The sequence below is a fragment of the Lepidothrix coronata genome, unplaced genomic scaffold (assembly GCF_001604755.1).
Source record: "Lepidothrix coronata isolate B3197 unplaced genomic scaffold, Lepidothrix_coronata-1.0 Scaffold0, whole genome shotgun sequence".
In the NCBI taxonomy this organism is placed as follows: Eukaryota; Metazoa; Chordata; class Aves; order Passeriformes; family Pipridae; genus Lepidothrix; species Lepidothrix coronata.
The window spans coordinates 6,608,304-6,680,392 of NW_016690180.1; the positions used below are offsets into that span (position 1 = coordinate 6,608,304).

At 39.3% G+C, this 72,089-nt stretch overlaps 1 protein-coding gene across 1 annotated transcript; it reads left to right on the forward strand.

The window, feature by feature from the left end:
- Positions 1–4,089: 4,089 nt before the first annotated feature.
- CHIC2 (cysteine rich hydrophobic domain 2) lies at positions 4,090–33,924 on the forward strand. The gene is made up of 6 exons (XM_017804855.1): positions 4,090–4,265; positions 9,977–10,031; positions 10,174–10,329; positions 23,580–23,636; positions 23,803–23,862; positions 26,761–33,924. The coding sequence occupies exons 1-6, from the start codon at positions 4,147–4,149 to the stop codon at positions 26,809–26,811; spliced, it is 498 nt and encodes a 165-aa protein (XP_017660344.1). The 5' UTR covers positions 4,090–4,146; the 3' UTR covers positions 26,812–33,924.
- Positions 33,925–72,089: the final 38,165 nt, after the last annotated feature.

A 72,089-nucleotide genomic window follows, 5' to 3' on the forward strand; every position in this document is an offset into this window, starting at 1 on the left:
GACCATGGAACTGCATTTGTTAGGCGAGTAATGTACACCTAATGCAATGAACTATTCAAGGGTCCTGGGACTTTCTTTTTGTCTTATCTCAAATCCATCAAGTCAGATAACCAAGCTTGTCATGCCAAGCAGCGCTGCTCCAAGGGCTCAAGTGTGATGTAGGTAAGCCCATCCCTCCAATGTAATTTCCATGATTTCCAGCATAGTGCTTCACAGTATTAACTCTCATTACCTGCATGCTACTGTGAAATAGGCATCTAAAAAAAAACAGGTTACCAAATTAATCTGTAAAGTGAGCTAGCACGAGGAGGCATAGCTTCACTGAAATCAGTGGGTTTCTCTTGTTTTTGTCAGTATTAAGTTTCAGGAATGTTAGACAGAATGAGTGAGTCATCAGTCCTGTTAAATCCAAATTCTACGTGTGAGACATGTTTTAAGAACAGTAACCAGGTAAGAAAAACCACACGTAAGCATACTAGTATGAAAGCACACTATTACTACGGGGAATTCTGTGTAATTCTGTAGAATTCTGCTATTTGGCAAACGAAACCTGTTACAAGTAGCTCATGACAAAAATATTGTCACACTTTTCCAGTGTAGCAGCAAAAGATGCTGCCTTTTCCTTTACAGCACAGTGTCAGGGATACTCTCACAACCAAACTGCTTCTATCCTGCTTTTACACAGAGCAATAAGCACCATCATATCTTTGTACAGACTGTATTCCTGAGAAGTACACCATGAGGATCTTTATGAATAATGGAGAGTAAGTGGCAATGTAGTCTTCCAGAAAATAAGCTGATCAGTATTACGAATCCAGAGGAGGGCCACAAAGATGACTGGAGGGATAAGCACCTTTCCATTGAAGACAGGTTGAGAAAGTTGGGGTTTTTCAGCCTGGAGAAGGCTCTGGGGAGACCTTACAGCAGTCTTGCAGTAGCTAAAGGCAGCCTACAAGAAGTCTGAAGAGGGACTTTTTCCTGGGCCCTGTAGTGATAGAAGGGGGCCTTAAATCAAAACAGGGTAGATTTAGATCAGATGTTAGGAGGAAATTCTTTACTGTGAAGATGGTGAGGCACTGGAACAGGTTACCCAGAGAAGTTGTGGATACCCGATCCTTGAAAGTGTTCAAGGCCAGGTTGGATGGGTCTTTGAGCAATCGGGTCTCATGGAAGGTTCCCTGCTCCGTAGCAGGGGGACTGGAACTAGATGATCGCTAAGGTCCCTTCCAACCCAACCATTCTATGATTCTCTGATATACCGTAACAAGACAGGAAAAAAGAACTGCAGGTTTCAGAAGAAAAATGATCTAATGTGAGAAAGAGGCTATTGTAATTAAGATATATGAAGTAAAGTACTAGGAAAGAAAAGGGGAATGTAGAATTCCCTTCACACTGATGAAAGTGGACAAGGGGAGGGCTACAGATGTCATTTATATGGACTTTTAAAGCCTTTGACGGGTTCCCCATGATATCTTTCTTTTTAAATTTGAGACAGATGAATTTAAGGGGTGGACTGTTAGATGTATAAGAAAGTGGGTGGATGGTCGCATTCAGAGGGTAGTGGTCAATGGCTCAGAGTCCCGACGGACATCAGTGACAAGTGATGTCCCTCAGACGTCCTTACGGGAACCACTGTTATTTAATATCTTCATTAATGACATAGATGAAGGGTTTGAGTGCACCCTTGGCAAACATGCAGATGACACGAAGGTGAGTAGTGTGGTTGCCGCACCTGAAGGATAGGATGCCATCCAGAGGGACCTGGACAAGTTCGAGAAGTGGGCCCATGGGAATCTCACGAGGTTTAACAAGACCAAGTACAAAGTGCTGCACCTGGGCCAGGGCAACCCCTAGTACCAACACAGGCTGGGACATGAATGGATTGAGAGCAGCCCTACTGAGAAGGGCTTGAGGGTGCTGGTGGATGAGAGGCTGGACGTGACCCAGGATTGTGCACTTGCAGCCCAGAAAGCCAATTGTATCCTGGGCTGCATCCAAAGCAGTGGAGGCAGCAGGTCCAGGGAGGTGATTCTGCCCCATTATTCCAGTCTTATGAGAATTCACCTGCAGTGCTGCATCCATGTCTGGGGTCCCCAGCACAGGAAGGACACTGAGGTGTTGGAACAAGTTCAGAGGAGGGCCATTAAGTTGATTAGAGAGATGGAGCACCTCTGCTGTGAGGAAAGACCAAGAGAATTGGGATTGTTCAGGCTGGAGAAAAGAAGGCTTCGGGGTGTCCTAATTGCAGCCTTCTGATACCTGAAGGGAGCCTACAAGAAAGATGGAGAGGGACTTTCTACAAGGACACGTAGTGACAGGACAAGGAGGAATGGCTTTAATCTGAAAGATTAGATATTGAGAGAAAATTCTTTACTGTGAGGGTGGTGAGACATTGTAACAGGTTGCCTAAAGAAGTTGTGGATGCCTCATCCCTGGAAATGTTCAAGGCCAGGACAGATAAGGCCTTGAGCAACCTGGTCTGGTGGAAGGTGTCCCTGCCCATGGCAGCGGGAGTAGAACTAGATGATCTTTAAGGTCCTTTTCAACCCAGGCTATTCTATGATTCTATGAAAAGCAGATTTGCCTGGTTTTTTGACAGTTTGGGGCTGAATCCTCTGACATTATACATTAAATACTGCTGCAAGTATATGATCCACTAGTCAACTCTGTAAAATAAAAAAATCTGCTCTCCCTTTTTAAAATGTTTTCCTGCTACTACTGAATCCCCTGTCAGCACTGCCTTCTGCTGTTGTTACAACAGCTGACGGCCTACTTGTTGCTAAGGCTATTATGCTCACTCTGGTTTTCCAGGCTTTAAGTTTTGGTTTTGACAAATAACAAAACCAGAGAGAGAGAACAAAAGTCTCCACCATTTTTAGGGTTTTCTGGTTAGCTTTCATCTATGTAGTCTTAAAGGGGCTGTTCCTCTGCAATTTCATTGTTCATTGCACTCCATGCAAACAGTGGCCTTGGCATGGTGCCTACCATGGAGGGCTGCAAGGCTGCTGCAGGAATGGCAGACGGAGGCACTGACAGCACCAAGGGACATGGAGACACCTGGTCCCAAACCTTGTGTGAGCAGACTGGCTGTGGCAAGGGCCACTTCCCCCACATTCCCCTCCACTAGGTCAGAGGGCCCAATGGGCAATCCCTTAGCTCACAGCAGGTATCCAAAGCCCTTGGTTGACTTCATGAAGACCCAAAAAGGGGCTAAACCCTTGTGCTCTTGTGGCCAAGAAGGCCAATGGTATCCTGGGATGCATTAAGAAGAGCACTGCCAGCAGGCTGAGGGAGGTGATCCTGCCCCTCTGCTCAACCCTGAAGGCCCCATCTGTGGAGAGCTGTGTCCAGTTCTGGGCTCCTCAGGACAAGACAGACATGGAGCTCCTGGAGTGGGCCCAGTGGAGGGTGACAAAGATGATTAAGGTATTGGAGCATCTCTCTTACGAGAAAAGGCTGAGAGAGGTGGGCCTGTTCAGCCTTGAGAAGAGATAGGAGAGGGGACCTCATCAATGTCTGTAAGTGGCTGAAGGGAGGGTGTCAAGAGTCTGCTCGGTGGTGCCAAGCAACAGGACAAGAGGCAACGGGAAGAACCCGATGCACAGGAAGTTCCACCTGAATACAAGGAGGAACTTCTTTACTGTGCGGGTAACAATCACTGGAACAGATTGCCCGGAAAGGTTGTGGAGTCTCCCTCACATTCAAGAACCATCTCGATGCAATCCTGCTCTAGGATGACCCTGCTTGAGCAGGAGGCTGGGCCAGATGACCCGCTGGGCTCCCTTCCAACCTGACCCAGTCTGAGTCTGTGGAACTCGAGCAGCGCAAATCCCTGGGGCCGAGGACTCGCCCACCCTTCCCGGACCCCCCGCCCCTCGCGGACACGCCCCGCGCGGCGGGGGGCGGGGCGGGGCGCGCGGCCGGATGTTGTTGTTGTTGTTCCTGCCCCGCCCCGCCCCTCCCCCCGCGGAGGGTGTCGGGCGCTTCCCCGCCCGGAGCCGCCGCCGCTCCAGCCCCGCCGCGGCCTCGCCGCCCGGCCCGGCCCGGCCCCGGGGCGCCCCGCCCGCCCCCTCCCACCCGCCTCCGCGGCCGGCTCCCGTCGCGTCGCCCCGGTTCCTCTGTCTCAGCGGACGCCCCGGCCCGGCCATGGCGGACTTTGATGAGATCTACGAGGAGGAGGAGGACGAGGAGCGGGCACTGGAGGAGCAGCTCCTCAAGTACTCCCCCGACCCGGTGGTGGTGCGCGGCTCCGGCCATGTCACCGTGTAAGGGCCGCGCCGGGGCCTGCGTGGCCGGGGCGGGCGGTGGAGGAGGCCCGGGCGGCGGGACGGGGGCGGCCGGGGGCTCCGAGCCCGCGGGGACAACTCGGGGCGAGTCGGGGGCAGGCGGGGGGAGCGCCAGGCCGGGACTGCTGCCCTTCCCCGGCGGCCGTGGTGCTGCGAGGGGGCTCTTCTCGGCCCTGCCGGGCAGCTGGAGCCGCCTGGGACTCGCAAGCGGGTGCAAACCTCCACCCAGGCGCTGAGGAAACAAGGCTGGCATGGGCTGTGACTGGCGGAGGAATGTGAAGTATTTGTCCAAAATGATGAGCTGTCAGGAAGTCAGGTGCCTGTGTTCCTGTGTATAACAGGTATGTGCCAGCACATGACTGGCTGGACTATTGCTTAGGGTTATTTATCTACCTGTTTCCCACTCCCGTTTAACATGTGGCCGCTAATATAGCTCTGAGGGCTTTAACAAAGAAGACGCATCAGTTAGATAGGTACATGTAAAATTATGTGAAGCTGTGATTGATATATGTTGTTTCACTGTGTTTACCATGGGAGCAACTTTAGTTTTGATTTGTGAATGTTTGGTATCTCTGACAGTCAAGCAGCGAGTGACCAGCTCGTGTAGTACTTTTCCATAATGTAACAGATGAGGATATCTTTCCTTCAATCAGTTGAAGTGTAGTTGTTGTCAGTTATGAGGTATACTATCAGAAGCTGAAATATCAAGCTGGAGACAAGACTCAGTAGCGCAAACTTTTTCTTTTTTAGCGTTCAGTGTTCAGCAGGACTAGTCTGGGAATAGAGACATAAAAGTTGAAGGGATTGTAGTCTGTTGCTCTGAGTCCCATAAATACTGATTTTCAGATACTGACCTGCCCAGAAATCCAGGGTTAAATTTAGAGTAGTTTTGTGGCACTTGGGTACATTGCTGCTTTAATATCTGGTTGGCATGAATACTAATAGCCAGACAGGACAGTTAGCTCTCTGATTAAAAAGAGGATGTAAGTCATGGATAGACTGAGAGAGATTTGGAGAGCTGAAAGAACATAGATGGGGCAGGAGGCCGAGGAGGCCCTGTGAAGGAACAGAAGCGTGAAGTCAGTGTGTTCAGCTTATGACTGTTTATTGTGAACAGAAGTTGTACCAGTGATTCACTGAAAATAAGCCAGTAGCCTTAGCCTGTTTCTGGAAAACAGAACAAAACCACAATTAGATAGTTTTCATACTCGCAAATGAAGACTATAAAGAAGTGAAACAGAGGCAAACATTGGTTTCATCTCTAATACTCAAAGGTTAAGTTGTGCAAGACAAGATGAAGGCCCGCTAGTGGAATGCTGGGGAAGCTTGTGAAGTGTTAGCTGTGAGTAGTTAAGGACATTGTGGTTGAAGGATGGCTACTTCATTAATTGTTCATTAGTGGTTACTAGCTTATTACTTTAAGATCTTCCTTAAAATACTTGTTCTCTAGGTTTTGGATGAGCAATGAAATATGTACATGTGCCTCCAAAATTAGGCAAATGATCTTCATCTGTTTTCTTTACTGTGCCAGGTGTCAACAGTTCACTAAATAGCATCAACCACTTTTAGCTCTGTAGAGCCTATAACTTTTTTTGTCATTGATCCAGAAACTTATTATTAACAGTTAGATCCCTGTTAGAACATTCACTTGGTGGATATAAGGGATAGGTCAAGTCCTTATGAACATGATGAATTAGTCTTGCCAGTATAAAAGCATGTATACGTTTTGAAGGTCTGACAAAAATTATCTGCAGTTAAGCAGATACTGGATTGATCTGTCCCTAGCTCTGCAGATTGAAGAGTTGCTGACTGCTTCTGCGATGTGTATATTTAAACAGAAGCCCTCTTTTCATAGTCTGTTGTTATATCCTCTCTGATCTCACATAAGAGTCATAATGTTGAGTTTGAAATATGTCAATTCCATGACTACAGATTAGCATCAGAAAGACATTTACCATTACTTGATTTCATCCAACAGAGAATGGAAGTGTGTCAGAGTATTTTCTAAGCAGAGTAGTTAAAAGCAATTAAAGGAAAGCAGGTAAATATTATCCAAATAAAACATACAAAGGCTTTGCCTTTGCAGGATGTGGGGCTTTTGGTTAGCACTAAGAGTTTTCTCCTTAAACTCACTGTTTGGAGCATGCTGCAGACAGTACTAATTTTTTTTCTAACATTATTTTATAAATATTCAGTTAAACTGTTTTCACACCAGCAGAGTTTAGGTAGCTTGGTAGACAGTAGTAACATTTAATCTAATTTCTGGTAATGTGAGGTAATCTCTTCTAATGGCAAGAAACTTGAAAACTGAGAAAATATAGATCCTTACTTACAATTGAACTGAAAGTCCAAGGTATTTCACACTTGTTTCTAAAATCATGATGTGGTAGGAAGGGAAGTACATGATGAGTTTGAAATCATGAAGACAATATTTATGTTTTTCAGTGATTGTTTTCCTGTTCCTTGACCAGTGAGCCTTATATATAGCAGACTGCATTAACTGCTAATACTGAATTTCTTAGTCTCTTGCAGTGTTGGAATGATGGAAAGCTGTTGTGTTGTGCTGATGAATGCCTTTCTATGCTGTTAGTTGTTACAGCACCTTGTGTTTTGATGCAAGATACCTTTTTGTAGGGGGAAAAAAACCTCGCAAAAGATATTTTCACCCAAGTCAGTTTCTTTAATGTTAAACTGCAGTTTCAACCTTACGCTCTATCAAGGACATATGGGTGAAAGCAGGGCTATGTGAGAGTAATGGAGTGTGTTAAGATTTGTGGAATATGTATTTATTTTGTAAGGGTTGGGAACATGTGAACTTAAAGTTGAGAGCAATGAAAAAAATGGTTTAGTGTCCCCATAAGAGAGGACAAAGAGGAAGAGGATAGCATGTATCAGTTCTTTTGTGTGAGAAAGATCTGAACTGCAAGCTGAAAAAGGTTACAAATTGGCTGTGTCCTGCACTGTAAACTTCTGTACTTTGAAGTTTCCACCTCTTACCATTTCTTTCTCCACTGTACATAAGGGCAGGAACTCATCTGAACCTTTCAAGTAGAGTCATGTTCAAGAAACACTTTTTCAGGTCCAGGAAGGTTAAAAGAAGTACTCATGCATGAGGTGAGCATGGATCTGTTGAAGACACAATGTAGAGTGGGAAAGGCATAGAGCAAGCAGAGAAGAGTGCGTGTCACTGGAGATGCAGTATTGCACATAAGAAATCTGGTGCTATAGTAGGACAGTTGTCTGAGGAAATGCATCTCCAAAATATTGATTTCCAGTGTTTGATTTTGAGACATACTTTTTCTGCTTTTTTTATCAGAACTGTTAAGTCTTTGTGGTGAACGTGTAGTAGTGTTCTGTGAGGTTTCTAATATCTTTGTTTCCAAATTGCAGCTTGCAGTCAAGAGTGACAATTCTGAGATCACATAACTACTTACAATGTATGGTATGGTTTGCTTTTAATGTATAGAGTCACCCTTTTTTGCTACCTGTGTATGGTGACAAACTGTAATGGGGAAAGCTCAGAATTACGCTGGTAGAGTTAGCTTCAGTTTCACTGTCCCACCATGTATTCAACATTGCCACAAGCCTCAAGGAGCAACTCTTAGTCTATTTGCTTATAACTTCCACCAAGTGTAACAGCACTAGTTGGAAGTTTCTGTGCTTTACTCTGCCTCAGTGTTTGCAATTTCAGGGTTTTCCAGTAGAGGTGCCTTTGCTAGGCATGGCTTTTACGATCTTCATGAATATTTGTTTGTGTTTAATGGAGCTGTCAGTATTTGAGTACTTTTGGATCATATGTTCACAAAACAAACCGCTTTGTTTCTGTCCTTCGGCATGAAGCTGAGGAGTGTTTTCCTTGCAATTACATCTTTTCATGACTTAACTGAGAACAAGGAGGCTTTCTTGTGCCTGTAACTTACTTGCTCATACCTCAGAGTCAAGGGCTTCCTTAGTATTCTGGGTAGAGGGACAGCTGAAATTCTGTCTCATCTCTTGGTCAGGGGCTCAGCTTCATTTTGGTTCTTGCAGCACGAGCTGCTTTGGCTGCTTCTGAATGTGTGTGGGTCCAAGGGATTTTTTTCAGACTTTGGTTTCCATTTCAATTTACTGGCAGTTTTAAAAAGCTTAACTGATAGGGCATGACACTTTCTGACATTTACATAACTTTTGCCTCAGCACTTAGTTTCACTCAGCAGTTTGGGGAAAGGGTCGATGTTCCTCCTGTGTTGGAGTAGTCAACAGGATTTTCAATGGTAGAGCTATGTTTCCAGTAAGTATAAGTTTTCTTTGTTCTGTGTCGAAGTGGTAATGCTTGGTCGCCATATGTTTCTCTGGTCAACAATTTTCCTTTGTTATTCCACCAGTTTTGAGAGATTTATAGAAGTTGCAGAGCTGAGAGATAACTTATGTGTAAATAAGGTCTCTGGAAAGATCGTGTTGTGGCCTTTCAATATACAAAGGAGGCTTATAAGAAAGATGGAGAGAGACTTTACCATGTCCTGTAATGACAGGACAATGGGCAATGATCTTAAACAGAAAAAGCATAGATTTAGCTTGTATATAAAAAAGACACTTTCTGTGATGAGTGGTGAAACACTGGAATGGGTTGCTCAGAGAAGCTGTAGATGCACCATCATTACAGGTATTTAAAGTCCAGTTGGATGCAGCTTTGAGGAACCTGATGTAATGACAGAAAGGTTGGAATAGATGACCTTTGATCCCTTTCAACACAATCATGCTACGTTTCTACGGCTGGACTGCCAATATGCAAGTCTTGAGCAGTTTAGTTTCTGATTTGTGTTGTTTGTAGTATCTGATAGTAAGACTGCTCTGGTTTATAGTCAGAGGCTTGTTAATTACAACTTATATTTTCCACTGACTGCTGTTTACCAAATGACTAGCCAGTCATACAGTTTTATTCATGACTTTTTAGTCTGTATAGTTCCTATTAGAAGTTATAGCCCAGTCCAGATGCCAGAAAACATTCAGATTTTCTTTGAGGTTCATCCATTCATGAATCAACCAGGCAACTATAAGGTAGAAAACATTTTTTAGATAGAAAAGCTGAAACTCTTCTATCTTTAGATCTTGTGAAACCCAGAAGATTCAATAACTCTAGCTCATTTCAAACTGCTTCATAGCTTTACATTCATAGTTAGTATGTTTCTTTAAAATTAGTTATCATTTAACCCAGGTTTTGTTACACAGTATTTTGTGGTTTGAAACTTACTATGTATTTCTTTTCTGAAAAACAAGCTGGTGTTGATTTGATTTTTTAAGCTTAGAACAGTTATTTAGCACTGGATGAGCTTTTCTTCAAGATGCATCTATGTTGGTGCAGGAGGGAGGTGATTCAAATTGTGCCCTTAACTTACTTCCCCTTTCCCCATAAGTACTTTATTTTCCTCACTTTCCACTATTGCTTATATGTTTCGCTGAGTTTGGGGAAGAGTCAACAGTATCAAGAGAACTATGAGAAGAGACTCTAGGCAAGATGGATTTCAGTCTGTGTACAGTGGTGTGCTTTTGTCTGTTAGGATAATTTTAGGAATTTTACTAATGAGTATTACTTCCCTGAAATGAATGCTGTTGCTGATACAGACACTGAAAGTATAATGAGGTGCTTGTAATTTGTGGCATGGATTAGGGTTATTTATAATTTTGGTACAATCTTAACTTTGTTTTTGCAGGTTTGGACTAAGCAACAAATTTGAAGCAGAATTTCCTTCATCTTTAACTGGAAAGGTGAGTATCTTTGAATGGGAGCTTGAAATTGGAGTTAAGATTTTATTACAAAAACAGATGTTCCAAGTATAGACCACTATAAAAGTAATAAATCTCACTGCTGGTGTACTAGTTTGTTTTTTGTTCTTTTTTTTCATTGTAGGTTGCACCTGAAGAATTTAAAGCCAGCATCAGTAGAGTTAACAGTTGTCTTAAGAAGAATCTTCCAGTTAATGTACGATGGCTACTATGTGGATGCCTTTGCTGCTGCTGCACTTTAGGTTGTAGTATGTGGCCAGTTATCTGCCTCAGTAAAAGAGTAAGTTGAATTATTCATATAATTTTTGATAGTTACAATTGTACTGGCTTTATTCTCATTTTGATTTACTTTTTTTTTTCTTCCTCCACCATTAAAAGCTTTGTGCTAGAATTTACTTAAATCAATTTTATTTCATACATTTTGATATCAGTTGTCTACCATACTGGTTAAAGTTACAAAAGATACCAGTTAGGACTTTGAGCTTATAACTCAATGAGAAGTAGTATAGCTGAATATCTCTCCTAGAACCATCTACTGTACAGTTCTTATTGTTATTGAACTAACATTCAACATGTTTTTAATAACTGCATCTTCTCTGTGGTGCACTGAGTTTATCAGAATTTGGCAGTGATTGAGTGACAAGTTGCTTTTGAGGAGCTTCTTATTACACTGTGGCCCAAGTAACCATATATTTTTGTTAAAAAAGGCTTTTTTAAAAAAGGATAATTGATATTTCTTTTTGGATTTTCCTTCCAAGTTGTAGATGAGTAAGATTCTTTTTTTTTACATTAAGAACTTGAAACTAGCCTTTCGTCTGTGTACACTTGGCACTTAGTGTATTGCTCATAACAGAAGCTCGTTACTCGTGCCTGGTTTTCACTTCCTTTCCCTCAGTGCAGTTAAGTAGGCTACCCTCCCACCTCTTCTGTTTTTGTGTGTGTAAAAATTGTCTTTGACTAGTTCTATTTCACTACTTTACAAGAAGTCTCTGTGCCTCCTCATCGTTTCCTCACTATTTAGTTCATCTTTCCATTTCATTTCATATTCTCTCATGTCTAATACCTCTTAATGGTACAACTTTTGTACAGTTCAGTACACTGAACATCATCATGTTTTTCTCTATAGAAGTCCTCATTTTATAGGGTCAATAAATGAAGGCATTCTAAAAAGTGTAGGGTGAACAGTAATTATAATAAAACCTTTGTATTTTTATATCATCTAACTTTCTGTGTTAAGATCTTAATGCTTAGTCTGTTTAAGAGATTACTTAAGTCTAGTTCTAACTGTATGCAAAATAAAGTAGAAAAGCCTCCTGGTAATGTTGGTGTCTGTGGGGAAAAAATCACAAAAATAACCAAAATAAAAATATTGGTGTCAGTGGGAATTATACCAAACATGAGGTTTTCTGTCTTCAAGCTGTAACAAACTAGTAAGTCTCCTGTAGTATGGTTGTATATATATAGCCCAAAAGTCTGCTAGAATAAATTAGAATCTTGTGATTGCTTCAACAGGTTAGTTGGTGACTTAACTAGCTCGCATAGAAGACTACCTTTACCATTCTAGGTCTAGTTCTGTTCATTACAAACACAAGGGAAGCTTGCATTGCTACTGTCCATGCTTAACTTCTAAATGAAGATGCTTCTGATGCTCTGTAGTTTGACCCATTTTTCTCATATAATGGGTTGTAGCAGGAAATGATAACAGGATGTAACCTGGTAGAGGCCGATGTTGCAAACTCTCATCTTCTAAACTGGGTCCTCTTAATCTATTATTAGAATAGATTCACAAGTAAACAAAAAGTTGACTTTTTATACACTGTTAAACAGAGTCAGAAAAAATACAAGGGCTTCTAGCATCTGGGGTCAGAAAAGAGCATTTGAAGCTGAGAGGTTCTGTGTGGGAACTTTGTGAAGCAGCAGTTAGAGAAGTTCTGTTGAAGTTTTCATGGAGGGTAAACTCCTTCCAAAAGGATAGATCTGAAAGAACCCCCCCAACCATGTATGCTTTGTTCAGAGGAGTTTGGAAAGAGGGTAGTGGTGTCATTGTTGCTGTAATATACAGAGACTGGATAAAAACAGAAGTGTCTTGAAAAAAGAATGAACAGCAGGAGCATGGACACAGACTTGGGGCTGAAGTTCTGTGAGTCATCCTAGAGGTCTGGCCCAGGTTGTCCGTAAATGTTGCATTGTTCCTGTTAAAGCAGGTACCAGAAGACATTTAAGGACCTTTGCACCTTCTTCTGTACTTGGATGTCCAGCATTAGTGAAACGGATCTGTGGACTCAGCTGTCCAGACACTGTAGATGGCACAATGACACTAGACACCGATGGCACTCAATGCCTGTGCTTAGGCAGTTTGATTATTCCTCCAGAGTAAAAGTCATGTAAGTCAATCTGGAGATTTCTGATCAACATCATTTGTCCATATCAGCAGTTCAGAAAATGGATGTGTGCTTAGAGAGAACTCAGAACTTGGTGTCTGTTGGGCATCTAGAAGGTTAAATATAAAGACAAATTAATTAGCTTGTGTTCTTAAAGACAAAATGAAAGGGAAAAGAGTGCTTTCCCAAACTCTGAACTCTTAATCCTGGAAATGGGTGGGAAAGAATATTTTTTTCTGGTAGAGAAGGTAAGGAGAAAAGCTGTGGACTATATCTGAAGGACATATTTGGAAATTCTACTATAACCAACAAGCAGAAGAATTTTTAATTGTTCTAGTCAGGGCTACTTCTGACAGAAAAACAGTGAAAAGTTACTGCCACCTGAGTTGCTTGTACAGGTATGGGTGGATTCAACTTTGTCTTGGTAGATAGACCCAGAGCAGGAAAATACCAACTGATATAAATCCTTTAAATCCCTCTTACGTGGAATTACAGGTTTTGTACCCTTTAAGATCTCAGTACTGAATTGCATCCACAAGCTTGTAAGATTTTTCTTTTATGCAGGACTTTCCATCAGTTTGTTGAAGTGCTGTGGCAAGTGCAGGAAACTAATGATATGTATTTTCCTAGAAGTGTGGAAAATGAAAGTGCATTACCTGGAGCTGCTCAGCAAATTGACAGCAGTTGTAAATACTACCTCTTTCATCTATGTTCCAATCTTCTATTTGCTCAGTAGAGTCCAGTAGAACTGTAACTTCATATTCTTCCACTAAAAAAAAGTAAACTCATAGACTATTTTGATTTGCTGCTAGTGTCACAGTTTTGCTGATACATAAGACTAATGTATTCAATATGATGTACTCACTAACATTTGAACTCTTGAACTGCTCATATCTGACTTGAACTGTGTCTTAAAAAAGGGTTGTGTTGATCAAATGATCTTTCATGCTTTGACTTCCTTTTACTGGCCAGACTCAACCATAGGTATAGTCACAACAGCCAGGATTCACTTTTTGAGGAAACATCTTCTTGTTTCTTCCCTTTAACTTTTAGATACAGTGAATTATTTCCCACTAGTGCTCATATTGTAAACCAAGTATAACAAATGATCGATAAATAAAGTGTTGCTTATTTTGCAGTACCTACACTTGTCCAAAAAGTGTTACCCAGAGAGCTTTCATAATTCGGTCCAGTCCTAAGTGATTCCTAATGAAAGGCCAGTTACTTGGAACTGATCTGTGTTATATCCTTTGCTGCAGTGATCACAAAAAACTCCCAAGACCTTACAATTAGAGTTTGATTTCTGAAAGCAGGATGGGAGTGTTCCTGTCCTGAAATTCATGTAGATCATGTCTTAATTGCACAATAAAAATGTACAAGCCTTCATCTTTGCCCTTTTCTACTGAAATAGAAGACTAACATATTTGTTCTGTTAAATTACATATGCAGTGAGCTAGCAAGTGGGAGTGTTTCTCAAGGATTTTATTAAATGAAACAACAGTTTCAACTGTACAATTGCTTACTTTTAATATAGAAGAGTAATTTTTCTCAGAATGACCAATTAAGAAATGTCTGGTTTAAAGAGTCTGAATCGATCTACCATACTCTTAAATTCCTGTGGTACTTTGTAAAAAAAGCAGCTTCAGAGTTTGTGAAGTTACAATAATTCTCTTAGTCTTTCTCTGAATTCTGTATTTTTACTGCCTTTCATTGACTTTTTAAATTCTAATGCAGGAATGTTATCACAAATTTAGATAAGATTTTTGAGGTTACAGACAGTTATTGAAAGTTTGTGTATAGTTGGAATACATGCTTATTTTTGTGCAGTGAAAAATAAGGTAACGGTGTTTCTCCTTAAATCATCAGGTGCTTCAAACTAGGAATTTGTTAAGTCACAGACATTTGTAAGCTTAATTGTTAATTATATCACTTTAATGTGTTTCCATGCAATGAAAACCTTCCCTTCACTGAATTTTTCTTTTCAGTGCTTTGTTCAGTGCTAGTTTTGTAAGTCTTTGTACAGTGTTGTTTCCTTTCTTCATTTGCATTGAGGTATTTGAGAAAAAACCTGCTACTCTTCACCAGTAAAATAAGTGTTTTATTTGATTCAATATCTTGTTGCCTCTCTCTTTTTATGTGGCCTTGATTCGATTTTAATGAATAAAAGCTGCAAGAAAGTTGCAGGAAGTAGTCCCTCATTTGCAGATCTACATCATCAATGATCTTCAGCAGTTTTACTCATAGATTGCACCATAGTTTCTGGGACAAGTTCCAGACTGTACAAATGAACATTAAGTCTTTTAAGTTATTGTTCTTTAAGTAAAAAGAGTGTGAATTATAATTCAAAAAGGGCTGCAGACTGAGGTGCCCATTTGAAGCCACTTTTCAAATGAATTGGCACTCATTTTCAGTATTAACTAAATGCTGTAGTTCCTGATGTGTAAATAGGATATATAATTTCAACAGAAACAGTAACAATGAAAGCTATGGTAGAATTGCAATACTGCTAGATTTTTAAAAGCTGGTATTGTACAAGTAAATTGCATGTTTCAAAAGCTTTATGGACAATCTCTTAAAATGAATAGAATTAGATATTTAATAGTGATCTGTATTAATACTTTCAAGAGCTGCTTGTTTGTTTGTGAATTCACACAAAGCTGATGAATGCTGCTTAAGCCTCATCATTAGTTGTCACTTAGCAGTTCACATCTTCAGAGTGCTGTGTAAACATAAGCTAATTACAATGTCCCAAGTATTGATTAAGTTAAATATGTGGTGGAGGAGCTGGAATGAATTTTCTTAAATACAGTAGTCTTGCTTGTCAATGGATGATACTGATGTTAAAATAGATTAGCTCCATTTATTGAAGCTATGAATACATTACATTTATTTTCAAAACTGAAGAAAATGTATATTTTTCTTTTATGCCTATCTGCCAGGGACTTTGCATACTCTTAATAGCCTAATGCTTTTCCGAGGAGTTCCACAAGGTAATTGCATTAGACAGAAGGTGCCTTGCTTTTGAAGTCTCTGTTATGACAATTTACATTATAATACAGTTTGGAAGAACCTTTAAAATTGTAATATATTATGTTTATCCTAACCAGAGCTCATGTCATCTTTATGTTGGCTCTAGTCAACTTATTAAAACTTTTTTAAAAGTAAGACTTGTATGTATCAAATATGCATTCTTTACCATTGTCTTCAAATGTATTCAAAGGTCCTTTTTTATTTATTTACTACTATGAAATGAAAACTTTAAAAGAATCAGAAGATTCAGACCTGGTATATTTTGCTTTAAAAATTGTTCACTATAATTTTGATCAGAAGAATCACCATATCCTCCACATACTAAACTGCAAGTGACAAAGCTTGTAGAACAATCTAAAAGTGAAATCATCATGTGTATAGCTATGTGGTAATTTTTTTTTCTGCATCTGAAATCAGATGTTCCTTCAAAGCACCCTCCAAAAGTTCATCAGGTTTTCATGTGCTTTCCTAAAGGGTATAGTAGTGAGTTGGTGCATAATGAGGTGTGGGAGCAGCTAGTTCTACCATGTCTTTTAATTTGCAGACCTGCTTGGTGGGGGACAGGGCATTAAGATAGGCGTGAAGAACACTAACAAATAAAAGTATATCACAAAATACTAGTTTGTTTCTTTATAGGTCAAAAATGCAACTTTTAGTAATTAAAGAATATGTATTCTGAAGTTACATTTGTAATTTGATTTGTTCTTTGTAATGGATTTTATATAAATCCTAAATGTAGCGTATCTCTGGTATCTGTAGCGAATATTTTAAATGTTATTTAAAATCTATTTGCATTTGTAATCAGAATTCCATCTCTGAACATTTTAATATTAATCAAAATAATGCAGGTGAAATTAACATTTCCGTGTTGTAACCCCTTTTACATTGTGATGGCTGAGGTATATAAAGGGATCGTGCAGTGGTTTGGGTTTAATATTGCTTTTTATTTTGCTCTTCTTGTCCAGCTTGACGTGTTTTTGAAAATACAGACATGAGCTAGCTGAAATTTGCATGGAGCTATTTTGAAAGAGCATGCTAAGAATGGTCTAGTTAGTAGTTAGATTTGGAAATCAGTTTAGGAAGGAACATTTTTAGGATTCTGTGTTAAGCAACATATAGATAATGCAAAATGGGGAGCATATGCAAACACCATTGAGGAAAAAAATTAGAAGGCAAAATTACCTGCAATCTATATGATAAAATTAAAACAAGTAGAAAGCACTTACTGAACAATAGCTTGTTAGACTATGGTACTGTAAAACAAACATAAAAGTGAATGGAGTTCTGGCAAATGTGAGGTAGTGGCACACTTGTGTGCCTCTTCTCTTGACTTTTCTCCCAGTAGTCTAGATCTGGAAAGTATTCACTTTTCCACTTTACTAAACAAATCAGAGTAAAACATTATTTTCTGCCTAAGTGTAGCATTCTCAGTAACTCAAGCACTATATATAAAGAAAATAACTTGTTATTTAACAAAAAAATAGTAGTTCAAGAAACATTACTACTGACAAAATGGTTGGGAGGGTGAGGAGGGCAGTTCTACAAAAGAGAAGATGAAAGGAATTAATAAATATTCTTCTGCCATACCAAACATACATGTAAAGTGACCAGGTACTTCTAATTTTTTAGCTCATAAAAATAAGTTTTGCTGAATTTTGGACAAAATTGGTGAATTTGGAACAATAATGATGATGGAAGATTTTTTTTTTAAGTAGCCAGATTTTTTTCTAAAAAATCTAACTGCAGATCAACTTGGGATTCTGTATTTTTCTGAAATCGGTCCTAGATGGACAAAGCACTGTAGAGGCTGTCCCTTTCAGAGGGATCATTCTCTTCAGCATACACACTGGTGAAGTGTTAGATTTTACAGGGTCTTCTATGGAGTTACTTTGTTAAGTTGTGCTGCCTTTTAGTCTTTCTGGCCATATAACTTCTGTTCCATTCTTGGCCCCTTAGATACTCATAACAGCAGGAGTCAAAGGAATGTTCCTAGGAACTGGTGCTTTATAATTTGTACTTTTAGGCAGGCCCCTGGCAGGCTCTGGTTCTGTATTGTGTAACAATTCATAGGCATTACCGGAATGCTCTAGGCACGAGTGGTTCGGAGGTTATGAAAACTTACTGATATAGATGTAAGCTGTTCCCTGCCAGCTGGCTTGAAGTGAATGAGAATATTTCTGGGCACAGTTTCATTTCTTAATAGAGATGTAACCTGAGATCCTTTAGTTTCTCCACCTACACTGGTCTTGAACTGTGTTCCATAGCATACTGCTGGATATTTTGGAAATAAATGACGGGGACTGTAACCTTAAAAGAGAAGATGGAGGTGAAATCTTCATTAATGTTCAGTTTAAAATTTCTCACAGAGATTGACATCAGATGAATTATTTAATGGAGATTTGATCATATTTTCATACATTTTATATGTTCATTTTCTGTGGCCTTTTCTCTGAGAATGTCCTCCAGCAGGAGGTGGATGCTTTAGATCATCATGGCCATGTTTGAATAATTTGTTTGGAAGAATTGGAGCTTCATGGTTTTTGTTTTCTTGTAATGACAGAGTCAGAGTTAGAATTTAATCCTAGAATAAAGGAGTTACTAATCTTAATTTACTAGTCCAAGTAACAACATTAATTACAGTCCTGATGTTTCATGGATCAGTTCAACATTTGTCTGCCTGTGAAATGTTTTTCCACATCTCAATTTGACCTTCTTGAGGAAAGTGTGTTAATTTTGCCAAGGTCAAGACTATTTCTTCCACAAGGCTTCTCCATAGCATGAAGTTTTCACAATGATTGGCTCTAGTCATTGTCATCTCATTACAGAAAGTAGCTAGCAACACTTACTTGGTGACTTAGCTCTTACTGGACAGCTAAAATATCAAGTTAGCAACTTGAGTCTTTTAGGCTTTCTAAAGTTGAGAGGAAATTTATATAAGACTTGTAATCATCTTCTAGAAACTTCCCTTGATAATTTGTCTCTGCTATGTTCGTCTGTTTGCAGACTAAGATGACTTTGGAAAATACTCATCTAGTATCTGTCAGTAGATTGCTGATAATTAAATATCCTCTCTATTTTACTCGTGGATAATACACGTGGGGTGTATGTTTCTGTACACCTTCTCCATTCTCCACATATTTCATGGCTTTACTGCTTTCTTAAACAGTCTGGGAATCTGAGAATCAAGGCAACTAGTCACTAAGGAATTGTCTTTGGCTTAGATGTTAAAAAAATACTACATGTCAAATAAAGCTGAGCTGCTCTTTATACCAGCAAACAATGTGGAAGAGACCTTTTCAGGAAGTAATTGGTCTGTTTTGGTTCATTAAGCTTTAAATTCATCTTTCTGTGATGTACCAACGGAGGGTTGAGACATGAAGTTTAGGTCAGTGTATGGATTGAGTGTGGGACAATATTCTCAGGGCTGTCTTTCAGAATGGGGAGTTTCATGAGGTCAATTTGATGTTGTCAGTTCTCCTGCTCCAGAATTCTGTGATTATGTTTCTCTTTGCCTGATCAGTAACTGTGATCTGTGCTTTAGGTGGGATTCACTTTCTACACAGAATAATCTATAGGTAAGGCAAGATGCAGCAATAGTAATCTTGTTAGACAAGGCAGTTATTTCAAGATCCTACAAAAAGCACTACTGTTATATTTTTTTCAAGATATTCTTCAGTCTGTTTAGTATAGGTTTCACTCGCTTTCTTGCACAGATGTTGCAGTGGCATCTGGGATGAGCACCCTTACGGTAGTCTAAAATAAGAAATACCCTAGTTACTAATAGGAGAGATGATGCAAGATCTACATGTTCACCCATGTAGTTGTTCAGACACCTTTTCAAAGTACTGTGTGTGCTGAAGCAGGTATTCCAGCATGTCAGTATCTGAAATCAACTCGGGTTTCCCCTTTGTCTTTTTCGCCCTTCACAAATAGAGAATTCCTCAGTGAGATGGGAATCTTACCAATTTACAGTTCATAAAGGGTTTCCTTGTGAGAGTGTTCAAGATGAGGACTTGATTAGCACAGATGTATGTAATTCAGTTATGTGTGTTCTGAGTACAGCTTTGGAATTTCTGTGGTACCAATATGGGCCTCAGAATTGGCTTGGGGGATATTCTGGCATGGTGAAAGTGACCACACAGTTCTGTGACTCAGTTGACTTCTAACTTTCTATTTCATTGTTTGTGCTGATAACTAAATTACTTGGGTATAAATTTTGTAGTCAGAATGAATAGAAATTCCCACTTCTGTCGTTTCTCTCTTTAAATGAGTGGAGATAGTATAGTTCAGACCTCTGATAGGATCCTTTGACTTTTTTCTGGTCATTCTTTCAATACAAATTCCACCCATGTGACAATCAACAAAAGTCTGCTTGAAATGGTCTCTTTGTATTTTGAAATTTGAGCATGAAGTGTATTTGTTCAGGGCAATATTCAAAATTAATAATATTTGATTGTGGTGAGGTTTTGTATGAAGGAATTTGAAAATCTCTTGCTACTTGTTGGTCTCATGTTGTGCAACATTTGCATGTGTTTTCAGATGAGAAGTCAAAGATTGAATGCATGTAGCAGGAGATTCTTCGGTTTTTCTTAGACAACTATGATTAAAATTGTTAGATCATGTTGTTACTATCCATGTTGTTTCCCCACTTAATAAAGACAAAGGAAGGTACTCAGATCAGAAACGTTTTAGGAGTCATGTAAGATCCTTTTGTTTAATATTGTACCAATCATTTACTGATTTGCAGAAGAAGTCGAGGGGGCTTTGGCCCGTTCACTAGTGTAGTTTAGTGTTGTGTGTGTGTTCCAGGTCATGTACTGCAAGAGGGGTCTCTGTTGCTGCACAGCCTTCCAGTCCAGATCGTAGCTACATCTGGAATTGTAAGCTAACTGCATTAAACACTTGCAAACACGTAACAGAAAGGTCTTGCAGTTGGTAGTACATTCAATACTACCTTGTTTTTGCATGAAAAGTTCATATTTAGGCTTGGGATTTTTTTGTTCTTCCGCATTTAAGGGAAAGCATTTATTTTTCTGAATCAAGAGCAATAAGCACTGGTGAAAGTTTGTTCGGAGTTGGGCTTTTTTGGTAGTCTCATTTTTCGAAAGACTGTTAGACATTAATATCTCTAAAGAATCATTATTTTACAGGAATGTTTCATTAAACATTGCATCTAGACAGTTGAAGAGGTCTATTTCACAAAATTCTGTGCGTAGCATTAAAGACATGGTTTTTTCATGAAGTATGTTACAAAGCATACTTTCTTATCATTGGTATGCTAAAAAGTACATGAATTGCAGTTTTTGCTTTGCTCAAATATTGGACTGGGTTTTAAAAGAAAATAAAATTTGAAAGCTGGATAGTATTAAATCTTCCTAATAAGCAAGTCTCTCTTCCACTTAATTTGTGCTTTTGTTGTGGCTAACAAATAATTTGTTGTATGGGTTTTTCTGTACACCATTGATAGAATATATAAGCTTGTCATCCTAGTGTGCTGGAAATGCTACACTCAAATCAAGTGTTCCTTTCTGGTTTTGTATATCCTCACCTGCTCCTCACTGTAAATCATTGAGATGTCAAGAGCAGTGATTAATTAAGCTGCACGTGCAAGTGCTTTTTTTCACCTGTCAAGTAGGAAGAAAACTTACTATAGTGAATTGTGTGATGCTGTTTAATTCATTTCTTTTTATTCCAAGCTCTGAGGTTTGCAGAAATATTTTACAGTCTAATTTTCATTAACATTTCTGTATTGATAATATGATGTGATTTGGGAACTATATCCCAGGTAATACTATAGGAAGGATTATATTTAAGGCTCTGGGAAGATAAATAATCATGGTCTTGAGGCTGCATGTATTTTTATTTCATGCTAGTCAAATGATTTTAAACTGTGTTATTTATATAAACCAATTAATAGTACATAACTACCTATCGATTTCTTATTTATATTTATAATTTGTAATACAGATGTAATTTTATTGGAATTTGAAAAGCTTGGATGTTTTTCACAGTCTTTGGGGCAAACAAATTAAATTGTATAGTGATCTTAATCTATTATTACAAGGTCCTGGAAAGGAAGATTACAAGGTAGATTCAGGTTTTGAATCAGTTTTGCCATTGGTTTAGCAGCGGGTGGGCAGGCAGATGCCTGCTCAGAGTAGAACCTATTGCCATTTTTCACCATTGATAGAGTAGCCTTTCAGAGTCAATGAGCTCTGTCAATGTGAGCTTGTCAAGGCTACAACTTCATAGACCTGAGAGGCGGTTTGAGAGGTCAGCCCTTTTCAGGTTTGCTGTGATGCAAATGAACTTTAATGCTTAAACAACTATTGGAATTTTTATGTCTGCTCCTTGTTCTTTTTTCTTCACAAAGTCATTGACGAGACATTCAGTGCTTTTTAAATTGGAAGTTGCATTGTGCTAAAGACCTAGTACAGATTTACGGAGGGCTGAAAGCAGTTAGATCATGTTCTTTTCATGGTGCGATTAGAATCAAATCGATTTCCCTACAGCCTTCAGCATTCAGATGGCAATTTTAACAAAGCTTGGGGGCTAGACAAGGGACAAAACGACTGAACTGAATGTTAATTACACTCTGCAGCCTTATTTTCTTTTGATTTGGAGCTGACTGGCAACTAAATTAACAAAAGTGTGACCATAACTGCTGCCCTATTTTCATTTAAAAGGAGAGCAGACTCTAAAAGGCTATCTTTACAAAGAAACAAGTGAGGTCTACTGATTATTGTTAAAGGGCACTGTCTTTAAAAACATAATAATAAGAATAACCCCAAAAATACTCAATTTCCAATTGATGTGATAAAATAGTCACTGGCACATCCACCTTCTGATAATTCCCTGACTTGTACTTTTTAAAATAAAACATAATAAAAAGTTCAGTGTAATGAATACACATAGATAGCAATGATCTAATTTTTAATCATGTGACCACAATACATACTTAGATGTGTTTCCCCACAACCGCATCGGTATAAAACTAGAGACAAACTGGTGTTTGAAAACACCAGTTAATATTTGAGAGGAAATTAATAATTTTTTGTCCAATTTTTATTTTACTCCTTGTTTCTCATGACAACGTTTAGTTTGATTTGTTAAGGTTCATTTACAGTACTAGTATTTTGTAGTAATAACAGCAAGATGCTCTCTCATCCTTTCCCCTCACCCCTCTCCACCTTGTAAGGAAGCTGCAGCTGCACTAAGTTGTATTTGATCCTTGTCATTGCTGCGTCCTTTTGCACCTGCAGCTCTGTTGGTCTCATCTTAACACCTGGCACCATGAATTATCCTCTTTTTATTCACAATCTGTAGCAAATCTCATTTAGAGCTAAGCAATATATATTCTGGCAGTCAAATGACTATAAATGTCAGTATGTGTTTCTCAAATGTAAATATAACTGAATAGTTATACTCAAAATGCTGTGAAACTTTACAGCACAGAATGTCCTTTACTTCTAGCATACATAGTCTTAAAAAGCTGTGCAGAACAGCTTTCAGGATTCCCTGTCTGAAGTGTCAAGTGTGGACAGTACTTACAGTACTGTCAGGCGGTAAACCTTTGCTTTAGAATCCTAAATATTGGGTTTGCTCTTTATAAAAATCACATGAATTTGTGCAATTTACTGTAAATTCTGCATTTGTTTTTTCAGTCTCTAAATCTGGATGTAAATGTAACAAATTTCTCGTTTAGAGTATTGTGTGTTTGTACTTGACTTACAGCACTGCAAAATAGCTTGCAACATTTTTGAGTTTAGCTACTGACCTTAGTCAGTGCACTTAGACCACTGATACTGAGGGAGCAGTGTTCCTGCTTGGATCACTTCGAAATTTCTGGGATTTTAAAGTTATAACTGCCATAAGAACCAGGCAGCATGTATATCAACAGTTTTTGTTCCAAAGTGGTTGAAAATAATTATGTGGCTGTCATAAAAGGTTGTTTCTGTTCTAGATACTATTTAATAGTGGAGAAGTTCTGATAGTACTGCAGACCACCCTGTACTCAGTCACTGTCCCGTACCTCTCTCCTTTTCACACAAAAGCAGCTGCAAAACAAAGTTTTTCTAAAACCAGTCAAGAGTAAAATTCTTTCTCATTTGTCTTCCAGACACGAAGATCGATTGAGAAGTTATTAGAATGGGAAAACAATAGGTTATACCACAAGGTGAGTGCCGCAGGGAGCAGCTTCGTACTGTTGGAGTTTGAATTGCACAGTATGGAAACAGATGCTTTTGTTGAACGAAAAATATGAAAGGTGGACAAATGGGCTAGTCTGTGTGCTGCAATAAAATACAGCTCATTTTTCTTCTTTTTCTTTCCTCCTTGTCTAGCTGTGCTTGCATTGGAGACTAAGCAAAAGGAAATGTGAAACGAATAACATGATGGAATATGTAAGTTAAAGGGCTGTTTTGTGAGTTTCTCTATTAAATGATCATTTATTTTGCTTCTGATCTTATTCTTTTCATGATTATTAATCAGTAAAGGTGTCAGGAGCTTAATCGCCTGAGTGCAAGGATTTTCTACGGTTCACAGATGCATGGTTTCATGTGCAGGACTGATTTATAAAGTTATGAAAGACTTGAAAACAAGGCTTCACTGTGTTCTGAAAAATAATAAATTAATTGCCAAGATAAAATAGCTTGAACATGTGCTGATGGAGTGTGAAATTTTAGATGCTGTATAAAGAATAACCACAACTTTGGTTACGCAGCAAGTCAGATATGGCTATTTTATATAATGCTAATCAAGTCTAAAAGTATGGAAGAAGACCTTTCAACTAAGCTGTTGGAGCTTAAGAAACCTTTTTAGATTTTAACTGCCCCTTACCTCAACTATCTTAAAAGTATCTTTATCTCCAATTGGTGTCACTAAAATATTTTTAAGTCAGTCTCTGGAGTTTTAATTCAGTCTTTGGCTGAGACTCCATAAGCCCTTCTTGGAAATACACAGTGAAAAGTTATATGTGGTTTAAAATGAATGATGTCCAGTATGGGATTTCAGTTTGTTTAGCTTGCAACTTTCTTACTCTTTTTTTAGGTGCTTTTCTTATTTTCATTTTCAGAATGTGTTGGAAGTACATAGGATAGGATGAAATTAAGCTACTAAAATATGAGAAACATTAGAATTTCCATAATTTTTTTTAATGCTTTAGGAACTGGGTGATAGGAAGGTTAACTTTTTAAAAATTAAGATTAGTTTTTGAGAAATATCTACTGTGTTAGTTGTAATTGATCTGTGATCTTCCATTACACAGTACTCCATCTATTCTTTGAAATAACAAAGTTATAATGCATATTAAAACTTCAAACTTTATTAAACAGTTCAAAATGATATTAAAATTATCTTTACGTTTTAGTCTTCCCCTTTTTCCTGTTTCTGCATTATTTCTAGCCTGAAATATAAGGTCTTAAAAATGCTTTTTTTTACAGAATGACTCTATTCAGTTCACTGAATAAGTACATTTTTTAACATCTATTCTACCAGATTTTTTTGGTTAGATGCATGAGTGTGACTGAAAACAGAATAAATCAAATTTCAGAAAGTAGACTTAAGCTTTATCTAAGTGGTTCTTATTTTCCTGAAAACTTTGTTTTTCCACAGGAAACACTGTCAAAGCCAATGGTTTCAGATTCAATTGAAAAAAACACAATGCAAGTTTATAAATACTGTGGCCCACCAGTGTTTACAGATGAATATTCATTTTATTAAATATAATTTATAATCAGTTGACCTGTTTACATTAATAGTATATATGCATGCAGATACAGTTTTATGAGATAAAGGTCAAAGATTTTATTTTCAATTTGTGAAACATTTGGTATTATCTATGGATATACTTAGTGAGAGAATTTTTACAAAACCTTACTGTACTGTTTTCTCATGTTCAGTGAACTGATTTGCTAGTCTCTTTAAAAACTGCCCTTATTGTGTTCATGATTTAATTTTAAATAATAAATACTTATCCTCAATTCTTTTTCAAAACAGATGATTGAAATTAGATTCTTTCACCCAAAACTTGGTGCTTTGCTGAATATGAAATTTTCACTGTTGTAATTGCTAAATTAAGTAAATAATTTTAGAAATTAAGAAAGACAAGATAATCTTACATCTTGGCATAAACAGAGTGTCCCAGCTTTACTTCTTGCTCCCTTCTTGAAACCTTGCCTGAATATCAGAAGCCCTGGTATCTCTGCAGAATCCAGTGGTTGACTAACATCACTGATCAATAGATTTTGAGCAGTTTGCATCACTTCTGAAAATAAGTCCCTTCTGAATCTCTCGAAAAATAAATTTGTACACCTGATTTCAGTATACATTACTTCTAATGTGTTTGCCTTAGAAATAAAATCAGAGACTCATTTATTTGCTGATGTTTGGTACACTATCAGAGATAGTGTATACTTGCTAAGCAGCTAAGCGGTGTTCTTCTTTATAATCAAAAATATTCAGAAAAAATTTTTAACTTTTAGGAAGGTGAGTCCCCCTTACAAGTAAATAAAATCCTTAGTTATGTTACTAGATGCATTTATTTCTTTATGAATCAGATCATGCTGCTGTGTTACGACTGTCTCTCTGAGGAAAGAAGATGCACAAGTGAACATTTTCTTTAAGCTTCCTGTTTAAAGGAGGATAAATACTTGGATTGTGTTCTGGAGCAGACCCTATTATGTACTTAGCTCAGAAACACGTAGTTTTAATTTGAATCGAGACCATGAAAATAATCATGCAAAAGCATTAGTCAGGTTCTTGACTAATCACATTTGTAGATATGGGAACTTTGCAAAAGTTGGTACACTTTTCTATACAGGTATTAAACTATTAACATGATTTAGAATCCTGTATTAAGTGGAAATAATTCTGAAGTAAATGGAATTGCCTGTGTAATTGAAAATTAACTTTTTATGCATTGTGCCTTCTGGATTTTTTTTTAATTTTTTCAAATGAATGCATTTATCTCTTTCATAATTTTTTCCTAATAAAGGAAACTAATTATGTTAAGGAATTTTTATGTAGTAGCTTGCTTCAGTTCATTTTCGTATGTTACGTGTCAGTAGGCAAGCTTATTCAATTGAATTTGATTCTTTAAGAGTTTGGAGTTTCTACTGATGACCCCAAAACAATTAACATGCATGACTTTTCTAATGGTCTCCTACCTAAGACAAGCTCTGTGATCTTTGATTTTTGTCACAACTTGATGTACTAAAAAAAAAAAGGAATATGAATTATTATTGTGATAAATAATAGGATTGCTGCCATCTTTAATATATATTTGTTTTCTTTCTATACAGGTCATCCTTATAGAATTTTTACCAAAGACACCAATTTTTCGACCAGATTAGCATTTGATTTATTTATAGAGACTTATTCAAGTATGTTGTCTTTCCAATGGTGCCTTGCTTGGTGCTCTCCTGGTAGTGACATAGCATTGGTTCTACAGAGTCTTGTGGTGTTTTCATTCTTTTTTTTTTTGTTTCATTGGTTGTTTTTTTGGTTTTGTTTTTTTTATAAGAACATGTTCTAAGTGCATTTAGTCAAACTCTGCTGATTTCACACAGGTGTTAATTACTACTTAAGTTATTTTTACTTTTGCTACTTCTGTTTATTAACGTATCTTGATTTTCAAAGAGTCTTTTATATGTGTGCGCGCGCGTGTGTACATATATATATATTACCATAAATACACAGCTGAAAATTATATACAAGTGAACAGGTATTTTTTTATCCCAATATGACACAACTGATTGACTGTACATTGTGTAAGTCCTTTTAGTTATTCATTTACATGCTGAAGTTCCTTCTAAGATATTCCTAAACTTCTGTCAGTGACTAGTCAATTGTAAATATTTTTATTTCTTCTTGGGATATTGGCTAGTCTCTTCCAGCAAAAGGAGATAAAGTTCTTTTTGAAACTGTGCTTTTTGGAACCCAAATGCCATTGCATTAGTAGAAATCTCTGTGCTTTTCATGAAGAAGTCTTGTCAGCTGGTTCTGAAAAAGTTCGGCTTTGAAAGTTAAAAAGAAGCAGCAAAGTGGAATTATTTTGCTTGGATTAGAAGACTCACTGAGAGAATTGCATGCATCTGGTTAGTAGAACTCAAGATCACAAAAATGTATTAGTATTGCATTTTATAATGTACGTGTTTTAATTCAGTCTAATGCCATGTATCAGCTTTATTCCTACTGTTTACCAGAACCTGTACACAGGAGTGCAGAAGGACTTGTTTTACTAAAACTTATTGTCCAAGAGGACCTTTCAGGGTTTTTTTCGTTTATTTTAAAACTACATAAGCAGAAAAAGTTATTGAAGTATTCTTGAGCAGTAGAGTTCTAGATGCAGAGGCCATTTAATAATCAAAACAGGGTACACTGGGCAACAGCGGGATTTTAAATGTGTTAGACAGTTATTTATTGCACCCTTTTCTTTTGCTCATTTTGGTTTACAAAGCTTATTTTCTGTGCAAGTATAAGACTTTTTTTAACTGGATATACGATGTATGCTTGGGTCAGGCCGGTTGTGTTTTGTTTGTTATGCTTATACCATAGTTGTTCATATCTTCACAAAAGGTTTTGGGTTTTTTTAATTGCAACTCTCATATTTCAGAATTTGCTCTAGATACATAAAATTACTGTACATGAACACTGATGTAAGTTAAGAACATGTTCCTTGTACAGTTGTGGTAGCAAGCAATAATGTGAATATATGAAAAAACAGATATACTCTGCTTAATATTTGTATGAATGAAAAGTTGATACCACTACAAGAATAGTCTTCTCTTTTTAATCTTTTAAATACAGGTACCTTGATGCTGTGAACTATTTTTCTATGTCTTCAAGATATTTATTCTCTGTAAAATATTCTCTAGTGAGTATTATATTCCTGAATTGTTCATAGTAGGAGTGATCTAGAAAGTTTTAAGTTTTCTTAAATCTAAGCCTTCTGTATCTGTTCCCAAAACTCGTCCTTTGCTCAGCTTTCATCTGTGGATTCCTGCTGTTCACTTTGAAAATAGCTCAGCTATGCTTTTCATACGAGCCTACAAGTGTGTTTCTTTGACATGACAGAACGTGATTTTTAATTAACAAATCCCAATTTCGTGCTTCCTCGGTCTTCTGGGTGCCACAATGGTCTCTCTCCAAAGTAAATGTTTATAATTTTCTAAAAATCAATTTCAACCTGTTCTTTAATATGAATCTGGGTCTGCAGCGCTCCTCCTCTTGCCCAGAAGTATTAATTATAACCTCAAACTAGTTTTTAGCCTGTAAGGGAGGCCAGAAACATAACATTGATGGCAGCTGAGACTGGGGAGATTGGAGGTCCAGAGGAGAGGTTGAAATGGAACGCAGGTCATAACTGGTGATAAATTCTGATAACCAGAAATATATATTGATTTCTTTAAGTGTCGATTTTCAATAAAATGAATATTGAATCACATGAAGTCTAGATTTTATCGAGATTTTCCGTTGACTGTACAGATAATTTGTGTCATGGATGCAGTTTTCCACTGGTGTGGAAACCTATCCTTCCACATAGTGTGGAGGGATAGGTTGGATAGGGCTTGCGATACGTTAATAGTAACACCACATTCAGCGTGAGCTGTTTGCCTTAGTTTGCTACCCAAACTTTCCATGCTACATTCTGTGACACCACAGATACCTTGCCAGCAGCACCCAAACCCACTGACAGTAAAGCTACTTTAGGCACAACAAGTGCTGAAACCAGAACAGTGAATAGAGTGTGGCTTATGAGTTTACAAAGAGTATCTCATTAGTAAAGCTTCCACATAAGTGGTAGTGCTGGTTAAATTCTTGCCTACTTTTAGGTGCATCAGCAGTCATGGGCTTGGTTAGCAGGCATTTCTGTGTTTTAACTATGACTTTCTCTTAAAGAACTCTAGTGCAGAGGTCCAGAGTAGAGCTCGGAGCAATTAAAAAGTTAAATCCCTTAGTAAGGAGGCCAGACTAATTCCTTCTAAAAGTATTTCCGATATTGTATTAAAACATTGACTCTGACCTAAAATACAATCAGGAAACTTGAGAAACTGCATATACAGAGAGATGAGTTTTATCTCAAAGGTGTTATTCTCCTGAAGAGGTAATACACTCACCTAGTAAGAATGTTATAAAACATTCTGATACAATCCCTTTCAATTCATTAATTACAGTTATGGAAATTGAACATGGCAGGAACTTTAATCACCTGTTTAATGCCTGTGGCAGTTGTCAGGATTTTCCTTTGATGTTGCTTCTGAAATACGAAATCTATTTACTTTGTGTGCTAGTGAGAAGACATACGTTACCTTTTTGTCTATTTGGCAAAGAAAGAAGTTGCATAGTTTGAACAGACCAAAAGCTGTAGTAGGACTTCCAGGACACAGCCTACACTTTGCTAAAATAAATATTACATTGTACTAACTTGTTCAGCTTCTTGCAAGTCAGAAATTCCTACAAATAATCTTATCTATTTGAAATTTCCTTTAACAGTAGGAGTTGATATTAATCATTTAGCAAATGATGTTCATTATGCCTGTTTCACCTTTAGCCTGAAAAACTAATGGTGAAGGCATCAATGACTCCCTGTGAAAGCTGATAATTATTTTTAGATATAGTGGCCTTTAACTGGTGAATAAAGATTTTTTTCTGTAGTATAATAGAAATAAATTCTTTTTAATCTTTTAGTGATAGATAGAAATAAGTCCTGAGGGAGAAAGTCTTTCTGTCTGACCCTACATAAATAATTCTGTAGAGCTCATCTATTGTTAAATAGCTCTGATTTGAAGTTTATACTGGGATTGGCAAATTTTACCAGAAATGAAAATGTTTGTGGAGATAGGCTACAGGAAGTCAAGTAAATTTTTTGTAATAGCTCAGTAAGGGTAATTTTAATAAACTATTTATGCAAATCCAAAATTTCCCAATATCTAAATATCCAAAATGATACTTAAACTGAAGTAGAATAGATTGTAAAAACTTTTTACAGTACTTAGATGTAAATTATAATCTCTAAACGAATTTGTTAAATAGTATTTTTTTTGTAACTCTCAAGACCATGGTGTTTAAATGCTCTATCTCTCATATACAGGCTTACTTAAAAGTCGGTTTTAATTTTTTTTTTCTAAAAGTCATTATTTAGCCCTGAAGATTGTAGGGAAGAGCTTTAAAATGCAATTTGTAACTGCTTAGAAGCCAGAAGGAAAGGAAAAAGAACTTTTCTTTATTCCTTTCCCCAAAGTCTTAGTTTTAAATTGGTCCCCTTGTTTTGGAGCCCTAGCTTATGGTTTTTGAGCAGCTGGCAATAATGCAAAGTGTCCACCAAAAAAACCCATTTCAATTCTGAACAGTTTAAAGAGATCACTTTAATTAAGAGGCAAAAGATATGTTAAGCAAAGAAAATCCCTGGTTCTTTTAAGTTCTCCCAGCACTGCTACTGAGTAATTAAAAGAAGAATCGTGATGACCCTAAAATCCAGATGATTTTGTGTAAAGGAAATGCTCAATTAGAGAGGTCTCAGAGCTGCAAATGTCTTGGATTCATAGTAGCAATTTATTAAGGGTAAGTGACGCTGGCTAGTTTTGTATCCGTGACTAAAATCATTTACGTTGCTCTTCAGCAACTTTGTTTACGAAAAGAAAGCATTTCAGAAATAAGATCTGTATTCATCACTGCTAATTTGCTGTAATTTCTGTGCTTTTCCCTGAAGCCACATTGCATTTCCGTCACAAACAGCTAAGTGTATGATCGTTATAATGCCTTTAATAGCCATATTGTAGGTAGAAATAATTAACTTCTCAGGGACTAATAGGAAATATGAAAATGGACTTAATGAGCTGAATGCCTATCTGCATGAAGGCTTACTTTGCAAACATCACTCTAGAAACCTGATTGTAATATGCATGACCATTATGAATGTTATCAATATACAGTTATGAGAGCTTCTTTTACCCTGTATTATTAGGCTGCTGAATGTCAAAGTATGTTGGATAAGGATAAATGAAGGTTTTTTCCTGATTTCGATGGAGTGATTATTTCTAATGGTGCTACCTTCTTAATTCCTGTGTTTATTCTTTGTAAAGTTCTCTTTGAATAGGCCGGGTGAAACAGGGGATACTGACGTAATGAGAAAATAGTATCGTTCTTCTTAAGGAAGAGAAAAAATTTGAAGGGGAGACGTAGTCTAGAAGCAAAAAAATTTCACTGCTGGAAACATGCATTTATTCTTCATTAGTTACAGATATTCATTTGTGTTGTTTTGTTGGTTACAGAATTTTGCTGTTCATTAATTTTTGAACTTTCATCTTTTTGCACACTGTTTCAGTCGGTGTGGGCTGAATTAGAGACTATTTTTTAAAATTTAAGAACATCTGAATCCTTGCATGAAACTTCATTTGTTGACACTTGTACTGGTGTGTGTATCTCTACCACATGACACTGGGGTAATATATATCCTTTATAAACTACATTTTACTGTTTTCATGGAAGTTGTCCTTTTAAAAAAGAATTCTGCTTTGTTTAGCTCATTAATATTTCATTACGATTTATTTTCTTGAAAAAGGATTCATAAATGCTTGGCTCTTCAGAATACAACAGACCATTAGGAACAATTTAGTGAGGCAAAAGATGAAACATAGGAATTAGGAGAAGCAACACCCAAAAGCTTGAGTTTGGAGATTAGGTTTGGAGTTCTCTGAGTATGATGGAAAATAGTTTTGAACTGAATGAAATGGTATTGAATAATGCAAGTTAAGTAAAAGCTAGCAGACCATTTCAGTAATTAGGTAGACTGTGTTAACTTCTATTTTTTTATTTTAATAAGTGTGTTATTAATTTATTTTAGTTATGCTCTAGTCGATAGACAATTCTGCTATTATACAGAATAATAATGCGGAAGGTAAGCTTCTTTTTAAACTCAGTGTCTCTTCATTTAAAATAGCCAGACCAAAACGGAATTGCTGATGAGAGCTGCACAGTAACTGCAGAACAGGCTTTTCCTAAGCTGGAGCCTGTAATGCATGGCTAATTGTTTCCAAAGAAAATTCTTGACTTGTCCAGACAGCTCCTGTCATGTGACAGTATATCTAAGGCCTACAAGTAGGATCCAGTTAGTACAATTTAAGTTCGTGTGAGTAAGAGAGACTTCTGTAGTTAGTTGTAGCTTTTATGGAGAAGGGAACCATTGACAAATACTCACTTTTTGAAAGCAAATAGTAGATTTTATGATGTTTATTGAAACATGCTTTTTTTGTTGCTGTTTTCTCCTAATTTATAACTTCTTCATTGAAAGTTACTTTGCCTTGTGTTGAAAACTAGACTTAGTAGTCAGCTGAAGATTTTTTTTTTTTTGTTACAGTGTTTTACATTTGTGAATCCATTTTTTAAGTCACATTTAGAATTTTTTCAAAAAGTCAGGTATCCTGATGCAATATAATTGATATTTTTAGTGGCTCTGTGTTTAAATTGATTTCACTGTACTGATGTAAACATCTAATTCATCCACTCCAAGTGTTTATCTCTGATCCTTTTGTGCTTGCAACAGGCTTCCTGACTTGTTAGGATATGCAGTGTACCTACTGGTTAATATTGTCAATGAACAGTTTGGTTCAGTGAGATAACAAGGAATACAGAGTAGTTCTTGATTTGAAAAGTGTAACTTAGATTCTTGTTTTCATAAAGGATGGAGTATGGCAATCAGAGTAGCAAAGTAATTCCAAACATAAATTTGAAAGAGAATAGTAAGCTGCAAAACGGTGCCTAAATGTTGTGTGCTAAATTAGACCTGTGTAATTCAAGTTGCTTTAAAAAAATTGGCAGAGAATTGCATCAGATTGTGTGCACTTAGGAAAAACCTGTAAAATGTATAAAACCGTAATGGTAAATAAGTCAGTGAAAGGGTGTTGCCTTTCAAGAGGGCAAACTTAAACCCCAGTATTCTGGAGTTAAAAATCCAGTTATGTTAAAAATCCATTTCAGGCAGAAATTATGTAAGCAATAATTTAACCTAGAACTGGATATTAAAGAAGCTGCTATTTACAGAGAGACTTGATGTTAATTTTGCCTGTTGGGCATCTCTCCTCTCATAAAGAGTTTAGAAAGATAGGGTTGCTGTGATTTCCGCTGTTGTAACATTCCTCTTCAAATATTTTAAGTCTGGGTGAGAGACTGAAAGCTTACAAGACAGTACTGTGTTCACAGGGTGCATTGCTTTGGGAGGAGAAGATAGGAAGAAAAGGACTTTTTTTAAGGCTGCACAATTGTATATATGCGTATTTAAGAGTATTTAACCATGTCTGCTAAATTACTGAAGTTAATCTATTGTTGAATTATAGAATATTATTTAATGCATCAGCATTGTTTTTTCCTGACTTGACCCAGAATTGGAATGGACTCCAGTATAAATTTTTTTTAAAGCATTTCTTAAGTTGTATGTATTATAAACTAATAAAATAATTGTTAACGTATCTACTAAGCCTTGGTGTTTTTCATCTGTGTTGGGAGGGGGAGTGGTAGAGAGTAGAAGAAAAAGACAGAAAAAGCTGAAAAACTCTGGCATATGATTTAACGATCTCCTCTTGTTTCCAGTTGATAGTCTAAATTGGCAGGAGGGGGGAAGAGAGAACAGTTTTGGATAATTTAGGTGACAATATATGCGACTTCAGGACTGGAGTTACCAAATTACAAGCATTGCTTGCCTTAACTGTTTCAAACTGGTTTTTCATTAAGTTTGCATTTGGAATTCTTCAAGCTTTTCAAGCCCTAATGATAGTAGGATTTATTATATGTGCTATCATTCTGATTGAATGGTGATGTTGAAGCTGTTTGTACACTTTTTTATATATACACTAATGCTCTCAAACAAGATATGCTTTTCATCTAATTGAGGCAGACACCACCTGTTCAGAAAGGAATCAATCCCATCAGTGCAATTCACATATTTTTAAGATTATCGGATATGAAATGCTGGTTAACCTGAACCTTATGAACAAAAACTAACGCTGCGCTCTCCACTGTGCTGAGGACGGCCTTGGCTCTCATCAGTCAGCCTCTTTTTCTTGCACGAAACATTTTACAGCTCTTTGGTTACCCTAGTATGGAAATCTTGACACCTTTTTTATAATGTGTGTGTGCATAATGTCTATAACATATATGGGGGGGGTGGTGTTAAACGTGCACATGTCCCCAAAGTGTGGGTGGGGAGGGGTGCTCCCTCCCGGTGCTGTGAAGCATTCCGGGTGTTGTAATGTGGGCTTGCAAAGCGGTATGATACAATGTTGCTGAGCAGAAAAGCGCACGATAGATTTAATGTAGCCAATTGTGTACTTTTGAAAAAAAGAGTAACTGTTCAGTGTGAGTTAATTTTGGATTTTTTCAGCATCTCTCTTTTAGGCTTTGTGCTGCATTCTTCTGGACAAATGCGTATTCCATGTGGGCCACTGTTCTGCTAAATGCTCTCAGTTCTCCTTTTGCAATCAAGATTATGTTGCTAAGGAGATTTTGCTTTTATTGGTGCCATTGATTTGTGTTAATACGTTTTGAATACCTCTCGGTATTCTTCCGCAGACAAGGCCAAAAGAAAAACTTCCCTGAGTTTCCCGATTTACATCACAAATGGAGCGGTGGTGTAATGAAGCCGATATAAAGTGGGCAGTTGAAAGGGAACCAAAGAAGGGCACTCAAGTGAGAAATGAAGAAATGTGCCGAGAGCGGTCTGCGGGCCGCCTCCGGCCCAGCTGCGGGAGCGGGAGCGGGCCAGGCCCGGCGCCGGGGCAGGGGGACAGCCCGCGCCTCCGGCCGCCCGGACCACCCACTCGCCGCGCCCCGGCCCGCGGATTACCCGTCGCGGGGGCACGGCCCGGCCCCGCCCGGCTCCCCGCGGCCGCAGGCGCGGGGAAGCGGCGGGAGAGCGAGCTCTGTGGAGCTGCGGGAGCGCGGCCTTGGCCTCTGCAGCGCTGCCCTCACCGCCCGCCCCTGCCGTGCCCTCCGGGCCGGGCCCCTCGAGTGGTGCCCCGGCTCCCCGCGGCTTTCGGATGGGGCACAAAGGGGCAGAGGGACCCGCTTTATCGAGGCACCGCTGTAGCCAGGCTGTGCTGAGTCTGCGCTCCGCCGCGCTGGCTTTGTGGTGCCCTCGGCGAGGGGCTGGTCGGGCTGTCTAGGCACTGCTTTATCCCTCTGAACGTGCCTGCCCTTTAAAAACAAACAGACCAACGCTACCACTCCAAAAAAGCAACCCCACCAAACAAATAAGCAAAACAACCCTCGAACTGAACCTAACAGTTTAAAATAAAAGTACTAAAGAAACCCCAACCTCTAACCTTGTGTTCATGATTGCTCCACTGAAGGCAAGCCCCAGGAGGACATCAGGCCTCCTGCCTTCATGGACAGGGACAAGGACCTCCCTTGCTCTCTCTGGCTCTTCCACATTAAATCAATGAGCTCCTAAAAGACTCAAAGGCCTGGTACTTCTTTTATATGAAAAGATTATTCAGAGAACATTCACACCAAAAAGCCAAAGAGTGTTCCCATGTTCCAGGGTTTGCTGTCACAGAGATCTGCCTGCAGTGTTCAAAACCCCTGCCCCCTGCTTTGCTTTGGGATGGCACAAAGAGGGCCTGTGTCTGTGTCCACAAACAAGGTAAAGGAGCAATGTATGTACTTGCAAAGCACAGGAGTGGTTGCACTGCAGTTATTCAGAGATGAAGACTTCTGTTGTGCAGCCCCCCAGGTGACGTAGGAAGCAGTTGGAGCCCTGTGCCATGTGCTGGTGAATGAGCTGGGATGGTGACTGGTTTCAGGCACCTTGTTTAGGTTTTGGTGACCCAAAGTCATAGCATGACATGACTTCTGATCCAAAGGAGCAAATGTGGTTTATATATGGAAGTGCTCTACCTTTTGCATCGGAAGTAGCAGTCTCCTTTATGTTGTATATTGCTTGCTGCAAAAACGTCCCATTGCATTTATGTAGGCTCAGCTTGCTTCTTTGCATTGGTCAAGCCAGAGGTCATTGTTCTTAGGCTATTGATCGTATTATATGTAGAATAAACTTTATGTCTTCTGCTCTTGCTCTCTGCAATATTAAGACTCTGCCAGAAGGATGGGAACTCAGGCTTGCTGAAAGGGTGGGAGGAGTAGAAGAACTCAACCTCTTTACTCATTTTTGAGGGGACCTCTGGAGGACTCCATGTTAAGTGACTTTTTCCTATTTGTGCACCTTCGAAGATCTGGATCTTGAGTAATTGTTTAATAAAATGAGAGAAATGCATAAGGATAGCTTATGAATGATGTGAAGATCATTTTAGCAGTGGGTCTTAGGATTTTATGCCATTCTGTTTTAATTTCACAGTTCTAAGTGAAATCCTTCATCGTGTTTCAAGAGAGTGTGCCAAAACACATCTTTTAATTTGTTGTTTCATACATTTTCCAATACACTCTGTGAAAAGGTTCTGGTTTTATATGAGATAATGAGTTTTGAGGTTAATGAGGATAAGGCCCAGAATTCCTACTGTATTGTGTGCCTTTAGTATACAGTAGAAATAAATTGAGAAGCAGACAGTGTTTTAAAATCCTCTTTCATTTAGGCATTTTGTTTAGCATTCAGAACACAGCCACATTACATGATTAGCTGATTTTAATGACTGTCCTCTAATCAGATAAATGGAAGTACGTGGAGAACCTAAAAAGATAATATTTGTGGAGACAGTCTGTTTACATTGTTACACCTCAGCTAAGAGGATACTTGGCATGTATGATGCAGCTAAGAGAAGAATGTGGAAGGCCGAAGAAACCTTGAAGACAATTGGATCCAGCCTATTCTTTCTCTCCCCACAATGCAAGCTCTGATGACTTGGTATTTTAATTAATGTCAACCCTTACCATCAGCGCTCATGGGAACAATCATTAAACCAACACAAAAACATTTTAAATGGCTGGCAACCTACCAGATACTGAGCTAAGCATTCCCATGGTGGAGTGGATGGTTTCATAGCCAATTCTGCACTGGATTAAATAAGTACTCTAATAGTACTGGCTAGAAAGGCTATTATTTTCATACTAAACAATGCAGTATGGTTTCTAAGTTCTATTTTAAAATGTTTTCATACTTACTTCCCAACACTAGTATCAATGTTATTTATATGGATGTGGTTGATACTTTGTTGTTACTAAAACTTGTTTTTTCTTATTCTTCCCATTCTTTTTTCTTTGTTTGTTTCCTTGCTGCTAAACCAAAACCATATATATTTTTTTTTCTCCCAGATAATGCACATGATCAGACACAGCCTAAACCAAAATTGGTTTCCAATGTAGCTTAAAAACTGCTATCCAAGTGAATTTTAAAATTGGACAAGTAATACATTTTTTTGTATTATGTTACTTTTGCACGGTAGGATCTGGGTCATGTCTCTAAGTACCTAGTAGGTACTCTGTTGTCCTTACCGCTGCAATGTTTGCTTGCCAAGTGTACTGAGTAGCCTGATCTTTCTTATTCCTCGAAGGAGTCTTTCCCTCCTCCCATCTTCTGTGTTTGCTGTTTGCTCAAATTGTTTAAACATGGAGCTCAATGACAGGCTATTAGCGCTGACCGGAGCCACACATAATGTGGCCACATGTTGTGTAAGCTTCACAACTTGTCTGCTAATTTGCCTCAGGCCTGACCTGAAGTACCCTTACTAGTCTAGCTCTTAGCCCTTCCCCAGCAGAGACAGACACTCATACTAACTCTTATGACACATTGTTGACATCTTTGGTTCGGGGCCAAATCCTACCTCCCTTTCTGCCTAAGGTTGTGCCATGGCAGTCAGTGAATCTGCCTGAGGAAGAGAAGAGGACAGAGCCAGCTGTGCTGTAAGGATGGGGATGAGGATGAGAACTCTTCCTCTTCTGGTGCAACCCATCAGGAGTTAAAGCCTGTGCTTGAAGCGCATTGGACAGGCAGTGCAAGAGGAGCTGCCCTGCTCTGCCCCTGGTTGCGTGAATCCCACTGGTGGATCCCTGGGGAAAATAGAGTTTCCGTAGAAAGTCCACAAGCTCCGAGGAAGTCACGTGGCAGGGAAGCCCAGGCTGGCAAGCAGAGAGTGCACTCTGTTTCATTCTTGTCATTAGGCTCTCTGATGCCACTGTGATGGGTACAAAAAGGGGGGATATTTTAGTCAAGTGGGAAAACAAAAAGAGCAGCCTGTTTAGGAAGAAAATGAGGATAATGAAATACATACTGAGGAGCTCAAAGAATGTACTTGTATAAATAAACCTAGAAGGATCCAAGCCAAAAGTGAAAAGATCAATGCAGATGTGTGGCACTGGTATCCAAAAAGGAAATTAATTGGAGAGATGGATTACAGATGATGAGCTACATTGATTGGGAAGAGGGGTGTGTGGTAGATTAGGCAATAGGATTGATGGGTTGATACAGTTGATCAAGAGAATGGAAATATATAGAGGAAACCTTAAAAAGGCATTGGAAGCCCCAGCAACAGTGTATAAACAGCATTAAAAAAGACTGTAAAGCTAAGAACAGACTAGAAAGTGGAATATGAAAGTTTTGTGAGGGTGAAATTTAGGAGAACATGAAATAGTAAAGTTTAGTGAAAATGAGTAAATTTTGAGCAAGGGAAGACAAACAGCAGAGAAGGAAAAAGAGGAAATTCAAAAGACCTGGAGGGAAAAGAGTTAGAAGTGAAAAGGGGAGAGTTTTGTACATTAAAATCACAGGGGGAAAAACTGAAATGGTACAGAGAAAAGAGGAGGGGAAAGGAGCGGGAGAAGTGTACCTGCAATGTACAGGCTGGGTTCATCTCTTTAGAAATACCTTTAAACCTTCTGAAAGGTGCACAGCTTTGGAAACTGCAAACCCCAAGATCACCAGCTCTGTTTTAGGTTGGGAATATCCTTACCGTTCCCATTGCACTTTCTTATTCATGCGATTTTTAAGTCATAGGAAGAACTCTTGCCCGATTTTATTCTTCTTTCTGCATCTTGTCACTCTGAAATGCTTCCAATATTCAGTCCTCTGTGTATCTCAGAGACTGAGACCCACAACATGCTCTTTTCAGATTCTTGTTCAGCTTTTCCTCATTCACAACCTGAATTTCCTGACATAGTGAGATATGAGTAGCGGGGGGAGGCTGCATTTTACCCTCAATAAGCTGCTGCAAACATCTTTTCCCATTAAACTGTGATTTTTTTTTCCTGAAGATGAAGGGTTGTTTTCAAAAGCACTGTCATGATCTAAGGGGGTTTTATTTTGCCCCTTCAATTCAGTTTATGACCCATATTATGAATGTAGGCTGTAAAACCTTCAGTTGTTACAATGTCCAGAAAGTTTCTGGCAAAGTCATCATCTGTTCCATAAAGGTGAAATTTGCTGCAGACAGATTAATAGAGTTTTTCTAGCTGAGGCATATAATTAGACCAGCAGAATTTTCATGCAAATTCCTCCCTTAGGAATAATGAACAAATATACAGATTTCAGCATGCCATGCCAGACCATGGGCTTAGGACAGATGTTCAAAGGATCTATAAAAAATTGAAGGCAGGCATCTAAAAACAATTTAAAGTTGATGTAGCCAAGTCTGTGACAAAGATCTTGTCTTTCCTTGAAATGCCTGTACGAAGTGCGCAGTGCTCTAATTTACATAGCAAATAGGTGATCTTATTTATATAATAAAGCTTAAAAGTTTGAATTAGGAAAGTAAGCTTGTTTTCCTGTGTGCTGTACAAATACGTATGCTAGAGATGGACCTTATTTCAAAGAATGTGCAAGTAGTTAAACAAAAGAAGCAAATAGAAAAGCTGAATACAAGCAAAATATCTGATTAGTTCCCTCAGAAATAATGGTGCTTCCTCATCATTTCCCCTTACTCATTTGAGCTGTGTCAAAGCTAGCCCTGCCTGTCACTGCTAATGCATACCAAGCATCCTCTGTCACCCACACAGCAAGGATTTAGTTGGGGGGGAGGTGTGTGTTAATCAACAGGATTCTTCTGTGCTTTTTTTTTCCCTTCTGAGAAGCAATTGTCTTTCTCAGGTCTGGTATGAATAAAAAAAAATAGTAAAACCAGCATAGCTGACACAAAAAAACTCAAGACACTTTGGTGTTCTTCCCAAAATACAAGGCATCTCATCCTTGAAAAGTTTTGCTTCTGTCTAGTGGCATATAGATGTCTTGCTTTTCCCCATTCAGGTTAGTTGAATGTTAAAACTGATTTTCAAAGATCCTCTTTCTTTTGCCCTAGTCAGCAGAGAACTGACTCAGCATCCCAACAACAATGCATTTAGAGCAGGCATTAGTTTTGAAAATGTTGTTTCAACTCTGTGAGAGACCATGGCAACAAAGATAGGATGAAGACCTTTGAAGAAGCCTCTGAATACTATTTAGAAAAAGGAGAATGGATAGGAAAACAGAGGGAAAGAGAGTAGGATTCATTTGCTTCTTAGTGATGCTACCATTTTGAGGGGCAGTACTAATTCCTATAATAGATTTCACTCCTGGGCAAAGAATGCTACCAAATAGCCCTGAATGAGTGCCACTTCCCATTGAGATAAAACTGAGGGTTTTTTTCCCCTGTGTTTGTTTTGACAAGTAGATTCTTTTGCTTTATCTCTCTTAAACAAGAGAAGTTTTAAGGCTTAAAGATTTGAGCCCTCTGAGAAATCAAAACTTCAGTCTTTGAGATTGCGCTAAGTATATTTACTCAAGATTTATGACAAATCCCACAGAAGTAAAGAGAATGCTTAATACAATTCAAATAGGCTGGAACTTACCATCTAAATAAGGACTAATCTACTGCCTGCCTGTGCTTCCCTAGGAAGGGACACCACCACTCCCAGTGTAAAACAAAAGAGGACTTTAGGGAAATAGAAAGTCTGAAAATCCTCATAGTCTATTCATGGGTTGTCTCCTTTTAACTGACATTTCAAAAGTTATGCCCGCTCATGACAAATGCACTTTTCAGGTTTTGGAAGTTTCATTCTTTTTATGATTTTTAGTCCATGCTAAGAAAATCCTATAATACTTTATCTTGCTCTAGCTATAAACATGGAAGAATTTTGATCAAAGGAGACTATTTTAACAGCTGTCTTTCAAGGCAACATGTGCAGCTCTCTTGGCAGCTTCAGCTAGTAAGGTTTGAAGAAAACAGAAGTCTTTGAAAAGTCTTTGCATGTTTGAGGTGTCAAAAATATTGAATATATTGCCTTTGCTTGGTGCTTTCCGGGATCTCAAAGCCATGGTCAGGCAATAAAAAAGCTCTGCAGCAGGAACCCTTAATTTAGTTTAAAGAGATCTGAATGATTGTTTCTGTGGTTTGGGGTTTTTTTGGGGTGGCTTTTTTCCCCCATAATCTGCTTTATCCAGATATTTGTCATCAGAAATAGAATTTTATTTTCTTGAATAAATATGGTCTGGGATTAGTTATAGAAGAAAAGGAGGGACTGTTGCTCTTTTTGCCAAAATAGAGAAGAGGCACTCCCCTCCCATTACCTTTTCACAGCCAGGGAAATGAACACTTCCATTATGCTGGACAATGTGGAGCAGAAGTAGCAGGTGGTGACTGCTACTAATCAGGAAGTTAAGTAATAGCCATACTTGAGCACTTTCTAAAGGATTACCGTTTATGGGAAGATTTGTCCCCTATCTGGGCACCCCTGGAAAGAAAACAGAGTGAGAAAGATGAAAAGATGCCTATTAGTTACAGATTTTCCATCCTCTCCCCAGCTCCACACACATACACACACTGCCTGCCGCTCTCCCTTTACTGCCCCAACCTGTTCAAACGACTCCAGCAGACAACTGGTAAACCCGTAAGAACAGATCCTGCACTTAATCCTGCCTCTGCTCCTCCATTCCTGCTTAAGAAAAGCCATCCTTTCCCCCTGCACACTGGCTGGTGTGCCTGCAAGCTGTTGCTTGGCTGATCTAAAGGAACATGATTCACCTGGGATAGGCTTATAAATCGAAGTCCTCTACTTTTAACAGCACTTATTGGCAGGGAAGGAAAAGGAAACTATTATTGCCATTTTTACTCTAGGAATTACTAATTTACTGTCTGACAGATGCCCACAAAGTGGCCTAGATTTGCCAAAGAGAGGTAATCCTATGTCACAAACCCTTCTCCATAAGGTATCGCAATGCTAATTCTCCAACATGAGGAAATCACAGAATGGTTTGGGTTGGAAGGGACCTTCAAAAGGCCTCTGTTCTATCCCTTGTGCCATAGACAGGGACATCTCTCACTAGACCATATTGTTCAAAGCCCTATTCAACATGATTTTGAACAGTTCCAGTGATGGGGCACCCACAATTTTTCTGGGTGACCTGTTCCAGTGTCTCACCACCCTTATTGGAAACAATTTCTTCCTTGATTCCAGTATAAATCTACCTTCTTTCAGACTGGTCCCACTGATTAGCAAATCTTATTGGCTTCATTGTTGAAGACAGGAGAAATTTTCCAAATCTTCAAGTAGGTCACAGTGAGTGACATTGTTACAAATCTCTAGTTTTAATGTCTTACACTTTTGTCTGTTCTTATGTCAGCAGTGACATGTCACCCAGGCATACAGATGCAAAAGTAAACCAAATTTGATATACAAATCCAAGCTCCAGAACTGCAGAATGTATGAGTGTAGTGGGTTGACCCTGGCCAGATAACCAGGTACCCACTAAAGCTGCTCTCTCACTCTCCCTCTGCAACTGGACAGAGGAGAGAGAAAAAAAAATCTAAGAATTCATGAGTTGAGATAAGAGTTGGGAGAGGTCAGTGACTGATTACCTTCACGGGCAAAACAAGACTCAAAGTGAGGATATTACTTATATTTATTGCTAACAGGATAAGAGCTAAAGAATGAGAAATAAAACAGTCTTAAAAACACCTTCCCTCCCTCTCCTTCCTTCCACGTTCTCCCTCCTCCCCTCAAGCAGTGCAGGGGGACGGGGAATGGGGGTTGCGGTCAGTTGTTGTTTCTGCCACTGCTCAGGGAGAGGAGTCCTTCCCCTGCTCCCATGGGGTCCCTCCCACAGGAGACAGTCCTTGATGGACATCTCCAGTGTGAGTCCATCCCTTGGGCAACAGCTCTTCCAAAACTGCTGTCCCGTGGGTCACTCCTCCATGGGGTGCAGTCCTTCATGAATGAGCTGTACTGATGTGGGTCCCCCACAGGGGCCACAAGTCCTACTCGGGAAAAACCTGCTCTGGCATGGGCTTCCCTCTCCATGGCCTGCAGGTCTCCAGCAGGACCCTGCTCCACCTTGGGCCTCCCACGGGGTCACAGTCTCCTTCATGCATCCACCTGCTCCAGCATGGGCTCCTCCATGGGCTGCAGGTGGGTCTCTGCACCCTGATGGTCCTCCACAGGCTGCAGGGGCCTCAGCTCCAGAGCCTGGAGCACTTCCTCCCCCTCCTTCTGCACTGACCTTGGTGTTTACATTGTTATTCCCATGTTCTTGCTCCACTCTTCCCTGGCTGGAATTTTTTCTGCGCAAAAATCTTTTGTTCTTAAATATGTGATCACAGAGGTGTTACTATTACTTCTAATTGGCTCGGCTTTGGCCAGCAGCAGGAAGTCCGTCCTGGAGCCGGCTGGCATTGGCTCCATGGGACAGGGGAAGCTTCTGGCAGCTTGTAACAGAAGCCACCCCTGTAGCCCCCCTGCTACCAAAACCCAGCCACAGAAAACCACTACAATGAGCCTCTTCAGCCTGCTAGCATCTCACAGGTTGCCCTCAGAACCCAGAGGGGATTAGGAACCCAAGTAGGGACCCAGCAGCTGTCCCATGAAGTTCACTGCTTTTCATGCAGGGAGGAGAGTAAGTGACAGAGTTATCCAGCACCGCCCCACATCTTGCCAAGATTACATATATTTTGTGTGCCTTCTTGAATTTGTCCGCAGATCAAAACTACCTCAGCAGTGGTTTGGTGGTTTGTTTTTTTTTTTGTTTCATTTTTGTGTGTGTTGTGTTTTGGTTTGGGTTTTTGTGGAGGTTTTGGTTTTTTGTGGTTTTGTTTGTTTGTTTGTTTGGGTTTTGTTTGTTTTTGTTGTTTGTTTGGTTTGGTTTTGTGTTTTGTTTTGTTTTGATTTTTGGGGTTTTTTGAGGGGGGAGTGTGGTCTAAAAGACTGTGCTAAGTGGGGCTGACATTTTAAAATTTTTGGATCAATACAGGGCATGTCATTCTTTTACAGTATGAACTTCAGATTTTCAGGTCTCCCCTCTGGACTGATATGATTAATACAAATTACTTATGACCCCTGGACCTTGCTATACTGCCAGCATGTCCTGGAAGCATGAAAGAATATCCTAAAGAACACCAAGTATAGAGCCCTCTGAATTTGCCGCAACTCCCCCAGGACAAAACCTTCTTTTAAATACAGTTTGTTCTAGCCATTTCAGTACCACTGTTCGCTTTCTTATCTGTTGACATGGAGGCTTAGCTTCCTCAGAACATTTTTGTCTGAAAGATCATTATTTTCTTTTCCAAGCATCCCATGAACAGACCAATTGTACTTCATCAATTTTAAATTTTGACCATCTGCCAATTGCTTTCAAATCTAAAGCCAATCAAAATTCAAGGAGATTCAGAAAACAGTGAAAGAGGAGCACATCCACTTCAAAAAGGTTACCCAACTGTTTGTTGTTGTTGTTTCATTTTGTCTCAGACTTTATAATGATGGCTTTCAGCATTTTTGCTCTGTTTATGTGTCCTTGTTTAAAAGTCAGGGCTGTGCCTGCCCTTCCCCAGGCTGCAGACACACAAGTGGGCTGCTGTGCAGTTCATCATTCACATTCGAGCCTCTGCTCACTCAGAAGTCTGGTGAATAATTGCCAAGAAAGACGCCTTCCACATTTATGTGGAGGGACTTCGCTTTCACAGCTGCTGTTTATCGTAAATAACATGGCTTGGAAACATCATACAATGTCTGTGGCTTTTTATGGGCATCTAGTTTTGCTTGTTTTAACAGACTACAGGTAAGCTTGGTAGTTACAGATATTTCATGAGTAAGACTCTAACCTAGCTGTATGTCAGGGAAATAATAAATACTCTTAGTACCTAGAATAACCAAGGTCCAATGTTACTTAGCTTCTCAGGACTGAAATAATTTGTGCTGTAACACCTCTGGCATCAGTAGGATCCCGGAAGGATGAGTTTGCTGAAGTTTTCTTCTAAAAATTAGAAAATTCTACACATATATGAAACTATGTAAAAACCTATTGCTGCACCTCAGATTTTTTTACTGACCACAGGGTCTATATCTTCTGAGGCCATCACCTGCATGAGCAGGCTTGCCGACCTTCTTGGTCATCAGGAAACCTTCTACCAGCAGGAGGCAGGGGCAGACGGCTTCCTGCTTTACAGGGACACCCTGATTTCTGTTCTCTCCCATTTTGGCATCCTACTGAGAAGCTGAAAAATGAGTGCTTCCCTGTGATGACTTGTGCTTATTTTTCATTATCCAAACTAAGACAAAAACATTTCACATGAGCTGCTTTGATATTTTCAAACCAGCTAGTCTTTGTAGTTTTGATTACTTTGTTATATACCAAGTATTTCTGTGCTATTCACTTGAGACTGAAAACTTTAGAAAAATACTGGGTTTTGAAGGTTTGAAGAGTGACTTTCTTTCTCCTATCAGCAATAGGAATGGTTATAATGTATTTTGTCTGTAATGGAAAAACAAACAGTAAAAAGTTATTGTTACTCATGTAAATGCAAGACAGGCTTTTTCCATATTCTTCATGTTAAATAAAAGAGTTTGGCAACAGATGGAAGACTAACATTACTAGCAGTTTAATAACGAACAGTACAGAAAATGAATGCTGCCATTGCTATGGTAGTTGAAGGTGAGAACAAAGCCTTATGGTGTTTCTTCTTGGGGCCCTAGAAAATAAAAAGTAACAAAGGCAAATGGGTTCATTCTGTGCCCGGTATGCTTGAGTATTGGCAAGGCAAAAGAAAGGCTAGGAGATAGTATCAACTATGTTAAGTCAGGTTTTGTACACTGAAGGCATGCATGCATGCTGAAAGAGTGGAATCAAAGCAGAAAATTACTTTTCAGAAATTGGCTTAAGCCATAAGACTCCATCTGTGTCCTTAACGAGAGGAAAGAAGAGCCACAACCCACTGCTTTTCTTCTGCCAAACTTGAAATGAGAAATGTTGCCCAGGTGCCAATGTCTTAGGGAGAATTTCTAGGCTGTGAAACTCAGCCTCAAGAGACAGGAGATGAACTCAAGCTGCAAGGAAGAGTCTATGTCTCAGAGAGGGCTGAATTGCAACCATATTTCTCTCTCAGATGTTACCAGGGTGTTGTCTTCAGCTTCTCTGCAGTCAGTGCTGCTCAGGTACTCCTAATTCTCCCTTTACAATGTGTTACATTATTTTCTGCAGGAACTATGATGTCCAGCTCAGGAATTTAAGTCTGGAAAACATAAGCTGGAAGTTATGAGTGGCGATGAAGAATATAACTTTTGTGGTTCAGGCTGTAAGCAAGGTAGATCTGCTGTGACTGTACATGGTTCGTTTTCTTAAGAAATCAGTCTAACTCTCTTCATGTTTTCTTAGTGGTGAAAAGTTGAAAAGAGAAATTGTGGAAAAGTACAAAATACTTAGGAAAGTGAAGGGCATGTGATTTCAGTTATAGTTTAGTTTGTAGTACTATAAATGAAATATGAATGTTTGCAAAGTACCTACTAAGTAAATATTTCCATATTTAAGCTGATAGTTTGTGGGATGCTGTTTTGAAGTGCTAAGGTGAAAAGATTACTAAATTGTAAAGTGCGTAAGATAGTGACTTATATAGGCCTAAAAAACACCCAGAAGGAGAAATTCTTGTTTGCTTATTTCACTGCTGGGGTTCTGTGCTCTTTTTCTCCCGGGAGAGCTCCTTCCTTTCCCTGTTGCTTGTCTCTCAGGCTGTTGGTAACATCATTAAACACCATAACATAGTTTAGACAGAATAGCCGTGAAGTACCAATTGCAGCAAAAATCACATATGAATCTGTAATGTGCTGGGCAGGGTTCTTGTCTAACTGTAAAGCCAAGCTAAGCAATAAGATATATAGCTTTTAATTTTTAAAAGGACTGTTTTTAATTGATATTCAGTATATCCTTGTTAAATGATGTTTTGCAATATCTACCCTATAAAGGGGATATTATAAATATATTAATATAGTAATTATATGAGAAATCTTAGCCTGCTTTTACTTTTATGTGAAATACAAAATATACTTTCAGATGTGGTTTAGGTAGTTACAAGTATGGCATGTCTGATGGTGATGTACAATGTGGCAAGCTCTCAGTATCCACACATTACAAAAAAAGTGTGAATCCTACACCTACAACCTTAATTGATGGTAAAGTTTGCTAGCCTGCATGGACCACCAGTATCACCTAAAGAAGAAAAAAGGAACAAATGTTTAAATCATTGAGCATCCCACCCACGCTTCTGCCCATTAGTTCCACTCAGCCTGTACTAACACTGCAGTTGTGCATCAGCAGTGTGCTACGACCATCTGGCTAACCTCAGAAAGACATGTGGGCAGCTTATCTTCAAAGATGAATACCGGCTTTTAGCAACAGCACTAACAGCTGTATCAAGCCAAAGAATGGAAAATAGATCTCCTAAGTTCATCTTCTTCTATAAAAGACCAAACGACCTGTGGTTGACAGTGCCATTTTAAATGAAGACACTTGGTCAGATTTGCCTGTATTTTCCCTGTTTCTTTGGAAAATGTGCTATATAGCTAGTTATAGTTAAAGAGCATAAATTATGACATGAATCTGTAGGATATATTAGCAGATGAATATTTTTTCCTTGCTTAGTGGAAGTGAGGAATGTCCTATGGAGATAAAAGATGGGAAAATTACTTATAACAGTTCATATGATCTTTAGCAGTCTCTTCTTAATAAGCACTACATAATTACTGTGAGCTGTTTGAAACTAATTTTGGAGATGTCTCCTTTAACTCTTGCAAGTGTACAACATTTTATAAAAAAATTTGAACAGAGAGGTATTTTTATTTCAAATCAAGACCATTTAGCCCATCCAGCAATGAGAAGTGTTGCATTGTTTCCTGCTTACCTGTTGTGAAACTAATGTGTTCCAGAAAGGATAGACTTACCGGAGCATCTGAATTCCTGCAAGGAGGATGAGGGTGAAGTACTTTTTAATTGTTTTGACTCTACAAATGATGCAAAACCAAGTGCATGGAGGAAAGAGTTGCATATCGGGAAGTGTGCTGCTTCATTCATCACCCTAAGAAAGAATCATGAATCATGCATACAAACTAGATTTGATTCTTTCTGCCTCTTGGCCATGATATTATTTTTCCCCATTCATTTATGTGAAACAGGAAATTACTCGTTGTCTCCCTTAAGAGAGCACCTTCATGTTGTTTGCTTTGTTAAATGATTCTGTAGGAATCACAGAATCGCAGTATGGGTAAAGTTAAGAAGGGACCACAGTGGGTTATGTGGTCCAACCTCCCTGCTCAAGCAGGGTTACCATAGAGCACATTGCATAGGATTGCATCCAGATGGTTCTTGAATATCTCCAGTAAGGGAGACTCCACAACCTCTCTGGGCAATCTGTTCCAGTGTGTGTGGTCACCCACACAGTAAAGAAGTTTTTCCTCATATTCAGGTGGAACTTCCTATGCATCACTTTTTGCCTGTTGCCTCTTGTCCTATTGGTTGGCACCACCAAGAAGAGCCTGGCTTCATCCTCTTGGCACCCTCCCTGTAGATACTTACAGACATTGATGAGGTCCCCTCTGTATTCTCTTCTTGAGGTTCAGCCCTTCTTTGTAAGAGAGATGCTCCTTCAATCACCCTGCTCCCAGTCCCTTAATCATCTTCATCACCTGCTGGACTCACTCCAGGAGCTCCATATCTCTCCTGTACTGAAGAGCCCAGAAATGAACACAACACTCTGGATGTGGCCTCACTAGGCCTCACACCCCATGACTGAAGTCAGGTTCTCTGAGCTTCTGCACTAGGGCAGAATAGAGGGGCAGGATCACCTCTCTCGACCTGGTGGCAATGCTCTTCCTCATGCACCTCAGGGTACTGTAATTCTCCTTATGAAAGAAAAGGTGACTCCATAGTAAGGATGCTGAATGCATACTTACCAGTCACAAAGAATAAGGATCATGCAGAACAGTCATATTTAAAATAAAAGTAAAAATGCTTCTCACTTTTTAAAGGGGAATCCCAGTTATCTGCATGTGTATGACTGCAGTATCATACAGTCCTGAACGAATCAGAGTGTTGTGAGCTCCCAGTGGTTTTACAACTGCTTGGTCAGCCACCCTACAGAAACGTGCATGCAAATGTATGTGGTCTCTGTACAAATAGTATTTCCAGTGACAAACTTAAAAATATATCGTTATATAGGCTAACAGAGTCCCTGCATATAACCAAGAAAAAGAAGATGAATGTTCATAATACTTTGCTAAGTGATTCTTTTCATCTTAACCCATTCCTTTTCTTCTAAGCTCAATTATTAGCCATACACATGGCAACTACAGATATATAACTGTGTGATAGGAAGATAAAGGGCAGGTAGAAAAAATTCCTCTGATCTTTTCTTATCTCCCGTCTGCAGGGTGCCCTGGAAGAAGCAGATGAAATAAACAAAATACACAGATCCACCTCCAGACTGTCTTTCCACAGTCATGACTATCACCAGGCTCTTACTGATGTTTCCCTAAGAAACCATGTCTAGCTCACACATCCCACATTCAGTATCTCTGCTGTGATAATGTACTTTTTTTTTTTAAACTGAGAATACTCTTCCCCACACCTTCAGTAACTAACCACACAGCTTTTTAGACAGATTGTCAAACTGTATACTAACAGCCTTTTAACTCTACACTTTCCTCCAACATCACTTATTCTCCCACCACTCTCAACCCCACTTTGTTATATAAGACCCTCCTTCTCCTTGTTTGCTTTGTAAAGATGCATCAGGAACTGAACCCAGCTGCTTCTTGTTTCAGAGGTAATTGCCAGCATTTCCACAGCTGCTCCAGGGATGGGTTGAGGTTTTAAATGGCTGGTGGCAGGGGTAGTTTTTCTTTCTCTCTTGTGTGCGGTTTCTGATCTCATACACTGATACCTACTGGCAAAGCAATGAGTGCCTCAGTAATGATGTGAAAATGCCTTGGTCCTAAGCACAGCTTCCTTTTCTCAAAAAGCAGGAAGGGATTCATCACACCTGCACCAGAAAAGGTACAGATTAAGGGTCGAGTTTTATTGTGAGATGTATATACTAACTTGTAATCAGACATACATGCTATGTTTGTTCAGAAGGTTGACTTGCAAGTGATTTTAATAATTCAACTTTCTTTAGCAAACTTCTGGTTGCTATGTGGAAATAGAAGAGGCAATTGAACTTTACCTGAATAACACTGGGGAAATGGCTCCCTGATTATCAATATATGCTATGTGGTTTAAGTAGCATAAAATGTGTTGAAGGAACTACATCAAAACTACAAAGACAAGCAGCCCAAAGACTGACTTAAAATTGCATAATTTGGCTTCTAAGTGCATACTTGCTCTGTTGCTGTTTATTTTCTACCTTGTCCTTGCTCAGAAGACTCTAAAAAAAAACTTTAGGCTGTTTAGCATAAACCCTTGTTTCACATCAGAATTTCAGAGACAAAATCTGGTGCTCCCAGAAATGCTTAGTAGTTTTAACTGTATGACTGTTGTTGCTCTTGCACTTATCTTGCTTGTGACAGTGATTTTACCATGGGACTCTGCTGCACTGCTAGAAAGTACATCCCATGCACTAGGGGGAAACCAGGATCCTGTGGATTAAAAGTCAAGACTGTCAATACATATTGACTGCAACAGCAGGATTAAAGCTTCTAAATGATTCTGTATTAGAAATGGCTTGTGCTCTGCAGATTTAGAATATGGGCATATCTGTTATGTGACTCTGTATCCTTGGTCAGCAGAAATCTTGGCCAGGACGAGGGATGCTGCAGAGTATGCAGAGAAGCTTTCCTTATCCAGAACTACGTGTACATCCGCAGCTGCTGTCTTTGTCTGTTTAGTTTTGTAAAAATAAAGATAAGGTTACCTTCATCCGCAGACAGATGAAAGACTTTCCCTGAGTCTTTCATTCTTGAAGTCTAGATCCCAGGGAATTCACAGTGTAAGAGCCATAGTCAGAGGTTTTGAGGGGTCATACAGTGCAGTTAGGGTGCTATCACACCTCAAGGTAAGCTGAATCAACAAAACTACAAGTGTGCCCTGTAGGTGAAGGCTGGTGTCTGCCTGTCCTGCGGCTGGGAAGTGGGAGAACTTCTTTTTCTGTTATTTTGTGAGAACCACGAAGAGCAATGATTCTGTGGTTCACTGGTCTGACATGGGAAGAATTAGCTTTGCACCTTTCTTATTTCACTTCTGGCTTTCTTCTGTCCTGATTACTAAAAAGAAAAAAGCAGGGCGTGTTTGATTATTGGAGTTCAATGTTCCTAAGAGAATGGTATTTGGGTGAATACAGCAGAACTAAGCATGCTCTGAGAAATGGTTTGGTTTGAAGGTGTTAGTGAATCCTAAAGAGTTGCCATGGATCATCTTCTGGAAAACTGATATGCCATTCTCAGTCACAAATAAAAAAGCTTAGAGGAAATCAGAAAGATGCATTAAAAGACCTGCTCACATCCTTTCATGTGTTAACTGAAAGGTGTTTGATATACTCAGTTTTTATGGCATGACAGGATGGAGGTGGCTGTGGGTTTAAATATCACAGCAGAATCAGCTGACCGCTAATTCTACCAGTTTGAAAAATAGACCCTGATAGCAAAATGCAATAAGTTTAGTGAGAAATTCTAATATGGGAAGGTGTTTTTTTTTGGTTGGTTGGTCAGTTGTTTTTTTGTTTTGGTTTGGTTTTGGTTGTTTTGCTTTGTTTTTCCTTTTAAAGTACTTCAGTCTCTTGTCTTGTGGTCTCTGTTTTTCTTTTAATACCTCTGTGTATTGGTTTGCCTGCTTTGGAAAAGAAAAGGGTAAAATGTGTGTTCATACATGTAATTTATCTGAAATAGTGAATAGTAAGAAATACTTCTGTCGACTTCAAGTCATTATTACCAGTTTTCTATGCAAGGACTTCTACGGCCTTAGAAAGGCATACTTTCTTGATTCTCAGTGCCTTGTGACTGTGATGTTTTATTTTCACAATAGAACACAAAATTGGTATTGAACTTCTGATATTTGTTACATTGATGCATTGGTACCGTTTTGTACTGGAAGCTTTTCCAGGAGCTGTGCTTCTGTGTAAACTTAAGCATTTCTGGAAAGGACTCAACTACCTGACTTTTTTTTACATTGATCCAGAAATGGTCTGCCTGGCATTGTGGGCAGGTGCCTTACCATTTATTATTTGAGGAAAAAAGGGAGTATGTACTGCCTGGTTTTAGGATGGCATCTTTTTAACTTTCACATCCCTCAGAGTATTTTTTTTCCTCCCAGTAAGTTGGAACGTAGTCTGGTAGCATCTTAAGTTGTTGTCTGTGAACTTGCTGCTTTGTGATACTTTAACAGATAAAGAAAAATTAATTCCTCAGTAGGTAAATGCGTGTATTCTATGAAGTAAATTTATGAAAGAAATCACTTTCAATTCTAGATCATTTAAATGTAACTTATGTATTTAAGTTGGTACAAACCAGTGGAAATTTCATTGCTGTATATATGTATATATCTAGGTCACAGCATAATGTAGCACTTAAGTTTCCCTTCTAGCTGATGATTTTTAAAGACTCCAGATAGTTTAAAGTCTTAAAATTACTTTTCAAACTATGCATTAATGGTCTTGTTTTATACTCTTTGAAACTTTACCCAAGGAGTGTCAATACTGTGAAAAACATGATTATATATTAATCTTACCTATAAGCCCAGGGTAAAGTAAATCCACGGGGATATCTAGTATCTTGTCATCTGCTGTTCATGCATTGGTGTGAATCACACCGCTTGAAGTAAAAGGCTTCTTTTCTCCTGACATATGCAAATTCACCACTAGGGAGAAAATAGAATTAATCTCCAATATCAAAACATGAGTAGATGAACTCTGAAGCATGGTGTGCATTTGTCTAGTAAGTAATTCTTAGGTAAATGCCTATTTGGGAATAGTGCAGAAAATGGCCCTTTAAAAAAACTACAGACTGAGTAAATGTACTCAGATTCTCCTGTTTTCGAAATAAATTACTTCCATATGTGTTCTACCACTTCTAGGTGGACCTCCTGAAGCTATTCCAGTATAATTCACTTCCAACTTATATAATACAGTAAAAATATCTCATCTGCTAGTATATGTCCAAACTGACCCAGAATTGCACATTCAGGACCACTTTATAAGGAAAACTTGGTTGAGCAAAGAGAAACAGATGTTTCCTGCCTAGTAGCATGAAGTGAGTTAGTGTGTTGGAAAGCCAGCTGAAGTTAGTGGAAGGAGATCCAGGATTGCAGTTGCTATGATATTCTCTCCAAGCAGCTTCAGGGCTAAAGATTTTGATTTTCAGCAGCTTTAGAAGGGGGCCAGCATCCCTTTAAGATGCAATTGCAAAAGAAGAATGCAAAAGGGGAGATGAGGATTACTAGGTCAGGAATCAGCAACAAGTGGTTGTGTGTATATGGGGTTTTGGCCTCAGCTACTGTCAGTCCTTGGGGACTCACCGGATGGTGACATGGGCTCTTGGGTGCTTCAAGCACAGTGGCTCAGGTGCCTGTGCTGTTGGGATACTGTGTTGTGGTGGCTTATCAGCTGCCAATACCTAAGTGAACTTACTTTAGGCTGCCTTATGTGTCTCTCCCTGATTGGAAGCATTCTGAGAGTCCTTGACACTCCAGACTAAGGCATTTTGTAAGAACCTAAGGGTGGTGGTGGGGTGTGTGTAAATAATGCAAAAGGCCACCAGTTTCTCCAAAATGCAAGGCAGCTGGGGCCTCTCCTGTGGCTATATGTTTTCTTCTGCATAATGGTTTCCCTTTGTAGGCTGCTTTTTTTTTTTTTTTCCTAAGGCCCTTTTTGGCTTCTTCTGGACTGCTGTTAATATCCTAGTTTTCCAATTTAATTTTACAAGCTAGAGCGTCTGGAAACGGAGGTTAAAACCCCTTATGTATAGCACAGGTTGAAATTGGGGTATCCCACTTGCATAGAGAGTGCCAAAGATGCCTATTTATGAGCCACCCCCTATATACTCACTCTGTAACATTTCAGAATGTACAAAAGAATATTCAGAGTTCCTCGGGCAATACAGGAAACTTTAATGAGGCAACAAGACATGAAGCTGTGCAATTGTCCTGGAATGTCAAAAGGCTTGTGTTTCATGCCTACTTTTAAGACTATTTCTGTATTTTATTGCATGAAAAATTTCAGCAAAATGATCCTTTATTTACCATCAGATTTATTGCTTAACTTAAAGAAGCCTATGTAGTTTTGGGGTTTTTTTTGTCGCAGAGGGAGATTTTACTCCAGATTATTTCTGTGTCAGACTAGTGCTGAGGAGTGATGGGTTCAAAAGAGGTAAATCTTTCCTTCATCAGTGTTCTGTATGCAAACAGAATGACTGGTGCAGTTTGGAGTTCTTTCCTGGAGGCTGATTGCTGGAAATGGAAAAATTAGTAGAAAGATAGTGGGTAGATTAGCACCCTAAAACCACTGTTTGAGCAGATTTCTGGTGTGTTTGGGCTTTCTGTCAATTTTCTGTTCCACGAGGTTTCCTGAGAAACACTTTACCAAGTGAAACTGAGGAGGGGAGGGGGGAATTGCCACCAAAAGCCTATGTGTGTGAGGGCTTTTATTTAATGATTAATGCGATGGCTTGCAATTATACTTTGAAAATGGTGACAAGAAAAATTAATAGACTGCTTTTGTTTCATGGTCTCCATCCAGAATAGTCATGTACTTTGACTTTTGGGTATTATTTTATTAGAAGTAAATTTTGTTTTTATAAAGCATTCAGACAAGTATTATTTTCACTGATTTGTGGTCATTTCTAGTGTAAAGAGCTGAGTAAATAAGTACATGGGGAAAGTTGTTCATTGCAACTATGCTACATTGAAACTAAGTCTGATTTATGAATAAAAGTAGGGTTTTTTTGTTTTATCTGTTAATATTGGAGTGCATTTGCATTAGTCATGCAACTGCACAAAGAAGAGGAGGTTACAGTTGCTTAGTGGAATTAAAGGACTGGGAAACAGTTATTTTTAGACTCAAGTATTCTGTTTTTTCAATATTTTGTCTGGGCAAGAAAACTGGAAACTAATTGAACACTAGGAATTCATGAAGAGAAGGGACAGCTTGTAACATCCTCATGGGACTGATGAAGTTCTGTGAATTGCTACCACTAATTTTATTTGTTTGAGTTTCTAGGGAAGGTCAATAGATGTAAATGCAGTTTTAATGGGCTACAGCTCTCCACTGCTGTTATTCCCTATGTGCATATGACCTTGAGGTCTCCCACCCCCATAGCAGAGAGTTAGTTGCCTCTGAGTTAGATGATCTGTGCAACTCCAGAACAGTCCTCCCTGGCAGATTTCTCTCTTCAACTATCATATAAAATAGGTGAGAGAGGATGGGACATCTTTCAGTTTATGGATTAAGAAGAGGGTGAGGAAACAAATGGCAGGATAGGGAAATACAGACCTTTATTTCTAGCCCTGACTTTTCAGTAGTGCAGTGAGAAACTGGATGCAGTAGATAGCAGTTCTTAATTTATAACAACAGTGGTAAGCTTGGAATGATACAAATATAATAGAACTTTCTTACAGCTAAATTATACATAAAGAAAAACAGGGTAGAGGAAAGAATTGTCTGTTAACTTCCATTTCCAAACCTTGAGCTATTACTGTGATTGCATAGCTATTTGTTCTCAAAACAGTCTTGTGTACAGTTATGGTAGGTCCATCAGAGTCTGTTTTCTGCTTCTAATGTTCAAGTCAGTCACTGAATACATTGGTGGCTTTTGTTAGTAAAAGCTTGTATTCAGTTGAAAGAAAGTGCGTTTACTTCTACAGATTTATTCCCAGAAATTTCTGTAATGTATAATCTTAGTATTGACAATATAGCTGCTACCTTGACAGATTGGTGGTGACTCCTTTTTGAAAGCCACTCTCCAGCTGGGGTAACGCTGGTGCTCTCTAGCTACCATTTCCTAGGGTGTGACGGTTCTTCTTTGGTAACTTCAGAGCTTATTTCTGTATTTTGGTTCCTGAAACTTCTTAATGCATTTCTCACTTCTGTCCATAAACGTGCTGCGAAGGTATTTCTAAAACAAGGACAGAATTAATTTATTGAATTTTTAAGTATTACAATGGCTCTTCTACTAACTTGTTTATGTTGGCATGATATGTATGTACATAACTAGAAGGAAAAGTCCCCATCTGAACTCTCCTGGGCTCTCTGACCCCCAGTGCACACTGAGGCTTGTACAATATTTCTCAGTGGACTGTGCAGCAGTTTTCTTAGAAGTTTGATACTGTGTGAGATTTGTGTCATCCATCTTGATGACAGAAGTGATACTTTAGGTTGTCAATATTGCTGCTGATGTTTCTGTGGAGGTAAGGATACAAGCCTGATTCCACTTCAAATTGGTGGCAGTGGGCATAAGGGTCCATGGGAATGCAGCAAGGGAGTTGCGTAGAACATGGCTTCAGCTTCATGTGGCAGCTGTTGTCCAGTCCTTTCCACATGGGCTGGGGCACATGGGAGTGGGACCAGGCACCACTTGAGCCCAGCCCACGTGGATTCAGGAGTGGTGAAACTCTTCCAGCACCTCATGAGAGCGTGCCTATGAAGGACAGAGTGGTGGGAGGAGGAAAGGGCTGTCTAGCAGAAATTTTGCTGTTAGAAAGATATTAGTGAAGGAAATGAAAGTTTTATATTACACAGGTCACATGAAATCATTAAGTCCTATGCACCATCTGCATTACACATCTCTAGAGCCATTAGGTTTCTGGTCACTTAACATGGTATTAATCCTGCATTATTTAGGAACAGCTTAAACATAAGATGTAGAGCATTACATTTATGACAGTTATGTAAGTCCTCCAGCAGATTACTGCAGTTAAATGAAAACTGCTGCCACTTAATCTAGGCACAAAACTGCAACATAATTCCAGGATTTGTCATAATTATGATGACATTAAGTAATTCCTGTTTGTTTTTATTTCTTTGCAAATGAGATTGAAGTATCATATCTTTCAAAGATGGCATATCTAGCTGCGTGACTCCCAGGTGCATGAATTCTGTTTGTCTGCTAATCCCTTGCTGGCTCTGGAGTTTTTTGGCAGCTAAACATTTCCTGGAGTGCACTGTAATAACAGGCAGCTGTCCTTTCAGCTCCACTGAAAAAGGAGGTAATATGGCAGACAGCATTTGCTTTCTCCCAGATCCATTTCTTACAGTTCCCTGAATTGATTCAAGTAACTGCTCTTAGCTGATGATGTACTTTGTGTAGAACCAGGATGGATTTTTCAGGAACAAACTTACAAATTATCTGAGAAAGCAGTGTGCAGTAGTTTGCAATCAAAGCACTTGTAAGGGGTTGATGTGTTTGTATGGAACAATGACTGCTTGTTTCAATACAGTCGAATGTTCCCCCTGACTTTAATCTGGAAGAAGGGTCTGTGCAAAGACGAACAGACCCTTCTGGTTTCTGGCTTTTCATCTCTTCCCCAGTCATCTTGTCACTCTGGGGATTGAAAATGAAGAGCATATCTAATGAGGTGTTGAGTTTTCTGCCATCATTCTGGCTTGAACTTCTCTGCTTGAAGCATCCATGTGAAGTAGGAAGTGCCCAAGGCTAATTAGAGCAGTTTAATGCTTTGGTATGTCTAGATGATAAATGTTACAAGGAGATACTTTTTTGAAAGGCTAAGTACTCTGAAGTTAACCATCATGGGTTGCATGAAATCAGTCCTTTAATTTATGGATGTTAAGTAGCTAATCCTGATTACAGAATTTCTTCTCAAGTAAAACCTTTTATTAAAAAAGCAAAATATCTCCCTATCTCTGCTTTCACTCACAGACACAAACAGAAGTCTTCTAAGTGAAGAAATTGTGACTTATTTGCAAAAGACATTTCCACATCCTGGTCCACCTGGCTTTTATTTGTCTCTCTAAATCTGACTATATTCTTTTGCACTGAAGTCGCGTTATCCCTTGGGCTGTACCTGGCAAGTTTTGCGAAGTAATATGTGAATCCAGCTCATGTCCAGGGCTGCAGCATAATAACTGCCTTCTTAGGCCTGTACATGGCTAAACTACTGCTTTAAGTACTCTTGGATCACTGGGATGTAAACCATCTGATGAACTGTTACTCAGTGTTTATCCTTTTATCAGCTCTTTTGATGATTGCACTTTTATCAATTTACTGCTCTTATCTAAGTGTGATGGGTAGGATGGTGTTCAGTATTGTTGTAAGCTATAGTTGTGTGATACCTGAAGTCTGTAAAGCAGTGATGTCAGCCCTGTGGCTTTTCAGTAGGAAAGCAGTTCTATCCTTTGGAAATGAAGGGCTACCTTGATATAAGATTAATTTGTCTTTCCTTAGCACAGACTTGATTTTGTTCTGGAAAGTTAAGAGAAAAGCAGTGTGGGATTTCTTCGCCCAAATGTTTAGGACTACTTCCCTTTTTTTTTTTTTTTTTATTTTGTTCCTTCTAATGTAATTTAACTGGTGCTCAAGGTTTAAAAAATAGACAACTTGTAAGCATACCTGTGGGCAGGATATGATTCATAAGAGGGACAGAGTGGGATTTCAGCCAGGTCTGATAAGCTGGTAGAGAAGGGAAGTATAGCTGACTTGCCAGCTGCTGAACTCCTTGAAGTTTATTTAATCCTGATGTCAGACACTCTTTCCAGTGTGGGCAAACAGCCCATAATGTAAACTCTGGGGATGAAACTGAAATTGGTGGTCACTTGCATGTCTTGCAACATGAAAACAAACTTGTGGTTAAAGCATTTGTCAGGGGATTATGAAGGTCTAAAGTTGAAACAATGATCTTTTAGGAAAAAATAACTATCATCCTCTAGCAGAAAATATGTATAGCTGCTCTACTCAACACGGGCAGTGCATATATTATGCATTATATACCTTATAGTGAAGGAATCAGACACTTGGTGGTGTAACATGACTCTTCGGGCTTCCAGCAGCACTGCCAGCTTACACCACCTGAAGGCACAGTCCATTGCCTTCTAATAAATGTGGGTCTGGCATGGGCTGGGGAGCAGGTTTCATCTTTCTAATAGCAGTGTAGCAGACCACTTGCTAACAGTACCCTCATCTGATGAGAGACTGAAAGACAACATGATTCATTTTTGGAGAGGAAAGATGTCTTGTACTAGTTTGCTGATTTCCAAAGAGCACAGCCATGGGTAATGAACTCTTGTTGCTCCTGAAGCAAGGGATATTATTTCCCCCTCCCATCATGCAGACAGCCTTTGAACACTGCTTGTAACTCTGCCCATGGCTCAAATGTGAAGTTGAAACTCACTTTTTGTTTGAGTTTGTTTCCATTTTGTCAAGCTTTTGGAGGAGCTGAAAAACAACTTGAGGAAAAAATATACCTGAAGCTGTCAGGAATTTGGTCTGTGTATGAAACAAGGCCAAGGCCATCCTAGGTACCTCAAACTTGCATGGGTCAATATAAAACCTCCTTAGTAACATGGGCTGAAACCTCTCAGTGCTTCAGTCTTGCTCATGCATGAACTGGAGCTCTCTGGTCCTCAATTTTGCAGTTCAAGATTGTTGGAAACCTCACAGTGAAATGCGTGATGCTGCTGTTACCAACTCCAATACTTTGTCATACAGGCAGGGAGCAGCTCAGATGAACTTCTTGGCATTTTTCCTCAGCAGAGTAGCTGATAGCAGTGGTGGTAGTGGGTTTGAGACTGAGAAATATAGAATAAGAATGTTCTTGCTTCTTAATTTATTGTGGCTATTCGTGTATAGATGCTGGTCAAAATCCACCTTGGACTTTTCATATCTTCAACTACTCAGCAAGACTGCATAGGGTTGTTAATTTGTTGATACCATGTTTTGTGGCTCTTTGAAATTTGTGAATACATTTTAGCTTGTTTGCACAACTGCTAGTGGAAACGTTAGATCCCTAAAAACTTAAATGCTCTAAAGTTCATGGATCTTGTTTCAAATATCCCAGCCAAGCTTTGGTAAAAAAATTTCCTTTTAGCCATTTTACTTTCCAAACTATCCTTTAAAACACATGTGTAATGCTATGATTCCTGAGTGCATTTTCCCCAGATGAAATTAAAATATTTTTATATCAGTTGGGTGTGACAGCTGTAAGAGAAGACTGAGATAAAAATAAATGGCTGCCCTTACTGTGAAGATTTGTTACAGAATAGAGCTTTCTGTTGTGTATCAGAATATGGCATCAGTGTTGTGAGCAGCTGTGATACTGCTAGCATGAATTTTTCCCTCCCAAATCATACTATGGAAGTTGAAATTTAGCCAGAACAGAACCTAGCCCTGTGCCCTAATGACCAGTGTGTCACAGCTTCTAGAAATCAAAGGGTTAATTTTCAGTCCAAAGGCAGCACCTTTGGCAGCAGTGCTATAAGCCATTGCACTGGGCAACTTGGTGCTGGTATACAGTGAAGAATGCTTTTCTAGCGAAATGCAGTGTTTGGCAGTGCCCACAAGCCTCCAGCACCCTCTTTAGTTTATGGGTGCTGAGATGATTATATCAACAACCTTGAAATTCTGGCCAGCAGCGCTTGGTGGTGGTCTCTCAAACTGGCTGGTCTGCATGTTTCCAGCTGTTGATTGCATTAGAGACAATTGAAAATTTATGGATGTCTTCCAAATATTGCTTATCTGTGTAAGACACGGTTCTGGTTGCCAAAAAGATGTACTGGGATCATGAATAACTGGAGACACGGTCTGTGCAAACAGGGTGGGAGATTTCCATAAATCAGAGGGTTTTATTAAGATGCTGTCTGAATACTATATAATGCTGGGGAATAACCATATTATAACATAAACTGGGCTTAATGGACTGTAGTGCAGGGAGAATAATATCTAGATTCACTTGTTTGGCTATTGGTGTTTGGTGTTATTGGTTCTCACTGGTTTTTATGATCCACTCTGTGGATTACCCAGTTGCAGAACTGCTCAAAAGCCCTCTTGATGAAAAATTATACTTCTGCCAATGTTTTCCCTAATGCACAATGCATTTTCCCTTCTTACAATAAACAGAACATTTGAATTTTTCTGTTTTCTGGATTTTTGTGGAGCATAAAATCTTCAACAAATGCTGAAAGTGACAAAGTTATCCTGTGTCTTGATTCAAGCCCACTTTACAGAAAAAAAAAAAAAAAAAGAAAAAACTGGTCCTTGCAGATTCTGAGGAGCACACAGACCTGCCCCTTTCTAACAGGTTCAGGGGTCCCTTATGCCAGGCTTTAGGTTTCTGCTTTTTGGCAGAAGAGGTGTAGGCTTTGAAGGCCTTTTGATGTGTTAGTTCAAGTGTGAGCACTCTACAGTTCTTCAGGAAGGTTGTCCAGGTCGTTTAAATTGCCACTATCTAAGTTGCCACTTGCCAGTTGATGGAAGCCAGAAATAACACTTAACTGAGTGAAGTTGCTGGAGACATGCTTCACAGAAGTAACTGCCTGATTTCAATTCTCCTGCTATTCCTCTCCAATTAGCTGCTTTCAGCATCAAAATAAGTATGAAGATGCCGAGCCAAATTTATCTGCCTGTGTGACTCCAAATACATATAGCAGTCTAGTATCTGACACTGGGACCTCTAGGCCAGAAGTTTAAAAATGGCAATGACAAAAAGAGTATGTTGCAGGAGAATAATGGACCTTCTGGCTGACTTCAAGTCCTTTACCTCTGCACTTCTCAATAAGGATAAAGGAATGCATAATAAGGAAGACTGTGTAGTGAAGCTTTGTCCAGGATGGAATGACACCCTGGATTGCTCTTGGATTCTCCAAGTGAAGAACTACATGGGTTATACTGATTTAAAGCTGTCAGAAGTGTTTTCCTCCACCACAGAATAGAGAAAGGACGAGCTAGATTTGTATAGTACCACCTCTGATACTCTCAATGTTCAAAATAGTTAAAAGTAGTTCTTGTGCAAACCCAAGATACTCTGAAGTAAGCTGACTGCACTATTTCTCTAAACTTCCCTGCACAGATAAGGCTTGTTGGAGCTTCTGAAAGCCAACTGTGTTCAAAGAAGCACACTGCAAATCTGTTTGGGCTCATCTCAGGCTCTGGCTGAAGTTGACGGAACTCTGTGTAGAGAGCTGATAAGATATGTCAGTCTCTTGTCTCCTGGCTTTACATCTGAAAGAAGCATGTGGTGAAGATTGATTGTATGGCTATGGAGAGATTTGATTTTCCCATATGCTTCACAACAAGAATCAAAGGGTGTAGAGGTGTTTCAGCACTGCTGCTGAAGGCCCCCAGGAGTTCATAAATAGGTGAAATCACTTGAGACAGGCCTGAACACAGCACTGAGGTAGCAGTCTTGTGGACTGCCACCTTGGTGGAAAAAAACTTCCTGTAAGTTTTTACAGATTGGAACTAATGTTCGAGATGAGTGCTCTGCACAGCAGTAATATTGCTGTGCCCAACAATTACCTGAGATACTGACAAATCAATTAAGTAGTATAAAAATCACACATGTGACTTGAGATTACATCACTCCACTAACAGAGCAGAAGCTGAGATCTGGATCTGAATGTAGGAGCTGTCGTGTCTGTGTTGCTTTCACCAGTGAGTTGGCTGAATTGCCACCTTTATATACAGCTATATATATATACATATATATGTCACTGAGGAGAAAGTGGAAAGAATTAACTGCATTTCCATCTCAATTTTTCTGGTATCCCCTGAAATTCAGGATGTAAAAAAACCATGAACATTGTATCAACATCTACAGTAATGGGTAATTGTGTTGCTATAATTAAATCCGACTATCGGAATCAAGTCTCAAAACAGTGTTGAACTATGTATTAAATAATATCTGTCCCCTAATGATGAATTCATTTTCAGTTAATAACAAGTCTTTGTGAAGTATAATGAAAAATACAGTGCCATGCATAGTAAACTGGCCTCTGTTTTCTTTGACAGCATGCCAGTTCCTCAGCTGCAGCACTACTATGCTATTCATCTCCATAAAGGGCCCTTTTGAAAGCATTATTAAACAGCAGGAAGGGATGGTGTATGACAGCTTCATTAGTCACTAGGAGCCAAACCTGGCCACTTTCTGCTGGGAATTATTAGCACATTCCAAAATGTCCCTGGGTTGATGGCATCCAAACTTTTTTTTTCCGAACTTTTGGAGTGTGACCAAATCTCCATTTGAAAATTCTGGAATGGCAGTTGTCCTATCAAGACCTCTCTAGGTGAGATTAGTCTTTATTTGTGAGGGAAATCTGAATGTCTCTGTCTTACAAGTCCAGAAATATTTGCAGGAGGCTATTTGATCTAAAACACACACACACAGGAAGTCCTCTCAGAGCGCAGAATGTGATCTTGCTGAAACTGCAAATGCCCCAGTACCATTATTGCAAGCAAACTCCTTTGTATCAGATACAAAATTTGATTGTTTTTCACATTTCTGTGCAGTGTTCACTAGAGGTGTTTCCAGCAGGCAGGGTGCTCTTACACGTTAAAGATGTTCATGGTCCCATTGAGACAATAAATGTGAGGTTCTGAACTAACATAGGCTCTATGTTGTTAGCCTGAGACGAACTGTATTTAAAGTGAGGCACTTCTGTGTCTTGCTCAACAAAAGTCTAAGGTACAGGACGAACATGAGGTGCAGAATCAAGCTCTTGCATGCATCTATTGCAAAATTTATTGCTCTTTTGAAAATATCACAGGCAGTTTGTAAAGTAAATCACTGTTTAAAAAAAGTAAAATTAGCAAAGCCTGTGAAAAATCCCGCTGCATGTTTTAGCTAGCTTTGATTCCAAGAAAACAAAACCTAAAAGTCAGTTCTTTGTTCAGTGAAGCCTCAGTACCAGTGAAGTCCAGGGAATTGATGGAACTCATATTAAAAATACTGTATACAAAGAAGTATTTTACTGTCCAGCTGTTCTTAATTTCCTGTATATTTGTAAAAATGAAATTATCCCTTAATACATAGTTAGTTATGCTTTTCTACCCACATGGAACTTTCTGTGAATATTTTACAGGTAACGCCACTGATAATTAACAACAAGCCTTCAAATGCCTGGTGCTTGAGTGATGACTTAATGTACACTTGCAAGCTTAGCCAAGCCCCTGGTGTGACTAAGCCAAAAGCAGGAGGGGAGATTGTGCAAGAGTGTGCCTCTGTATGCTATTGGAAATCCTGACTGTTTCTTTCTCAACTGGTGTGACCACTCCATTTGGACTGCTCTGGGGGCTCAAGCCCAAACGATGGGCTTGCCTCAGAGTCCCTGGAGGCTCCAGCTCTTGTTGAGCTTCCTTGCAGCGTACACCGGATCATTGTATTTGCACAGGCCTGCAAGCTTCAGCTTTGGTGTCTCCTGTTGCCAGTAACAGCTGAGATTCTTCAACACAGAGAAGATCACAGGAGACAACTCTCTTCCAAACTTCTTGTTTTCAACATAGAGTATTTGGTGTGAGAGTCAGTTCTTACGATTCTTGGGGGCTCTTCCTTGTTCAAGCTATCTCAATGACAGCCTTGAAGTTAATGTGTGTTGGCCCACAAGCCTTGTAAGGGGTTTACTAGTAACAATAGCCACAAAGCCGCAACTGAAAAGCTGTGTGCTTAATCTACAGGATTAACACAAACAAGATGTCCTTGAGCAGGATAGGTTTACAGCAGTCTAGCAGGAGTTGTTTTCTCCAAGAGCAGAAAACAAAACTTTTACAGCCAGTGCCTGGGGAGACACGAGCAGAGCAGACCCACAGGGTGATTGTCAGCAATGGACTACTGGCTCTCCCTGCTGTTAATCCAAACGAGACGCTCTCCATTTTGGTAGCATTTGTCTCTGCGTGTGTGTGATTCTATGATGAGGAATTTGTTTCCAGTTCTCTGCAAGCTGGAGCCATTGCTGCAAGTAGTGTTTAATGCAGCTTTTTCTGATGCTCTGACGTGTCTTAGAGTAGATCTTGGGCATGAACTACAAGATACCTACCCCTACACACTGAATTCACGTGTTCTTTCTGACTTCTTTTGGTGTGTGAAAGCCAATCCTTGTTGAAAGACAGGATTTGCTGCTGGTGGAAATAATCTGCTACTGAACAACAGAGGGTTGGAGAAGAGGGTGATGCTCACTTGTGAATGGCAGCTGATTAACTCCATCTTCCACCATGGCTTCCAGTTCTACTCCAGCAATAACAACACATTTCTTCCCACACCTCTTATTCATTTCTCACCTTATGATTCTGCAATGTATTTGTTCAGTGGACTTTTGTTTCTGAACCTATCCTCTGCCCACTTGTTCTTGCTGTTGGACCTCACTGGAAGCCCTCTCTAAATGTAATGGGGAGTCAAGGAGGGAAAAATATTTCCTATTTTTGTACTGTTTTCAAAGCTACCACTTAAAGTGAGCTTATCTGAAAACTAGTTTGAAAGTATTAGACCCTTTTCTAGTCCTCACTGAAAAGGATACCGTCTCTTGTTGATATTATTAATAGAATCTTTGCAGACTTAGAAAGTTGTCCGGATTTATACTTTCAAGTCAGTCTATGCATCCAAGAGAGCTAGAAGTTTCCTATGAAAAATGAAAAGTTTTTTTGAGTTTAAAGAGAATCCCTAATATGCATGAATAAAAAAAAAATCATACTCTCAAAAAAAAAAAATTACCAACATACCATATATAGCTTTAATTGTATAATTATTCTGCACCAGTTGGAGGAACTATGCTTATTAGGAAGGGCATGGGTTTATAGAAGCTTCCCTAGTAGCAGATTTCTGCAAGAATAAAAAGAGAAAAGTGTATGTGCATGCAATGTAATCCTACCCCAAATGTTTTAGTGAACTTGGTGTCTATGTGCTGCAGCTTTGCAGGTGTGATGGCTAAATTAAGTTTCACAGCACTCCCTTGGGATGGTGCCCAGAGTAAAAATCTAGGCCTGGAGATTTGAAGCTAAATCCCTCTGAATAATTCTAGAAGCAGATTGGTGGGACTCTGGAGAATAGCAAAGTGAAGCAGGGGAGGAAGGGGGGATGGGGCTACTGCTATCCAAGCGGGACTGGATCAGAGGGTTGAGGAAGACATACCAATAAGGAGGGTAAAGACATAGGAGTCTGAGTTAACAGGTGACTTGCGTGATGTTAGGGAAAAAATTATTTGCTTTTGTAATGCTGGGGAAAAGATTGATTGTTTCCTAATGCTCTGTGTAAAGACAGATGGAGCAGTGGCGGGTGAAGAAGGCAAGTGTGAAAAGGCAGTGGGTTTCCTGTAACTGTGTTACATCTTTCTCTTTCAGAAACTGCTTGGCAAATAAATCAGCAGAATTTGTACAGTCTTTTGAAAACGCTTCCAGCCTTCAATACTGTAAACATAACTGCTTTGTATAGTGAAATAATACATTACAAAATTTTAGCTTCCCTCATGCCTTATGTTCCCCTTGCATTTACAGCTCTCTACAACATAGCAGCTACTATCTACCTGTGTCAGCTGAATCTCAAACAACAGTAGTCTAAAACTGGTTATGAGGGATATGGTGAACCTAGGCAGCCATCAGAATATTTCACTGGTAAAACCTCAATAAGCATAGGTGCAGTTCTTCTTGAGTAGAAAGACCATATATTAGAGCAGTTTTAAGAAATAGCAAGAAATAATGCTAGAAACACTGATCTAGAAGGATCCTGCTTCATTCCAGACGTCTGACAATAAGACTTATGACCCGGGCTTATATGAGATAGAAGTAGTAGTTCTGTGAAGGATTTCTCCCACAGTCTCTGGGAGTACCTGGTTTGAGTTTGGATTCAGAATCATTTCCAATTGGGAATTTACCTGGGTTTGGCTGTCTTGACTTATTGACATGTAATACATTACCTGCCATACTGACTGATTAACCAGCCTTCTAGCTGAGATGCCATAAACACCTCTGGACTATCTTATTGCAACAGCTATGAACAATTTCAGAGAATACCAATTACTAAAACAAGCATTTTTGACTCTGAAAAAAACAAACCACTTTGAGGATCTGTCATCCCCTCACTTTATTTAAGAAACAGCATTGATGTATCTGTCAGCATTTTATCCACGTTGCAGGTTCCCTGTGCTGTGTGTGGTTTGGACACAATTGCCTCAGAGCCCGGCACTATCACATCTGCATTGCACAGCTGAAAAGATGGTGAGACACTGAACTAATTGTGCAAGGGATTAACCCATGTCCAGCATGACCAACCCTGCATTTGGTCTTGTAAAGCTGGATGGACTAGAGATTGCCCTGTGTAGTCACCTGGCAGTTTGAGCCCCTTTCCAATACCTATATGACATAGATATTTTCCAGTATGTGGAACAGAAAAGTTGATAATTTCTGAGTGGTTTCTTCTCCATCAGTTGTAAAGTTAACCAAGTCTGTGGTGACATTTATTTGTTTTGAGAAGGCTTAGGAGAAGACTGAGGCCAGTACAGTAGCATTCAGTTAGTAGTGTAGAAAATGAAGACTCAAGTGCAGCACATCAAAGACTTTTCTTCCATTAAGCTGTGCCAGTGCTTCACATGATCTTTCTGAGTGGAGAATGATGAATACATAATTTGAAGTGTGGGCCGAGTATCTACATACAAGAATAAGCTCTCCAAGGCAGAAATGGCTTCTTAAGCCAAAATGACCTCTCAAACGAGACTGCAGGGCTACTGTGCAAATGGGTGCCAGCCATCTGCTACTCAGCTGGCAAATGTTGACTGTGCTTCAGGAGTTGGATGTTCCTCCCATGCAGTTAATTTCTTCCTTGGCAAAAAATGCTGATGTACAGTTTGATTTTAAACAATGGGAATAATGGGAACTACAAAACAAATGATCCAAGGAACTCTGTTTCCCTCACTTGGCTCTGTTTATGCCCTCAGACATTACACTGAAAGAAAAAAAGCCATCCTAGCAGAGTTCAGGAGATACCCTGCCTGATGGTTTTTCAAAGGCTGTCTGAGAGGTAGCATTTGATTACACCAAACCTGCACTGCTGAGAAAGCAATATTTCCCTGAAATGAAAATAAGCTGCTCCAGTCATAAGCGGTTTCTCTCCTTTTGGCCTTGGAATCATGGTCAGTGGTTGCAGGCATGGGGTGGTGAGGTCTGCACAATCAACTCTGAGGACTTGGAGCAGCCTTCTGTAGCTTTGGGATGGCTGAAGACACCTTGGTTCCCACTGCAGCCTTGCTGATCAGAGGGCCTTTCTGAGCTCCACATGCCCAATATATTGAGTCACTAAAATGCACATGATCTATGCAAGTGCTTTTTAATCTTTTTTAACAAAGATACCTACACCTTTGTCTCTACCTCCCTATTCTTATGCTTTATACTTTGGATATTTATTGTACAATTTAAGTATTTGCTTTAAAGAAAATGTAATTCAATGTCTCCCCAAAGATTTGCTGTTCCCCATAAACATTGCCTGGAAACATCTGCTTCTCTCATATGGATCTCATAATTTGTGCTTTGGATTTCATCCAATGCTCTGTGGAAAAGTGATGCCTTCCAGAGACAGAAACCTGATTATGAGAAACCTCATGGGCAATAGTGAGTGCCTTTGTTGCAACTGATTTTGAAGACAGAGAGCAAGAAATAGAGAAGGGAGAAGCATTTTTTTATTAAATTTTTTTTTGTTAGTGGTGATTTTTTTCTTTTTTTTTTTTTTACAGACGCATGCCATGCACTCTTTTAGTCTCTTCAGTCAGATGCAGGGTAGCCTCTGCCTGTCTGAGTCTCTGCCTCTCTGTGGTTCTGACCCTTCAGCCAGCTCCAACCACACCTGACAGACATGGGGGTCTCAAAAATAGCAATGTTCTTGATGTTTCACCAAAGTAGGTTAGTGGAAAAAGAAAAGAACCATTTTCTCTGAGTGCCCTGACTGCAGCACTACATTGTTAATTAGAAAATCTATGCAGCAGAGAGAACTGGCAAAGAATACCAGAAGTAAATAAGCTTTAACCAGTCACAAAATACAAGTCAGGACACCAGACTTTCAGTTTCAGCATTGATGAAAATAGTTGAAAATACAGCACCTACAGACTCCAAACATCTTGAAGAACAACCTGTGCTATGTTCTGTGCTGAGTAGGAGCTGTGCAACCAGCAAGATATAGGACTCTTCCTCATCATCTCACTCCCTCCCTTCCTCCTTCCCCGGCTGTGGAAGGTGGTCTGTTCTGCAGAGCAGCAGTCCAAGGAGGAGGTGGAAGAAGCCTTGCCCTTTGACCTGCCTTCCCTTGCACCAACCACTGGTACATAAGAAGGATAATGCATTCATTACCAGCCTATGTACTTTTAGTGCTCAGCTGTTTGGGCATTTCTTAGGGCTTGTCCTTGTGGAAAATAAGAACAACTTATGTTAGAATAAAACAGGTGGAGAATAAGAAGTGGCTAAAAATGGTGAAAGGAGGAACTTGACAGAAGAGGCAGGAATACAAAGTTCCTTTTCTGTGTTCAGTGTACAAATCCTATGAGAACAAGCCTGAGGAGGAGGTGATAGTTGTTACATACAGATCTAACGATTAGAGAGTTTGTCCAGGGATGCAGAGTTCAGAAACATCCTCAGCCTGAAGCGCCTGTGATCCCTCACCTCCTACTTCCCTCCAGGACAGTGCAGTTAAGCATTTGCATCTGAATGGAACCCTTATCCACTACTGTGATTAAAATCTGCATAACAAAGTCAGTTGGGCCAAATTTGCAGGAAGTCAAGTATTCTATTTTGGATTCATCTCTTCATTTAGCTTTGCTCCATGATCGTGGTGAAGCTCTGGATAAATAACCAATCTGTGCTGTATTGTACTGACCTCCTAAACATGTCACAAGACTTAATAGTTCAGCTATGGGAGCAGGAACTTCATTCACCTTTTATGCAATGCCAAATCCTTTGACAAACATTAAGAAATGGTCCAAGATTACCATTGTCTCTGCACAGGAAAGGTTTTACTTTTGCTTGGAAAAACGCTGTGGGTCCACTAGGCTGTACATTCACTTGTGACATCCTACACTTCTTGGCTTTTGGTAGCTGCCCACACCCTTCCCTTGTGTTTGTTGTAATTGGTTACATATGTCAGTTTGTTTTTGTACACATACTGACCTCAAATAGGAACAGGAAAATCTCTGTTTGGGAATAGCCATGATGAGGTACATATCCTTTGTATCGGTGCTCATGATCCCTGGTTGTTTGGTTTGGGCTCAGCTCACCTCTCTGTACACACGTTTTGATTTTGCCAGATCTCTGGAATTTTCTTCTATTTTGCCCAAAGCTGCTTTTAGGGAAAGGCTTGCCTTCTTTAGCAGTGCATTTCAGATGCTTCCACATGCTACTATGTCCAAATAGCATTACAAAAATGCTACTACATGAATTGTTCACTTAAAATTGCTGAGGCTGAGGTCTTGGTACAGTGCAACCTGGAGCATAGTCAATGTAGCCATTGGATCTTGACTAAGTGAAAGCAACAGCTTCAGTCCACTACCATCCTAAATAATTTGCTTTTATTGTAGTTTCTTATTTCTAATTCTTCATCCTTTGGTCTCCTTACATCTGAGGAAATCTCTATCTTCTTGCCCCTCGCCACCCTTCAAGAAACCTAACACAAAAGTGTAGGTTCCTCTTGGTGGTTTAATGCTTAACTAAATGCTTCTCTCTCACTCCATCTCTTTCTGTCCTCCCGATGCCCCAGAGGAGTGTGCCTGGATATGGGCCACAAAGCAGTCCTCAGCTGAACAGTGCAACCCTGCAAGCATGAGCAGTAACATCTTCCTCAGGGTTCTTCTGGCTCCGACTTTGCTGCGCAGGAATGGAGCTGCCAAGTTCCAGTCAGAGAGTGGAGAGAGATCTGTATTTATGGGATCTGAGCATTGTTTATGTCACAGGAAGAAAAATAGAGTAGATTATGCTCACCAGTTCACTTCTGCCACACAGATGCACAAGCATCATTAATGTTTGAGTCCAGCTAAGACATGGTTTGTTTACAGTGTACCTCGACATCTTTTTCATTTCTGGGGAATAAGTGTCTGCTGATTTTGAGTCAAATATTCACCAAATGGTACACTTTGGAAAGAAAGGAAAAAAAGTGAAAGAAAACAGAAATTTGAGTACAGCTTGCAGTCCATCTCTTCAAAATGCAAGCTGTGCTGAGGTAAAACACTTCCCGGGACAGCAGCCATCTCTGGGTGGGGTTGTTTTGGAGGAGGGAGTTTAAGTAGGTATGGACATCGACAAGGAAACTGTTGCAGTTTCCCTGAAATCTGAGTGATGTTTTTAAATTTCCTATCCACCCTCAGAAGGTGGGGTTTGCCGCCTGTCTCTGTTAGACAAACATGTCTCAGCTTAAAATCTAGCATGAAGTTCATGCCCAAATGGCCTTCTGGCTGTAGTGAACATCAGCAAAATGCTTACTGGTTTCAATGGGTTTGGACCACGCATCTGTCTCTTCAGGAGAACTGATCCTTTCCTCACTGCAATCCAGCCTGAAGCCGGCAGAGTGTGGGCTCTG

Excerpts from the sequence above, each read along its gene's own strand:
- CHIC2 (XM_017804855.1), top strand. The coding sequence starts at position 4,147 with ATGGCGGACTTTGATGAGATCTACGAGGAGGAGGAGGACGAGGAGCGG. Across the intron at positions 4,266-9,976 it reads GGCTCCGGCCATGTCACCGT|GTTTGGACTAAGCAACAAAT; the intron begins GTAAGGGCCGCG and ends TTGTTTTTGCAG. Across the intron at positions 10,330-23,579 it reads TTATCTGCCTCAGTAAAAGA|ACACGAAGATCGATTGAGAA; the intron begins GTAAGTTGAATT and ends TTTGTCTTCCAG.